The sequence below is a fragment of the Camarhynchus parvulus genome, chromosome 1 (genome assembly GCF_901933205.1).
Source record: "Camarhynchus parvulus chromosome 1, STF_HiC, whole genome shotgun sequence".
NCBI classification, from domain to species: domain Eukaryota; kingdom Metazoa; phylum Chordata; class Aves; order Passeriformes; family Thraupidae; genus Camarhynchus; species Camarhynchus parvulus.
The window spans coordinates 62,845,312-62,906,259 of NC_044571.1; the positions used below are offsets into that span (position 1 = coordinate 62,845,312).

General features: G+C 43.5%; 3 protein-coding genes across 4 annotated transcripts; 2 read left to right on the plus strand and 1 right to left on the minus strand.

Moving 5' to 3' along the window:
• Positions 1-21,548: 21,548 nt before the first annotated feature.
• Positions 21,549-32,005, minus strand: SPRYD7 (SPRY domain containing 7). The gene is made up of 5 exons (XM_030956949.1): positions 31,874-32,005; positions 30,534-30,650; positions 27,450-27,616; positions 25,734-25,836; positions 21,549-22,634 (listed from the first exon to the last, which is right to left on the minus strand). The coding sequence occupies exons 1-5, from the start codon at positions 31,977-31,979 to the stop codon at positions 22,537-22,539; spliced, it is 591 nt and encodes a 196-aa protein (XP_030812809.1). The 5' UTR covers positions 31,980-32,005; the 3' UTR covers positions 21,549-22,536.
• A 7,093-nt stretch (positions 32,006-39,098) lies between these two features.
• Positions 39,099-45,615, plus strand: TRIM13 (tripartite motif containing 13). Of its 2 annotated transcripts, none has more exons than XM_030968831.1 (2): positions 39,099-39,334; positions 44,328-45,615. In XM_030968831.1, exon 2 carries the CDS (start codon positions 44,331-44,333, stop codon positions 45,558-45,560), a length of 1,230 nt encoding a protein of 409 aa, XP_030824691.1. In that variant the 5' UTR covers positions 39,099-39,334; positions 44,328-44,330; the 3' UTR covers positions 45,561-45,615. The 2 variants fall into 2 exon arrangements, with proteins under 2 accessions (XP_030824691.1, XP_030824609.1); XM_030968749.1 differs by lacking the exon at positions 39,099-39,334 and adding an exon at positions 39,355-39,516.
• Positions 45,616-46,672: 1,057 nt separating this feature from the next.
• On the plus strand, positions 46,673-53,649 carry KCNRG (potassium channel regulator). The gene is made up of 2 exons (XM_030968958.1): positions 46,673-47,742; positions 49,586-53,649. The coding sequence occupies exons 1-2, from the start codon at positions 47,165-47,167 to the stop codon at positions 49,836-49,838; spliced, it is 831 nt and encodes a 276-aa protein (XP_030824818.1). The 5' UTR covers positions 46,673-47,164; the 3' UTR covers positions 49,839-53,649.
• Positions 53,650-60,948: the final 7,299 nt, after the last annotated feature.

Consider the following 60,948-nt stretch of genomic DNA (forward strand, 5'->3'; position numbering starts at 1 on the left):
GTCTCACCCAGGCTGCTGTGTGGAGGATGTTGAGACAGCTGGACCCACACAGCTTTATTCACAGGGTCTGTAGCTGTGACGAGCATTGACTTCAGAGATAACAGCTACTCTTTGGAAAAGGTGAAAAAATGAAAGGAGAGAAACAGAAGGGAAAGGAAAGCTCACCCCCATGACCAGCTGGGAGGAGAAGGTACAGGAGGTCTTCAGAGGAGAGTCCTCCCCTAAGCATCCTCTCTGCTGACATCTGTCACCTCTCTGCAGACAAATTTCCCATGGTGAGTATATAGGGGTTTGGGGGAGTTTTTTGACCCACCCAAACTTAAAGCTGGTTGAACTCAATAAGGTCTTTTCTGATTTAAATGATTTTATGATTCTAAAAATGATTATATGATTCTATGATTTTGTTGTGTTCTCTAATGTAAGCTGAGAGCAAGAGCCCAGGAACAGGAAGAGAGATGGAAAAGAAAGGCAATTCTCACACAGTGGCCATTACTTTTCATGTCAGACTATTGTAACAGGGCTTGCAGGTGCAGGCAGGGCTGTGGCAGTAAGACAAAACCAACATGGGTTGCATGGGGTTCCAAGACATCCCAGCAGCATGGCAGGGAGGAGTGAGGAGCCTGCAGAGCTCCAGACAGGAGCTTTTCATGTCGCACAGGCTGAGGCACTTCAAGCTCTGCTCAACCCAGAACAAAGCTGTGGCATGGCTGAGAAGCACACACAGCTGGGAAACACTCCCAGTTGGAGCTGTACAACCCTAAATTGTCTCTTTTTATTATCACAACCAGCAGAGCGGGTGATGACAACTTCTCACTACGATGACATCGCGCCAGCTGCGAGCGAGCTTGCTTAAAGGCAAGTGTCCTCAGCCCCTTGCTTGCCTCTCACAGGCCAGCTGGAACAAAGGCATTCCCAAGCATTCCATGGGACTTGGATGAGGTGACTGAGGCCTCGTGGCTTGCTGGCCAGCATGGGGCAATGCCAGGTGCTGCACTGGACTTGCCAGGCCCCCACTGGAAGGAGATTGGGGCCCATTAACTCCAAGTTTGGCAGGGGACACACCACTGCAGATGACTGCCATTCCTGTCTCCAGCATCCACCAGTGGATGCTGTCATCCTGGGCAGGGACATCAACCCACTGGTAAAACCGATTCACCAGCTGCTGTTTACCAGCAGTGGGGATTGAGCTAAGCCAGTCCTGAGTTTGGCTTTGTCTTCAGGGTGAGCCCAGGAGGGATTTTTAAGCTTTCTTCAGCAGTGCAAGGAAAAGGGAGAAGTAATGAGCAAGCAAGGAATGAAAGTCAAGGTAAAAAAAAAAGCAGGCAGAGGCAATAGAAGGCAGGAAAATAATAGGCAAGGGGAGAGGAGAGGAGAGGAGAGGAGAGGAGAGGAGAGGAGAAGAGGAGAGGAGAGGAGAGGAGAGGAGAGGAGAGGAGAGGAGAGGGAGAGGAGAGGAGAGGAGAGGGAGAGGAGGGAGAGGAGAGGAGAGGAGAGGAGAGGAGAGGAGAGGAGAGGAGAGGAGAGGAGAGGAGAGGAGAGGAGAGGAGAGGAGAGGAGAGGAGAGGAGAGGAGAGGAGAGGAGAGGAGAGGGCAAAAGGAAACTAATAAGGAGTGCTGTAGTTCCTACTTCACTGCTTGTCTCAAACAGTGGATTTAAAGTGCAACCTCAAGCAGTATGAGTGCTGGCAATGCTCTATCTAAGCTAAAACATGAAAATGACAACATAGCAGAGGCAAAAAAATGTGAGTGTGGACTATTTGAGAGGGGAGGGAGCCTTTTGTAAGCAATTGTTTGCAGATAGTTTTACGATGATTCAACGCAGTTGATGTAAAATCTGGCTCAGTTGAACTGGGTGTCAGCCAGCCTGGTGTGGCTACTAAAATTTAGCTGAAATTGGTATTTTACACCAATTGTTTTAGGTGAGGAGAGGGGTGCTGCCTTTTGGGCTGGCATCCCTGCTGCCAGCCCCAAGCACAAGGGCTGGTTCTGCTCCCCAAGGCCCCTGCCATGTGCCAGTACGGGTGGTTGGCAGGCTTGTCAAGAATCGGGTCAGAAAACTGATCCATGGGAAAAGAGAAAAAGGGAGAGAGGTGTTTGTGGTGGTTTTTCTTCTTTTCCCGGGCTGTTTTTCCTACCCTCAGCTAGCTACTAAGTAAGAAACCACCAGGGCCTCCCAGAAACCCTCCAGCAAACCTTCAGCAACACCGATCAGTATTTCCCCAGCTGCCAAGGTAAATACAAGCAGTGAGGGAAAACAACAGCAGTAAACCCCAAAACCCTGCAAGCCTCCTTCATCCACTTTGAAAAATGGTACTGACAGGGGACTCTGTCTGAAGGGAATGCTGGGTGGGTCCCCTCAGAAACCCCTTGGCAGACCCATGTGCTCCCTCCTGCCCCTCAGCAGGAGCGCTGCTCGCTTTAGGAAATGCTGAGCTGCACATCACCATGTCCCTTGTCAGCACTCAGCAAGCTCATATTAAAACAAGAGGGAGGCCAAGTGGATGAGAAACTGAAAGCCTCCCTGCTGGCTACGGGGAATTCCTTCCCTGGCAGGAAATCATTGCCAGATCTACCAAAATTACTGCCAGATTTCTTCCACATAGTAAATGAGAGTACAGATAATTGTCTCTGTGCCACAGATTTTAATTTTTTTAAAGTGTTGCATGGAAAATACTTGGTGAGTTCCTGGCATTGCTCTGTCAGTGTAAAAGGAATAAGACTTCCTTGTGTTTGAAGAGATAACAGTGCTCCAGACTACAAAAGATAACTCTGCTTTTTAATTTAATCTAACAGCCATGACAGCAGTGCAGGGGGTCTCTGCTGCAAATATGCTAAACCTGCATTGACTGATGGCTGTAATATCTGAAACCTGGTGGGTTGCTTTGGAGAAAGCGCCAGAATAAGCATCTTTTGCTTACTACCTCAGAAGACTGAGATGCAGTCAGATGTAAATACCTGGTTTGGTAGATAATACATTTGGAGTTTTGTTCAGACTCTTACTAGGTGCTGGTGGTGGCTTGCTAATAATTACAGTTACATTTTTGAGTGGTATCAAACACTGGGAGATACATTTGGGTCCTAAACATTTACTGGAGGGTAAATCCCTGCAGATTATGAGGAGGAAAGAAGACCATTCACTCTTCATCTTCCTTTTACATTTAATAGTTAAGGCAGAAACGTCAAGATTTCTGTGCAGATCATTAGAAACCTGTATTGGTAGGGACCAGAGTAAAACATGACTACATTTTTAAAATCTAGTAGAAATACAATGCAGGAACACAAATGCAGCTAATAAAACTTCACCTCTTAAACATATTTGACAATATACATGTTATTTGGAGCTATAGTTTTTGGATGTTACTTATAGCACTAAGAAAGTAATAAATCCCTCATAGTGAGTATTATTTAGCATCTATATTTCAGTTCACTCCACAAAAGGATGACAAGAAATGAAACAATGAATTAGAGGGCAGATGCTTTTTATTAAGTTTCCTTAATTGCTGCCCAGGTTGCATTTCTGGCAGATGGGCTGGAGACCTCTGCAAAGGGCAGTCATGGTGATGAAAGATGCCATAGTGATGGGCACGTGAAACACCAGCAGCAACCTGGGTAGCTATCACAAGCACAGATCCAAACCAGTCTATTGCAGCATGATTTTTCAAAGTGCCAGCCATGCCCACAGCCCAAGGAACAGCTTTTTAACTCACCTGCGAGAGCTAAAATATGGGGAGGAGACCCACAGCAGATGCCTGCTGCTAACAAAGCAGGGGCCACGAGTTGGGCTGCTCCAGACCTAAATTGGCTGCCACCTTTTCTTTCTTATATACCCTTCAAAATAATGGGTAATGCTGTGTCAGCCCCTTTCTGAATGCTGCCCCATGGGTTTAATTACAGTTTGTCTCTGAAGGCACAGTGTCTGCTCTGCTCCTTGATCTGCCGTGAACTTGGTGACACCAGGGACCCTTTTTTTTGTCACCTTGGCAGACCCCACACACTCGCCATTCTCATCTACAGTGGGGTTTTTTGTAGGATTCAGCAAACTCATGCCCTGGTCCTACAAGTTGCTTCTCAAGGAGCAGGGAGCCAACACAGGGAAGTGCAAAGAACCCAATCAGGGAACAAGCAATTAATTTTCCAAACATCTTCTTTTGTCTTTAGATTTACCAGGCCTTGTAAAGGGCAGGGGCAGCCAGTTTAGTTGCACTTGGGTCTCTTCAGAGTGAGTTTGGCCGGTGTGGGTTTTTTATGGACAACTCTGATGGGTCCCCATAGTAATTTTCCCCAGGAAATACAGGACTGGCTTTGTCACCACTGGATTGTTGCTTTTCCCTTGTGTACCTTTCCTTTCTCCAAGTTCTCCCTGAAATGGTGGGGGCTATATGTAAGAAATCACATGCTTTGGCATAAAACACCTGATCTCAACTCAGCTTACCCAGATCAGAAGCAAATTGAAGCCAAATCACAAGAGTATCACCTCTGCTTTTGGTATTGATTTAAACTGGGGAGAAAGTAGAAAGATTTAAGATTAAATGGTCTCTCTTAGCCACTGCCAGCCTGCTTGAGCAAGGAGCATGGGTGGTATGGGCTGCATCCATCACCTTCAGCCTCTTAACACAGACACACACACTCTGGGGTCAAAGACTTTTTAAATATCCTTGACCCAGCAGAAAAGCACACATAAACCACAAAATTATTGGCCATGAATCACAAATCCATTATTTGAAAGACAAGTGTCCTTGGAAATTGCTGAGGGATGCAGGTCATCCTCTTAAAATTCTCCGTGGCTCTTGGCACAGCACAGAATGGAAGGGTGAGAGGAGCGGCGACGCTCGCTGGGTTACACACCAGGCTCTCCTGGTGACAGACACAGCAAACTGAGCTACAGAATCACAGAATATTCTGAGCTGGAAGGGGCCCACAAGGATCATCGAGTCCAGCTCTTAAGAGACTGACCCATCAGTTGGGTCAATCCCACAGCCTTGGAGTTATTAGTGCCATGCTTCAACCAGCTGAGCTCATCTCAGGGAAGACATTGGGAAGCAGGTCTTGTTTCTGGTGCATAGCAAACACCATCATGTCTGGGACAGAAAGCAGGAGAAGCTACAGTCTGTCTGTGCCTCTTCTTTGGGTGACAAAAACTGAAGTAATACAGAAATCACACCGGCTTACCCTAATTTGGTAACTATATGCTATCTCTTATCTTCAATGAGTTGAGAACTTGTGGTTTATCCAGAAGAAAAGGACCTTCTCCAAGTTTCCACACTGCCATGGATTAACATCCTTCTTCAGATGCTGCCCTAGAAAGCACTGCCTTCTCTCAAGTTTTGTCCCCATGAGCACTGATGCCTCTGCCAGGCAATGGCTCCAACCGGCCAGGTCACCAGGCAGGACATGGATCATGGAGCTCATCCCAGGTCCCCAGCAAAGTCACCCTGCTGTCAGAAGGGAGACCATGATGCATCTCTCAGCTGCCTGCATAAGCCTATCAGCTCAGAGTTGTGTAACGTGTTTCCTTGATGGATCACTATAAAACACCAAGAGATCCTGAGGCAGCCTGACACCTGTAATTGGCTGGAGGAGCAGATGCTGCTTTGGAAGGCAATTTGGCAGGGGAAGGCAGGGTATTTAGGGGAAGGCAGGGTATTTTTCCCTCACACTTTTTTTCTCTGCCTGGTCACAGCAGGTTGTTTTACATTTGTTAAAACTGGTTAGAGAGTAAATGTTTTTCTCTTGAGTAAACCAAGTTGAAATGAAAGAAAACTGTCCGATCTTAAGGCTGTGGTATAGAAAGGAGGAGAAGAGGGCAAGGCTGTGTAAAATTACGCTGTCTGAGAAAGTCACAGAGATTTAACTGCTTACAATCCCATTAGGCTTGTGCTGAAGAAGGCAAATCTGGTTTAAGCTGGAGGAGGTTTCCAAAGCCTCTGCCTTCACAGGGAGCCTGGAGCAATTCCTGCCTGGCTGATGTTTACAGCAGACACCCAGTACTTGCTGGGGTGGCAGCTACTGCCCTGCACTGCCTTGCTTGTTCCCATGGCCAATCCCCCAGTCTTGTCCCAATCACAGTTATTTGGATGCGCTAGAACATTGCCCCGGAGCTGGCAACCTTCACCCCAAGGATTTATAGTGCTGTCTTGTCCTCTCCAGTGTGCCAGGGAAGAGGGCCAACCCTCTGGGGCAGCCAGTTGGGGCCAACATGGTAGCCTGGGATGTGTCATGTTGGCTGCAAGCTGCAAAGTCCCCAAAGGGCACTGCTGTGGCCTGCTGCAAAGGGAGATGATGGGCAGAGCTCAAGTCTCATGGAAAAACATGGATTCCTGAAATGATGTGATGGGTCATGCCAGGTCTTGAGACATCGGGTTAGGTGAGCTCTGACAGGTTTGTGCAGGTATGAGGAGCATCACTGCTCGTGTAGGGCTGTGGGTTTGATGCTAAGAGCCAGCTCCAAGCAAGATGTTGAGCTGTGGAGTGGCAGGTTAATCCCTTGTGGGAGCTGAGATTGCACAAGTTATTTGGGAGGCTGAAAGCTAAACTTTGATGGAATCAGTAGTGCCAAAGGAACTGTAGCCAGCCCTCACTTCAGCAACACCACAATGCAGTGCTCATTTCATCCGAGGAAGAAAAATCTCTTTGAGCCTGGATAACCTAGCATCAATCAGTACTGGAGTGTTTGATTTAATACCTGCTTACTATTTTTACTTTAAATATTTTAAAATAACTAGCTAGGAAGTTATTTATATCTTTTCCATATCCAAATTGCAGGAACACAATTCTTTTGCACTGATGGACTTGTAATTTAAACCACTAGTTAATTCTTTCTCAATATTAACATTCCAAGAAGCAAAACAAGTATCAAGAGAAAAAGGCAGAGTGAAGAATATTTACATAGCATTGTCATATGTTAGTCTTCAAATGGCCATCAGCATCCTCATTATTGTGCATATTATGATCAATATTAGCAGTTCAATGTTCATTTTCAGGAATTCCCTGAGCTTATTTCTCAGGCTTCCCTTACACAATTGATAGGTCCTGAGGAGTTAATTACTATGAAATTCAGTTGCAGATGATGCACTGAAATTTCAGAAAATATGGAAAATAACTTCAAAATTAGAAGGGATAAAGATAAGAAAATGTGGAGTGGGCAAATCAACATTTGGTGATGATAAGACACTTTTGTTAGTATTTTATAGTGGCTTTCCATTCTGGACAGAGTACAGACTTTAGATGTCCTTGTTAGTATGCCTATATGCTTCAGAAAGCAGAAATTGTGAAACATTTCTGTTTTGATTCTTACATTTTCCTCTCTCACTCTATTTAGGGGCTTCATCTGCCTGTACTATCTCTGTACTTCCAGCCTTAGGACAGGAAGGTTGGGTTGGCACAGCTCCCTGCCCTCTCAAAACTCAAACTGAAGGTAAAAACCCTTAGATACCTGGATGTAGTCTTGCTTCTTACAGCTCAGCATTTTTGCTGATTTAGCACAGGTGAGCACATAGAATCACAGAATTGTTTGTCTTGGAAAAGGCCTCTAAGATCAACTATTAATCCAGCACTACTAAGTACACCACTAAACCATGTCCCTCCCCACTTGCCACATCTGCACATCTTTTAAATACCTCCAGGAATGGGGACTCCACCACTTCCCTAGGCAGCCTGTTCCAATGCCTGACAATCTTTTTGGGAAAGAAATTTTTCCTAGTATCGAGTCTAAACTTCCGCTGTGCAACTTGAGGCCCTTTCCTCTTTGCCCTTCACTAGTTACTTGGGAGAAAAGACTGACCCCTACCTGGCTACACCCTCCTTTCAGGCAGTTGTAGAGAGTGATAAGGTGCCCCCTGAGCCTCCTCTTCTCCAGGCACCATGCCATGCACAGTCCCAGGTCCCTTCACGGTCCCATAGCAGCCAGTCGTTGTTTTGCAGTCAAAGGTACTTTCTAGGTTGCATCATCACACCAAGCTCCTGATCCAGAAGGGGATTTAGTGGCTATGGTTAGCTCAGCCCACAGCTCCTGAGCCTAAATCCAGAAATGTGAACCTCAAAATCCTGTGCAAGCTGCTGCTGAAGCTTGGAGAGGGTTCAGACTTGGGGCCATGGCCCCAATGCATGTCACACCTAGAAAGCAGAAGGATCAAGAGCTGCAGCCCAGCCAAGGCTGCCCTGCAGGGGTGCTGCTGGAGACCTGCTTTGGGTGATGGTTCATCGTGCTGAGCACAGCTTCTTGTCCCATGGAACGTGGTTGTCCTCCTGTCATGGCCAGGCCTGGGCTACCAGAGGATTACCCTACACTGCAGAGGAACAGATTCAGACAGCAGCAAGGGGGTGAGCTGAGGAAGCACCTTCTCCCCTCACATAAGAGGTGCAATTTAAAGCACAGCCCTGAGCCTGTGTTTGCTAAAGGTCTCCTGCTCATTGTACTGAAGCTTCTCCGAGACCTCCTCTCCATCCCCATCTGCAGTACCTGAACCACAGGTATCTGCCTCTGGGCACAGCCTTCACTTCTTGGACATTTGTGAAAATGTTAGTCTGGAAATGTCTTATTTGAGCTAAAACCAGTGGCTCAAGTACATTGTATAGCCACAATATATCTTTATAAATGTATATAAATGTATATAGCATAGAAATATAAATTTGTGTCATTATGTAGTATTAATATCTGTTTCACATATAAATGCTCTACATGTGTATATATAGATTTATATTATCTTTATAAACTTTGTTTATATGGACACATTATATGCAAAATATGTATTTGTCTATGGTAGTTTTGCATTTTATGTACTTAATGCGCACTTTCCCTTCAATTGTGGGTGGAGAGGCTTTGACGCTGTGCTGGGCACATCTTTGAAACACAGCATGCAGAAAGGGAAACACAGCCCAGTTCTGATTGGATTAATCCACCCTGAGTGATGCTCCAAAAACATCACTTTGAGGTTTCAATAGGAGAGAGGCAGAAGTTTGTGGAGAGGAGGCCACTTTCCTGCAGAAGGGATGGGTGGTTTTGCAATGTGCTCCTGGCAGAGGGAGAGAACAGAGCAATGGTGAGTCTGCGTGTCCATGCAGTGGGGTCCTGGATGCTGGATGTTCTTGACCCACACTGGAAGGCACAGATATTCATGAAGAGGAGAAACGGTGAGGGAAGATGCCAAGGGAGGTTTGAGCATGCTGAGGCTTGGGCAGGGACGGATTCCTGGTGCTACAGCTCTGATCTGCCACAGGACACTGTGGGCACTGGGGACTTGGCAGATGTGCCAAGGGGAAAGTGATCACACAAAGTTTGGGGCTCCTTGGAGATGACCAGGCTGCTCCCCCCAGCATCTAGGAAGGAAGATTGCTCCTCAGTCAGGTCAATACTCCTAAAGCAACAAAAAGGTGTTGGTTTTGTTCTAGATCAGAACAGAGGGAGGAAAAAATTCAAAAACCTGGAAATATTTGTGACAAGCCCCCTGTTCTTGCAAGGGAAGTGATTCCCTTCCCAGTGGGAAGCATGTGGTGATGGTGGTGCCTGTGCAAGGGGCACACTTGGCAGCACATCCTTGTCCTGCTCAGCTTCACACCCCAGATGGGCTCTGCCCCTGGGCAGAGCATGGCCAGGAAAGGCCAGATCTGGTCCTAGCTAGCCCACCTGAGCTGTGCTGCTGTGAGCAGAGGGAAGTCATCTGGCTGGGATGGAGGGAGAAAGCCTGTGGCTGCTGTGCCATGTGTGAGGTTCCCGTCTGCCATGCAGAAGCTTGGCTGCACCGAGCTGTTTAGGAGGGCTCTGCCCTGCTTGGAGGGAAAGAGCAATTATCTGCCCTGCCAGTGAGTTCTTGGGTTTATGTATAGCCCCACGCCTTCCCCTAAAAAAGCTTCAGTGCAGAAATTGCAAAGCTGAAGAGATCCTCTGCAATTAGGGGAGAAGACATCCCTCTTTCAGCTAACCCGAGAAAAAGAGCTGAATGAAACCCTGCATTGTTAATGTGCTCTGGCTTAGTCAGTGGGGAGGGTAACAAACAAGGCAGACTTGGTTGGGATAAAAAAAGCGTCGAGTATGGCGAGATTATGAAACAATAGGTACTGATAGAGAGGCAGCACAGAGCCAGCCGCAGAGCAGAAGCTTTACTGAATGCCTGGGCTTGAATGAATCCTAATGATAATCACGGGCTACATGGCAATTTGTTTAAATAACGTGCCTCCTGCTTCCTCCCAGCCCAGCAGAATGAGTCCCTACATGTTAATTGCTTCATTTTGAAGAGAAAGCTCCTCTCTTGTGTGGCAATATTATATATTTAATTTTCGCTGTTTATTTACTCTGCCCTTCTCCCAGCCTTTTGCTGTCTATGAAGGCATCTGCTGCTGTCATTTTGTATTTCAAACAAAGGTGTTTGCATCAAAGCTCTGAAGCAGTTACAGGGAATCTCTCAAGGAAAAATGGAAAGGATGCATGGGATGAGTGAGATTTTAGGAGGGATGAGGAGTTGTTGAGCCAACCTATAGCACCCCTGCACCACAAGTCTCTGAACTTTGTGAGGGGTTGGGACAGGCTGCAGCTTGACAGGCTGCAGGTGCTTCCCAAGCACCCTGCTCCTTTCCAAACAAAATGCTGTTGTGGAGGCTGAGGAACACCCAGGAATGTATCACTTAAGGTTAACATCAACGGCATTCACTGGGCTTGCTCACTGGAGCGACTGGCATGCTTATGGTTTATCAGAGAGCAATAATAATAATAGCAATGATAACAACAACAATAATCTGGAATTTTAGCAAGATTCCCCACTGATTAGGTTCCATTTCATTGCTGGAGCAGAAGCAGACTTTGCCACACCACCATAGCACTGGTGGCAGCAGAAGCAGAGGCAGTAGCACTTTCTGGGCATCTATAGCCGGATTTCTTGGTGCTGCTGCTGAACTTAAACCTGACTCTCCTCTTCTCTCTCTGCGCCCGTTCTGTTTCTCCCAAGAGCCTTTCTTGAAGGGTGATTAACCCATTATTGCTACACACTTTTTGTCATTAACATCCAAAGAGGAGCAGGGAATTCAATTCCAGCTGGTTTTGTGCACAGTAGTTTATAGGTGTGAATTAGCATCCTCTAAGTTGAATTTCCTCTCCTGTGTCCTTTGTTCCCATATGACTGTGAGTCCAGCATCTCCTGCAGACTGCTACATTAGCTCATTTAATTTACACAGGTTTTAAAAACGGTTTTCACAAGGGTTATCTAAAAATGTGGTTGTGAGGTCATCCAGTTCCAAAACATCCTATTCTCCAGAATACCTCCCACCAAAGCTTGCTGACTAAAATGCCACTACCATGCTGTGGGATACTTACAAAGGGGTTACAATTACTTTAAAAATTCACTACTATATAGTGGGGGAAAAAAAGCAGGATTTTGTCTTTTGCCTTTTGCAAATGCAAAGAGTGTTTCTAGTAGCTAATTTTGCAGGACTTACAACCTACCTGAAAGCGGCAGGATTGCTATTTGTTTCCTGTAATTAAAAAAAAAAAACAACCAAAAAGAGGGTTTTTTTCTTCATTAATATCATTAAGGACATTAGGAAATATTCAAACAGTGACATATCCAAATGGCACAAAGTACCCATATGCAATAACATTTATGACTGTTAAATATTATTTAAAATAATGCCTTTATTATGGGTAGGGCATGTTGCTGTGGCCCTACAAGGAGATGTCACAGAGGAAGGTGTCCCTGGGAGGAGCACTGCCTGGAGAACAGATGAACCTTGGGCCTTATGCTATTTGGCTGCTGCAGCCTCATGTAGTAGCAAGGTGTTGGAGAAGAAGCAAGTCCCTGCTTGTTGCTGTCATTCACCACCCCCTTGTGAAGCTGGCATGAAGAATCATACTTCCAGATAACTCCCAAGCTGGCCTCTGCCTGCACTGCAGGCAAAAGGCTTGGTGGCATTGTACAGGTGACTGTTGGGTCCAGAAAATCATTACCGAGATCAGCTCCTTCCTAGCTACAGGACTGAAGATGGTCCAATCATCACATATCCTGCACAGCCCCAGTGTTTGAATCGTACTGAAAAAATGTATAATCAGTTTTGGTTCCAAGTTTTAACAAGCTTTTAGCTACAATTAATAATAGAATCATAGAATCAGAGAATAAGGAGTTGGAAGGCACCCACAAGGATCACCAAGCCCTGCACAGACCACCCCAAGAGTAACACCAGGTGCCTGAGAGCGCTGTCCAAATGCTTCTTGTACTCTGTAAGGCTGGTGCTGTGACCATTTCCCTGGAGAGCCTGTTCCAGCGCCCAGCCACCCTCTGGGTGAAGAACCTTTCTCTAATCTCCAGGCTAAATCTCCCCTGACACAGCTTCAGGCCATTGCCTCGGGTCCTGTCACTGGTCATGAGAGTGAAGAGATCAATGCCTGCCCCTCCTCTTCCCCTCATGAGGGAGCTGCAGACTGCAATGTGGTCTCCCCTCAGTCTCCTCCAAACTAAACAGATGAAGTGACCTCAGCCACTCCTCATATGGCTTCCCCTCAAGGACCTTCCCTGCATTCATAGCCCCCTTTTGGACACTCCTAACAGCTTAATGTCTGTTTTATACTGTGGCACCCAAAACTGCCCCCAGCACTCGAGGTGAGGCAGCCCCAGTGCAGAACAGAGTGGGACAATCCCTTCCCTTTCCCAGCTGGCCATGCTGTGCCTGATGCACCCCAGGACAGGGTTGGCCCTCCTGGCTGCCTGGGCACTGCTGACTCTTGCTCAGCTTGCCATTGACCAGGACTGCCAGGTCCCTTTTCTCAGTGCTGCTCTCCAACCTCTCATTCTCCAGTCTGTCCATACATCCAAGGTTGCCCCATCCCAGGGTGCAGGTACAATTGTCTGGCACAATTGGTGACTGCCCACACCTCAGATTTGTCAAGGTCTCTCTGCTGGGCCTCTCAATCCTCACGGGAGTCAACAGCTCCTCCCAATTTAGTGATGTCAGCAAACTTAATTTCCCTTCCAGCCCTGCATCAGAGTAATTAATGAAGATGATGAAGAGCACATGACTGAGGATGGAGCCCTGTGGAACACCACTAGTGACAGGTTCCCACTCTGATGTTGCCCCATTCACTATAACCCAGTGTACCTGACCCATGAACCAGCTGCTCCCCAATCCATGGTGCATTTATCCAGCTGTGTGCTGGATATTTTATCCAGGACACTGTGAGACAGTATTGAAAGTTTGCTGAAGTCCAAGATTACATCTACTGGCTTTTGGAGATCAACTGGATGGGTTACCCTGTTGTAGAAGGATGTCAGGTTTGATAAGCACGACTTTCCCCTCATGAAGCCATGCTGGCTATGACCAGTGTCTGTGTCATCCAGGTGTTTTTCAATACCTCCCAGAATAATCTTTTCCATGATTTTACTGGGGCTGGTCTGGATGACTTTGTAGATGGCGAAGGCAACTCAGTGAGAGATCAGGATTTGTGCTTATTCCTCTCCTCAGAGGATAAAGGAAACAGAGACAGGTGAAAGCAAACACTGGGCCTCAGTAGGGCGTCCAGCTAACTAAGGGAGTGTGTTAGATATGTTTTCTGGAGCACATGGACACAAAGAAGTGCAGTCTGGCTGCAGGCCGGCACAACTCCATACAAGGACAAGATCATGCAGCCCAAGAAAGGAACTGGGCAGTGATCACTGAAGCTTAACTTAGTCGAGTTGCAGAATGACTCCAGGCTCTAGCAGGAGTCCAAGCCACTGAGCAATTCACCAGTCAAGCTAACACCAGCAGCTGCAGATCCTTCCACATCAATGCAACAGGGTTTGCACTGGTATAAATCATGTGCGTTGCTAGATTCAGACACAGGAAAATGAGAAAGAGAAACAAAGGGCAGAAACAGAGATAGCTCTAAAAGGGAACTTTCTTATAGACCAATCCTGAAAGCAACAATCAGGCCCTGACAATAAGGCACAGCTATGCAGTTCATTGCCACACAAGGTCACAGTTTACCTTCCCCCACCACCGCCCGCGGTGGGAGGCTCATTGTGGAGCGACGGATGCAGAGCTGAGTTGACAGCCAAACCTGGGGGATCTGGCTGTTTCCCCAGGATGGATCTGACATCCCTGGCTCTTAGGATGAAGACAAAGGGTGAAATATTATGATTGCCATTCCACAGAGGAGAACGAATAGCAGCACTGTCAAGGCCATCTGCACGGCAGGGCAGCCTTATCAGCCCGGGAATAGCAGAGTGCTATCCTGAAAAGCATGTCTAGCAAGGACACAGCTATTTCACTAAAACTGGGGTTTGGTTTTTTTTTTAGCAGTGTAACACCCTCCTGAATGCAGCGAGCAGTGATGCAGCTACAAGCAATGTTTTTGACAGTTTAACACTCACTAGCTCAGAAGCTCCTTCCCACTTGCATGGCTGTGTTAGCTGGGAATATCAGCCCTTCCCTCTCCTCACTGACATAGCTGGCCTGCTTCACCTGATTGAGACTTTCTGCGTGACCTGGGACAAAACACTTAGGGTAGAGTTTTACCAGAGCCTTGCTGACATGGGCAACGTGTGCTTTTGTACCAGCTACAGTCACCACCTCCTTCTTTCCCACCCCACCGTGACAGCAGCAGCAGCACCAGCAAACAGAAAATGCAAAGGATTTTGGTTTTGTCCTCACCATTTGGTCCAGCTCTGGCTCCTCTCCCCAGAGCCCCAACTTTCAATGTGTTTATGCTGTTGAGAAGCCTCAAGGCAGCTCTGTTTGCTTTCTTATCCCAACCAGCATGGCTCTGCAAGGCAAACCTCCAGCAATACATGGAGAATAGGAAAAAAGGCCATCTGTCACTACTGCTCACTCTGTCTTGTCTGAGGAAATAATTCAAGTAGCTTCAGCAGAGATCTTTTGCTACGTGACATGCATCTCCTACAGGGATTTTAGCTGACAGAATTATGTTGACCATCGCTTTTTGAATAGATACAAAATTTCCCAGATTTTGGGAACTGTCAGCCTGCAACAAATAAATGGCTGTTGTATCACTTATTTTAACATTAGTGGGAAAATGGGCTTTTAGAGCAAATGGAAAAAAAGATTTTGAATTGAGAGAGAACTGAAGAAATGGACTACAAACAACCCAATCCTTCCCTAAAGAAATCTCTGGGAAAGTACAGACTCTTAAGATAATTAGATGGCCCTCCCTTTACTGTAACATCTGAAGGTGTGTTCGCACTCCCTACTCAGGGAGCTTAATTTAGGAGTTATAACTACTACATTCAAATTAGTCATGAGTGACTCAGACTGCTCAGACTTGATTCCTCAGACAATGGAGAGATGGAGTTGTGACAGGCATTAGGGTACAAGCAGTCTGAACATGGCCTTGGCTGCCTCACCTTCCTTCGATGTGTTCTGACATCCCTCTGAAGAGGGAAACGCTATTTCCATCCTACACACAGGAAAAGATGACTTTGTCTGGAGCAAGCTACCAACTTGCATGAAAAATGTCTCTTCCACCAGCTTATCTTGATTTTGCCAGCATTTACTTTGGCCAAGAGCAGCACTTTTTCTATACAAAATCCTCACTGAACTACTGCAACCATTATTCAGGATAACATTTGTTCACTTATGAAAAGGTCATAAGCCCTCCTATACTGAGTACAGATATTTTAAGGGAAAAGGGAATTTAGATTTCTCAACAATGGGGATTTTGACATGTACTGCTTGCCAATATCATGAGCACATCCAACAAAAATGACTCATGTTTTCATATTCGAAGCTAGGAAGTGTCTTGTCTACTAATATGCCAGAGCTTTCCATGGAGTGACTTGGCTTCAATTTTTGCTCTCTCTGTATTATCTTCAATTAAACTGCAGGCACAATGCAACCTAAATACATACACACAAAGATATAAACTCTTTTCTTGGCATGCTCTGGAATGAAGGAATAGTGACTTTAGTTTTATTTACTCACTTCACACTGAATTTCTGGCATTTTAGCAGTTGACTCCCCATGAGAATGTTCTTTCAATCTCATTTAATCCCCAGCCCACATCTCTTGATTGCAGCAAAGGATATTCCACTGTCTAAGAAATCATTCCTCTTCCCAGGAAGTGTCAGACATTAGGACTATGCAGAGGGACAAAGAGCTCTTCTGCTGACTCATCTTGGCAGCCAGATCAGGTCAGCTTTCTTAGCTCCAACACAGAGATAGAAAAGGAGCTAGGAATAGCTGAAATGTCTGGATGGGGAAACTAAAATAAAGAAGCTATTAAAGGGCTCTTGCACAAGCCAGGTGAGGTGGGAAATGGTACTTCCACCTCTTTGTTCTTACAAATATTCAACAGACAAAAATTCAACATTCAAGCCACCAAAATTTGCATCAACAGAGAGCTTATACATGAAGCACTCAAGAAAAGCAAAGGTTCAAAGCACTGCACACCTGAGAGCTCTCCCTAATCCTGTGCACTTTTGTCTGGAAACCTGTATCATTGAAATGCTGGAGTGTATCCAAAGAAGAAGGGCAACATAGCTGCTGAAGGGTCTGGAGCAGAAGTCTTTTGAGCAGTGTCTGAGGGAGCAGGGAGTGTTTAGCCGAGAAAAGGAGGCTCAAGGGGGACCTTGACTCTCCACAACTGCCTGAGAGGAGGGCGGAGCCACATAGGCGTCAGTCTCTTCTCCCAGGTAACAAGTGACAGTAGAAGAGGAGAAGCCCTCCAGCTGTACCAGGGAAGGTTTAGATTGGATACTAGGAAAAATTTCTTCCCTGAAAAGGTTGTCAGGCATTGTAACTGCCTGCATTGGACTGCCTAGGGAAGTGGTGGAGTCCTCATTCCTGCAGATAGAACATGTAGATGTGGCACACGGGGACAAGGTTTAGTGGTGGACTTGGCAGTCCTGGGTTAATGGTTAGGCTTGAGTATCTTAGAAGTGTCTTCCAACCTAAGTGTTTCTATATGTCTATTAAGTCCAAGATATTTATACTGAAAACTATTTTATTGCAGAACTCGGCAAGGGAAGGAACAGCAAAGAGGAGTGAAGAGTCACTTAAATTTGTTTCAAATCTTCCATAACACGCTTCCTGAAAGTACCTTAGCCACTTTGTTTTGGACACATTTATGCAATCAGTTCTTCACTAAGAAAGAAGTATTCCATTTCCAGAAGCAAAGTGGTTTTCAATACCTTAGGTTCCCTGGGGGGCTGGATCCTTGGGCTTTAAAGCCTGGATTCAGAGAGAAAGGTATGAAACAATGTTTTACTGATTTACTTGTGGACCTTTGTGGAACCTTGTCTCAGCTATGAGCTCGATTGGTTGTCAGTATGCAAGGCAACAACAACACAAACTGATAAGAAAGACGAGTGAGTACACAAAAATAATCTAAGAACTCAGATGAAGTAAAGAAATTCCCACTACAGAACCAGGTTCCTTCTGTTGTTTTTGCACACAGCTGTATGAATGGCAGTGCACTCCCAAGAAAGCCTGGGGAAAGGAAAAACATCCTGAATATTCATGGAAGTCTGTATTCTCATGAACATTTGCACCTGAATACCATGTCCTGCCATCTCTGAAAGCTCTTTTCTATCGTGGGATTAGAACTGTGCTGAATGGCATTTAAGAGACCCAATGCACAGCATGAAGTTTCTCTTTGCAGAGAATCCACAGTACTGGATCCTGATTTTTTGTGGAAGAGCACCTTTTCAGGAAATCCTTGACAGGTGTTTCTAGCCTTCTAGTATCTAATTAGGATTTTAATCTAGCTGGAATAGCACTACCTGATTTCATTTACCCCCAAAGCACCACAGGCAGTCCCAGTCTTAGAAAAACTACAACTCCTGTGATTTATATGTAACTTGTATCACGTGTCCTGCCACTTCTATCAATTTGTGGATGTGAAAATGAAGTCTTTTCTAGACTTCATATCTTGCTGCCACAGTATAATGTCAGAAGGTCTCAGGAAACATTAGTTAATACAAAGTTTTGTACTCAAAGAGACAGGGTGTCAAAATTGTAACATTCAAAGATTAAGAAAACATTTTGGGTGTAAACAATTAGTGGAAATACCTCAACCATTTCACTGGGAAGTATGATTCATTCTTTTTAAAATAAATTTGCTATGAGTAAATATATTGCTAAATCTTAACTGAAATTTACTTTTTACTGAAATGCAACTTTTAGAAATGGGTATTGCACCTCATTTCTTTGGGCAAAGCTGGGACTGGGAACAGTTCTGGGAAACCATCTGGATTCATTGCCAGGTGCTGAAATGACAGGCTGAGACACAGGTTAACTCACATTCTATTTCTGTGGCCAATGGAATTAAATCTAGCCTTGCTTCTTTTAAGAACTCTCATCACAAAACTTATTTTCAGGTGAAAATTGGTCTTGCTTTCCATTTTGATAATAGATTATAATAAGATTTTATTCACCTCTTTTTTTTGTAGAGTTCTCCTCTGTCACCGATTATAAAACAAGAAGTTTTCTGACTTTTACAGAAGAGATACAGTTACATTATGCAGTATTACAAATGCATCTCATTCTATTTAAGATAAGAAATGAGCAAATTTAAGCCACAAAAGCAGGCTCTTTCCATATTTTTGGTGAATGTAGCAGCTATTTTGAGTATTTTATATTTACCAAAATGTTTCCTATTTAAAACACCAGCTTTGATGAAGACAGCCTCTTCTCTATTTTAAAGCAAGTCTACATTAAGTTCAAGGTAGCAGCTTCTCCTGTTAAATATTCTTAACCACAGCAGTCTTCAGAGAGAGTTGTTTGCTGGATGCAGTTAGATACAGTGATTAGAATTTCTTTAAATACTTCCTCCTTTATCCATGAACATAAGAAATATAACTCCAGGTGCAGCATTTGAATGAACACAGAATGGATGAGCTGGGATTTCCAGATGTCACCTGGTCCAACCCTCCTGCTCATGCAAGGCCACCTAGACCCAGTTACCCAGAACCATATCCAGCTGGCTTTTGCATATTCCAAGGATGATGACTCCACAACCAGCCTAGCCAAGCTATGCCAGTGCTCAGCAATCCTGACAGTGAAAAACGTTTCCTGATGTTCAGAGGGAGCCTCCTGCAGATGTTTCTGCCCATTGCCTTTAGTCCTGTCACTGTGATCCACTGCAAAGAGCCTGGCTCTGCATTCCTTTCACTCTCCCTTCATGTGTCTTACACGCACTGATCAAATTCCCCGAGCCTTTTCTTCTCCAGGCTGAACAGTCTGAGCTTTCCCAGCCCTGCCCCATAGGGAAAATGCTTCACCCTTAACCATCTTTGTGGCCCTTCTTCAGTCTCTCTCCAGTGTGTCTCTGCCTCTTTTGTACAAGGAGTCCACGACAGGACACAGCAGTCCAAGTGTGGCCCCGCCAGGGCTGAGTAAGGGCAAAGGACCACCTCCATTAACCTGCTGCCAATATTTTGGATAACACAGCCATGGATACCATTCACTTTCTTTGCTGCAAAGGCACATTGTTGGCTCAGTTCACCTTGTTGTCCACCTGCACGTTCCTTTCTGCCAAACTGCTTCCTAGATGGATAGCCCTCAGCCTGTTCAGATAGATGGGGTTGTTTCTTCCCAGCTGCAGGACTTCGCACTTCTCCTTGTTGAACTTCATAAGTTTCCCATCAGCCCATTTCTCCAACTTCTTGTAGTCCCTCTGGATAGCAGCACAACCCTCTGGCATATCAGCCAATCCTTCCAAGTTTGTGTCAGCTGCAACCCCCTAAAGGTGCACTCTGCACTGTTCTGTATCATCCAGAAGGTTAATGAGGATGTTAGAGAGGATTGGAGCCAGTATTGACCCTGGAGGACAGTGCTGGTTACTGGCCTCCAATGAAACTTTGTGCCACTCACCTCCCTCTGGGCCTGGCCATTCATCCAGTTTTCAGTCCACCTCACTGTCTGCTCTTACCACAGCCTATTAGGATCTTATGATGTTCTCAACATTAGACGTGTAGTTAATTACTGACTTGTCCTGTTAGTGCCTTTTCCTTCTCACTCCATTTCCTCTCATCAGCAAGGCATTGTCCACCACCTGGGCCCCCATGCTTATCTAGCTTCTCTTCAACTAAGAGGGCAATGAACCTGTTTTGCAGCTGTAAACCCATAGGTGTGGCAAGAACATTCCTCTTGGTGCCAGAAGTCATCAGCTTCCATCCATCCTTTTCTCCAGAGGTTTTGCTTACCTCGATAGTGCAAGGCAGACACTGCTGTTTTCCCTGTTACAGATGGGGTCTGAGGTTCTTCAAGCTGTTCAGACTCAGAGAATATCCTGGCCACCTCCCTTTCATGTTCTCTGGTCTGCCACCTGCTCACTGCCTCCTGAACTCATCCAGCTGGCAGCACAGCTTCTCCAAGACAGCACACCTCTGGAAGGAGAGAAGGCCATTTTTCTTGGCCTCAGACAGAGGTCACAGGCAATCCCTGCAACCTGTGACTTACTTGGAGAGCTGCATCAGACATCTGAAGCCAGGCTGTGTGGAAGCTGTATTGGGTTTGCATGGCAAGGTTCTGGTAGCAGGGCGCTACAGGAGTGGCTTCCATGGGAAGATGCCACAAGCTTCCCCCATTTCTGACAGATCCAGCTGGGTCCAAGATGGACTTACAGCTGGCCAAGATCAAGCCTAGCAGATACGGAGCCCCAGAATAAGAGATTAAAAAGGGGTAGGGGGGGAAAACTGCACCATTTCAGCCAGAGAGAGGGGTGAGAACATGAGAGAAACAGCCCCACAGACACTAAGGTCAGTGGAGGGGCAGGAGGTCCTCCTAGCACCAGAGCAGAGATTCCCCTGCAGTCCCTGGTGCAGCCCATGGTGAGGCAGCCGTGCCCCTGCAGCCTGTGGGGATCCATGGGGGAGCAGAGATCTCCCTGCAGGCTGTGAAGGACCCCACCCAGAGCACATGGATACCCCAAGGAGGCTTTGACTCAGAACAGGCCCCAAGGGGACCCATGCTGGAGCTGCCTGTTCCTGAAGGACTGCACCCAGTGTAAGGGATCCATGCTGGAGCAGCCCATGAAGAACTGCAGCATATGGAAAGGACTCACAGTGGAGAAGTTCTGGAGAACTGCCTCCCAAGGGAAGGAACCATGTTGGAGCAGGGAAATAATGTGAGGAGTCCTTCCCCTGAGGAAAAAGGTGCAGCAGAGACAACATGTGATGAACTGACCATAGCCCCCATTCCTTGTCCCTCTGCTGCCGGGGGAACGAGGTAGAGTAAATTGGGAAAAAATTTAAGCCCAGAAAGAAGGGAGGGGTGGGGGGGAAGGTATTTTAGGATTTAGGTTTTATTTCTCATTATCCCACTCTGATCTGAGGAGATTTCAAAGGGAAATGATAAAATTGCACTCCAATTTCCTGAGGTTTACACCGTAATGCTGACAAGGTTGAAAAGTTCTACCCAATACTGTCATGTGACAGCAAGGCTAAAAGGAAGGAAAACATGAGCCACAGAGTTAAGACAGATGCAGTAAATTTTAAGGTGAAAGACTTTGAGAAAGCTGTTTGTATTTGAAAATTTCAGAATAAGGTAATTTCTAAAAATATTTAAATAAAATCATTTATGCAAACACATTAACCCAGGAAAAGCCAAAACCAAAACACAAACATTCAGTATGAAGATTTTTTTTTACATTAAAAATTCTTCTAGGAAGTATTAAATATGACAAGAGGGGAAAAATAGCATCTCACAATGTATATTCAAGGGCATCACATTTTAGAACAATGTCTTAGCCGTTTATAAATGATTCATGAAGAAATTAAATATGCTATTCCATAAGAGAATAATCTAATTTACAGTTTAGATGTAAGGCTTCACCATAACATCTCATACCCTTCACCTGGATCTTTGCTTACCCAAGATGAGTGACCTGTACTTACTCTCTTACCAGAGTAACAGAGCATGGTGGTCCTCAAACACACAGGTAGTGTTCAGGTTTACTTTTTAAGGTTCAACAAAAAAGCATTACTAGAAAATATTCTATTGTTTTTGTCACAATAAAAGCAAATTAAAAGCCAGAAGAAACAGATAAGTTGTATTTGTTGGTCCAAGATTGAGGGAATGGATTATCCTACACCTTCCAAAAAAAAATGTACCTAGCTGCTAGTTATGCCATTGTACTATTAGTCATTGTGCACAACTGGGACACTACAACTCCAAATCACAGACTACAAACACAGTGCATCCTTTAAAGAAATTACATAATTTCTGTGAGAAAAAGGCTGGGGGGAAAAATAATGAGAACTATCCATCTCCATAGCTATCAGATGTGTAAGAACTATTTGCCTTACAGAGATCCAGTTTATTCAAAGTACTGAATGTACTACTGAAAACAGCAATATCCCTAGTCTCCTTATGCTTCAAGTACAAATCAGAGAAAAACCCTGCCTCAAAACACTCATTTTCAACCACAAAACAATGCCAGAAAACTCTTCTTTGGACAGCAACACATTTACCTGGTCTTGCAGTTAACGTATTTATTCTGAGACAACAGTCACAAGTACTTACTAAAAATACAGATATGTTTCCTAAAAGTAAAGTGAGGCTTCAAGATGACAAAGCTTTTGTAACAATGCAGGGTGCAAATTCTCAGTATGAAGACATTCAGAAGATTTGCTGCTCAAAGAGGATCTTTTCAAACCCAGGTGGAGGTGTGTGATAAAATTCACTGAACTGACAATCCAGAATGGCACTGTCATCAACTGTGGAGGAGAACCAAAAAGAAGGAATTAGAGAATTTGATAGTTTGATCCTCTTTTATACCATCTTAATAAACTGTAGACTGTGCTTAAACCACAAAGAATTTCTTCAATACATCCATTACATATACACAATTAAAATAAATCTCTTCAATGAATTTAGTAAGACCTTAAGCCAGGAAAGCAAACCATCTCTCTTTTCTGCTGTTTACTCGGTAATGCTTCCTTGGAGAAGTCAATGAGAATGTCTAATTTCACTAGGAGTGTTAGCAGAGCTTCAGGCTATTGATTCCAAATTTTCTACTCCATTTCTCGAGAAATCTACAGATTAAGGATGCTACCAGATAAACCTTGCAGGGATGTTACCTCTTCATGTGCGTATTTTTTCTGTTCCTAATTCTGCTGGAGTTTCAGCTGTCTACAGTGGCTTTTTGGAGGTTTACAAGGTTTCACATGTCTGCAGCAGTAGTACCAAACCATCAGTTTTAGCATATGATCCAAAGAGAGCTTCTTTGACTGCTTCTTGAAGTTGGAAGTTAATGTGGTTTTTTACAGAACTTCTCCCTGGTTTTGACCCCCTGCATAATCTACCCACCTACAACAGCACTTTCAATGTAGAATATAAAAAAGAAACTGATGAGTATTTTCAGAGCAACACTTTCGTGTACTTCACTAGCAAACTAAAACACCCACCTAGTCAGAAAAGCAAGGTCTCTTTCAAAGACAACTTCTGAGATTAATCTGGCAGAATATCAACATTAGTTCAAACAAGAAAAGGTTCATCTCCATATTTTGGAACGTAGCTATCTCAGAGACAAGGTTGGAATTCTTCCCCCCTAGTCTTTGTGAAAACTCCTATCAGTGTATTTGTACAGTTCTCTGGTACTCACACAGTGTTTATGTCTTGCTTCCATTAAAGTGCCTGAGGTATAGCTGCTGTAGGGAATAACCTTTAAGTCCATTTTTTTGTTTTATCTTCTCAAGTTTGACACTGTGTTTGCCTGATCTATCACGTTCCTCTTAAAAAATTATCTATAGTTCTAGTCTGAATAGAGTAAATGTTTGAGAAACTCTCTTCTGTATAGCCAAATCCTTCCACAGGACTAGAAGTTCACATTAAATTAAGGACACTTGAAGTTTATACCAAGCAAGTAGTGTACAAAAACAACCTGCAGGCTTCAAGTTATAGCTATACATAGGAGACATGATAATTATAATGAAATTATGCCCACTTGTGGAAGAAGACCCAAAGAGCCTGGCAATAAAAGGTCGCTGCATTCTCCAGGCACGAAATTCTTGAGTCAGAGAAAAAAGATGAACAGCAGGCTAACATGCCACCGAGTATTTTCTGAACGCAACCTTCATTCTTCATGGTTGTCGTGGGATGACCGCTTTTATCCCAATATCGTGTATTGTGTCTGGCAGCTGTGTTTTTTTTTCCTCTCTCTCTCTCTCTCTCTCTCTCTTCCCCCCGCCTCCCGGCCGTCTTGCCGCGGCGGGGCGGGGAGGGAGGAGGGAGGGGGGACTGGGTGCACTTTGCTTTTTTTTTTTTTTGGTTTTTTTTTCCTGGCTTTGAGCTGCTTGGCTGGCTGGCCGGCTTGCTTCTGCTTGCTGCTTCGCTTGCTTGCTACTGCCTTAGCCCTAGCTGATAGCTGCTTTCTTTTTCCCTTTGCTGCTTTCTGCGCTGTTTTTTTCCCTCTTTTTCCCTTTTCTTTCGTCCTCTCTTTCTTACCCTCCCCTGAAGATACTGGACCGGCTCTGGACCTGACCTGGGACGTCCGACGTCCGGCGGGATCTCTGGAGCCTGCAAGAGAAGCTTGGCACCCTCCACAACACTGAACTGGTTTTTCTTTTCTTTTCTTGTGTTGGGGAGTGTTCTTTTGTTATTTGTCAATAAATAGGTTTTGTTTTCCACTTTGCTCCTCCGAGGAATTCCTTCCCGAACCCGGTGTTTGGGGGGAACTCCCTTTTGGAGATTTCCCCTAATTTTGTCCTGAACCAGGACAATGGTGTATAAGACCCCTTCCAAAACACAGGAGGATGCAGCCACGCAGTAACTCTGCTGCTGCTGCTGCAGGTTTTGCACAAGGAGGTGCCGCCACAGCATTTTAGCGGCGCCATCACGTGGCTGAAGGACACATGACAGCCTGACCACGTAAAACCATTCCACCCTCAGGGCTTGGAAGCAAGGGATTCACCAGCTACATTCACAGACTTCAAAGACTCTACAACACATCTGGGTGTGTTCCTGTTCAGAAAATTCAGTAGCAATCAAAATGTATCAAGATATAAATGGGAACATGCCAACAGTTCATTAGGAACCCACCATGAATTAAAAATCATCCCCATCATGTAGCTAAGGGTTATCCTTACAAGCAAAATTATTTTGGCTACTACTTAGATGAGGCTCAGATAAACTGAAGATGGAGCTCCTGGAGCAGGTCCAGAGGATGGTGATGAAGATGATGAAGGGACTGGAGCACCTCTCCTATGAGAAAAAGCTGAGGGAGCCGGGTCTGCTCAGTCTCAATAAGAGATGACTGAAAAGGGACCTCACCAATATCTATGAATATCTGAAGGAAGGGTGCCAAGAGGGTGGATCCAGGCACTGCTCGGTGGTGCAGAGCAATAGGACAAGCAGCAAAAGGCAGAAACTGCACAGGAAGTTCAAGAAAACACAAACAACAATTCTATTGCTATGGAACATTGGTGGCATTTATGAAGTATGGGAAATTAAAAGGCACAAATATCAAGCTTCACAGATAAATCAGATTAACCCACAAGTCTGACATCTGATTAATATTTTTTTTACCTGGCAACTTTTAGACTGAATGCAGCAACTCACTAGCTTGCTGGATGTGGACACTATAAGCAGTCAGTGAGCAGTGCTTTTTTTCCTATTAAGCAGCATTAAAAATGAGGCAAAAATATTCTTTTGTAATTTCCTAGGTTTACATTTTCATGTAGTTAATTGTTGTAGTTGCCAAGAATAGATGATTGATGTGTGTTACATTTAAGTGAGAAGAATACACAGCTCACAAAACAGAACTAGAATGAAAATATTTTCCATAATGTGAAACAGTTTGAAAATCTCTGACTTACCATAGACCACTGGATAGACAGTCCCCCTGATTCCTGAAGCTGGGCAGTGCATGTTCTTGCCATTTAAATATACATTTAATTCTACATGGTCATATGTAATGCCCTACAAAGTACAGAAAATTAACAGAAAAAAGCATCAACAAGTTTATGTACATAAGACTGCTACTTAGCTTTCTTAGCCATAGGCAGACTTTAACACCATTATGCAAACCACAGCATCCTAGGAAATCTCACTTAACATATTCCTGCCAAGGACTTGAAGTTAATAAATGACCAGTTACATCTGTATTTTCAAACACTCAGGATTCCTTAATGCCTGTTCCAACTGGGATGCAGCACAGTACTCCACAATACACTTCACACCTTACTGAGTTAACAGAACAAATTTCCAAACTTCCTCACGTCAAAGAAACACAAGATGTTCAATGATTTTGAGTATGGGGAGGTTTGCAGTCTTCTTGTTTGTATCTTCTCACTGAAATAACTTTAATAAATAATGATGCTAGGAACCAAGTTCATCCTTCCCTACCTCCATATGGAAACCTCTCTCAGTTCATTTACTCTGCTGGCAGCAACAGACCGTGGTTTCACACACAACGCTATAAATATGCTGACCACAGGGCAGAAAGCAAACACTAACAAGATAGTAACTTACTTATCTGTTAGCTAAAGGACTTTCCTCACTGCTTTGGTAGGTTTGAGTGTGACAATTTGTGTGCTCATGCAAGACTTCAAAAATTTGTTTTCATGACAGAACAAAATAACTTGATACTTATGGAAATGGGGAAGTTAGCAGTAACACATCAGTTATGTTTTTTGTGATTAGTTGAAGCTGTTCAGATCACACTAGTTCACCAAAGCCTGAAACAATCTGCAATCTTTCAAAAAAAACAATTTCAGAAGGGGATTAAAAGAACAGTATTGTATCTGAGGGTTAAAGGTGGAGATGTCACCCTTAGCTGTTTGCAGCTTCTAAAGATGGCATTTCTAACCATGGCTATAGAGAGGCAGTTACCCAGCATGACAAAATAGGGGTGATAAATGGTCTCAATTTCATTGCATTGCTCTCATGTATTTTTGAAAATACATAAGAGGACATGGAGAAAATGACAGTACTAAAAAACCAACACTCTGAACGAAGTCACTTAAGGATGTTTTGAGAAACCAGAAATAGTAAGGTACAAAAAATTACAATTTTCCCTCTATCATTTTTCCAGTGAACATTATCCCCTCTCCACTCAATATCCCCCACAAACTACAAAAGTTTGGCTAAACCATCCCTGCCCTGCTCTGTCCTTCTAATCATTAACCAATTAGCTAAGGGTTCTTGAGTTCAGCTGGGCATGGTACACAGACATGTAATGCATTCCAGCACATTATTTGTTCAGGCAGATCCCATCTCAAACAACATAAGATCCTCGTGATGGGAATTATCAGTCAGGCAGATACTGAAATAGAGCACCAGAAACTATTTCTGAAACTCTGGTCAAGTCCATTCCTCATCAGGAACCTCACAATACCAAGAATGAAGTCCACCCATATCCAGGCGGCTGATTCATTTAAAGATAACAGGAATCTATATCCCAGCACTTTCGAAACTGGGACATGCAAACTGAACAACTTGACTTAAAACAGTTAAAACTGACTTGAAACAGAACTGTAAATAAGAGGCATTTAGGAACAGGTGAGGAAGTAAGAAAGCCTTAAGAAACTCACCACCACATCGCCCTCCTGAGGAAGGCTGTTTGCTGGTAGCCTATTTTTCTCCTCATTGTTATAGTACAGAGCTCCATCATTTCTTATCACCAGGCTGTGGACATCTCGACCAAGCGGAATTTGATTCAAGTTTGCTTTCTGGGTTGCAACTCCTATACCCCAAATCCCTAAAACACGACATTAACACAGTAAGAAAAAAACCATGCTATTTTGAAGACTGACTGAAGCAGGACAGCATAAAGAATTTGTTTTTTAACTAATGCCATGATGGTACTACCAGTAAATATCTCCTGGAAATACCAGAACTATTGTGGGTTAGCTCTGGCAGCTAAGCACCATCCAGGCAGTCTTTCTCTTCCCCCAGCCCACCCAGGCCCTTGTGGAATGGAGGAAGAGGAAAGAAAGAGTAAAACCAAGAAAACTTGTGGCTAAAGATAAAAACTGTTTAGTAAGTAAAGCAGAAGTGAAAGAGACAACAATACAAAAGTGATGCAATGGCAATCACTCCTCACCTCCCATGGGCAGACTGATGCCCAGCCAATTCTCAAGTAAAAGATGGCTAATCTCCCTAAATCCCCTCTTCTCCCATTTATTCCTGAACAAGACAGATGGTATGTGGTATGGAATATCTCATTGGCTATTTTGGGTCATCCACCTGGTTCTGTCCCCTCACAAGCTCTTATGCAACCCTAGTTGTATTCACTGGAGGGGCAGAGTGAGAAACAGAGGAGGTTTTGATGCTGTGCAAACCCTGCTCAGCCATCGCTAAAGTATTGGTGTGTTATCAGTATTGTTCTGTTATCAGTATTGCTTTGGTCACAAATCTAAAACACACAACCACAGGAGCTGCTATGAAGATAATTAACCGCATCCTGACCAGACCCAGAACACATATCCACAGGAGACTGAAGACAAACAGCATCTATCTTGAAAACGAAGGGTCTCTGAGAAAGAGAATTGTAACCACTCAGCTTAACTTTCATCCCCAGAAAAATATTGAATACAAACTCTGAGGCTGTAGGTGGATACAAAATTTAAATCCAACTAGCATGGATCTGTAAACAACAAATTTTCCTTTTTCAGCTAGTTAGACTAGTCTTATGGAAAAAAAGAAAGTGTTAGTATTACAGACCTAGATTTGGTAATAATTTTGAAACTCATACAACACTGAAATAGTCAAATGATGAAAACATGGTCTAGACAGTTACAGCAATATGAAGGCACGAGTGGTTAGAAAACTGTTCCAGGATTACTCACCAGTAGCAGCCTGTCAAATCAAAAAAGATGACTCGAGTGGGGTTTGAGGTTTTGCATTGAATGCACAAGGTCAGATACTGTTCTGTACTACCATCAATTACTTGCATAACATGACAATGTGTTGATTAAACATGCTGCCAATCCCAGCCTGACAGGACTGCAAGCTCTTGAGAGGCTTAAAGCGATCCTGACTAACTAGTCAGAAATAAAGATAGTGCATCTGTTTTTATTTAAATATGAAGAAAAGCAGGTAAGTAGGAACAGTAAGCGGCACAAATACAGTGCTGGCTTGGTAACCAGTTCACAGACCACTTGCTGAATGTGAGTGTGCTCTACTGATGTGGAAAACTTTTGGATATGTGGCATGTATAAAACAGATGAGGTAATCTGCTGCTGCATCTGAAGCAGAGCATTCATTTTAAGCACTGTACCTCAAGATAAATTAGGCTGACTAAAGATATTGTAGAAGAAACAACAAAACCAATCAAATCTTATCTATAAGGAGATAATGAAAAAAACCCAACAAACTGGGAGTTTTTATCTAGAGAAGACTAAAAAGAGGCAAATATGTAAGAAACTTATTTTCAAAAGATGAAACTGTAGAATAATTTTTTTAACAGCAAGAATGAAACGGTAAGAGTGTGATTCAACTTCAGAAAACTTTATAATAATCAGGGTGACCCCATAGATAACCTCTAATTGACTGTGCAGGGATACTTCTGGAAATCTAAGATTTACTTTAAGTCTTCCACAGTTCTCCTGACTTGGGGCACAGGAATAGAGGAAAAAAGGCTCACAGGAACCAGGAGAGTTTATTTTCTGGGTTTCTCAAGTGTTAAGAACATGGGTAGACTATCTGTCTGAATAATGACCATGGATGAACAACACCTACAATGGATTCTTCCCAAAATAAAGGATAATAAAATTGCAAAGTTAAGATGGATATGGGCTTACATGTAGTCTAAAACTAACCAGCTAGCTGGACTGCAAGGTGTTGTGGGCAGATCTGTGTACATGCTGCCTGCACTCTGACCCACCTGAAGGCAAACAATCCTTATGCAAAAAGTTTCAGCATCAAGCTCCAGCTGGTACATAAGGCCTGCCTCAGGACTAACACTTCCCTCCTTCTTCCCTCCCCACACACACTTAGGGAAAGCACAGCTTCATTTTCAGAGTGTCTGCTAGCAGCTTTTAAAAATACAGGCTGACATTTCATGCCAGAATGCAGGCAAGCCTGGAGTGCTCTCTGTAGTATTGAAGCTGACCGTATTTGTAGGAGCAAACAAAGGAACAAGGTGCTGAAAGGCTCCTCTGCATAAGGCAGTGTCAGAGTAAGTGCTACACACTTGATCTGAAGAGCAAAGGGTAGCACAAGGAGTGTTACCCTTGCTTGGGCAAAAAGTGCCTTCTAAGTGCAAATGAGGATAGACAAATAGATACAAATATCACTGGATAAACTACACTCCTTAAAAAATACTTCATAGCTACAGTGTTTTATGTGGTCATAAGCATTTATTGAGAAAAAATAATTTCTGAAATATGCCACCTGAAAAACATGCCTATAACAGCATACAGAACAATGTGGGGGCTTAGCATTTGCACTCCTCTAGTAATGCACTTACTATTAGTTTTAACATTTTAGAGTCAGAATTAAAAAAGAAAAAAAAGAAATTTCCTTTCACACAGTAACTTATAAGTCTCTCGAATGTTCGCAAGTTCAAGGATGCAATTAGAAAGATGCATGTGCTGAGCCTTTGAGATACTGCCACCAGCAGGCAATGTAACATACCTCCCAAGTTTAAAGTTGTATATTTTTTGCTGACTAACCTGTGGACTGGATTTTAAACTCAAAATAGCTTTTGTTCTGGTGCAAAGGTGCATTGGCTAAGCATCCTCCCGTGCCACATATTCTTCTGCCATTTTTAACAATGACGACATCTGTTCCTGCAAGTAGAAAAAAAAAACACCACAGAACTTCAAAACATTTTTAGAAACCTGAAAGAGCCCTCAAAAGCCCTAAACATTGAGACCAGGTTTTGTTACCTCTGCCCCAAGTAAAAGCTTTATTAGTCTGTGAGAAATATGATGATGGGCCGTGCTTTGAAGCAAGAGAAGATTGTTTACAGGCTAGTTCATCTTTCCACTAGGGTTTATTTATTAAAATCTATAAGCTGATCTAATTTTCACCTCTTGGGCTTTATGGCACCATGCTGATTACAATCTTTGCTTTAGCCACATCAGAAGCATAACTTACAATTTAGTCAGAAAGGGTTCACTGTGAGACCAAAGCCCTGTACTCTGTTGTCTAACATCCGAGAAAAAGCATTCTGCAACAAGAAGGAAAAGCATATCGGGTACAAATGATTGATGATGGAATTGCAAGGTGTTTAGTTAGTCTCTGAAACAATCCTTTTATCAGAAACGTGCCTGCCAATACAGAGAGAAAAAAAATCCTCTGCTAAGTTTTCTTTCTCTATTGGACCACTTCATGGCCAAGCACATGGGAGGCTGTGGCTAGCAATTGTGCCCGAGCACTGGACCGTATTTATTCCTCCCCAGTTCTCTCCCCTGCTCTGCTGCTGCTGCCCCAGATCCCCTCCGTCCTCAACAAAGCCCGGGCACGGTTCTGTGCATAGCTCACGCTAAGGGTAATCCCAAAAGAGCAGCAGGATAAGACTCTGCACGGCCTGGCTCCTTCTCCATCTCCACTGCCGCAACTGGAGGTGGAGTCTCCGACCCTGGAGAAGTTTAAGGAAAGGCTGGATGTGGCATTAAGTGCCCTGGTCTGGCTGACGTGGTGGGGTTGGGTCACAGGTTGGACTCGATGACCTCAGAAGTCTTTTCCAGCCTCACAGATTCCGCGGCTCTGCGAGCTCAGCCCCTCGGCTCTGAACCGCCCGTGCTCACCCTGCCCACGGCAGCCCCCGCCGAGCAGCCAGCCGCCCTGGGGCACCTCACACTCACTGCGCCCACCAACTTCAGTTAAACACAAACTGCTTTAAACCACTTCCAAACCAAGCTTCCTTGGTTTAAAAACATGCCGATTCCTGCTAAAGAAGTAGCCCCAAGGCGACTTTCCCAGCGGTTACCCCCGTGCCGCGCTCCGGGGGTGCGGCCCTGCCCGCCAGGGAGCCGCCCGCCGGCGACAGCGCCCCTGCCCCGCTCACCCATGCGCTGCGTGTCCAGGTGCACGGCCGGCATCTCCTTGAGCGGGATGTGCCCGGCGCCGCCATCCCGGCACCAGGAGAAGCAGCAGAACACGGAGGCGGCCATGGCCGGCCGCACCCCCCACACCGCGCAGGCGCAACGGCCGCCGCCGCACGACCCCGCCCCGCCGCGACATGGCGGGCGGGGGGCGCCGCGCTGAGCGCGGGCTTAAAGTGAAATTAAATTAAATTAGGAAAAAAATATCAGCATTAGCGCCCCATCCTTCCTCTGGAAGTTAAAATCTAGTGGATAACGAGTGCAGCCCCTGCTGATCTTTTTCCGCAGTTGTCGCCGTGGCGTGAGGCGACCGGCGCAGCCTCCTAAAGGACGTATTGTCCGTATGTACATGCTTATAAAGGATAATTCATGTATCTATGCATATATACACATATAAAAAAAGAGGACACTGGTTATGATGGGCAGGTGCTAGGCATGGCATCAACGAACCTCACACGTGGGAAAGGACTCCTGCACGGAAATTTACTGCTCAGTTATTCCTGGCGCCAAGTAACAAGAACCCCGTTGATTTTATTTCCTTTTTCATTACCCCCCCACCTTTATCTTTTTTAATTCTTGGAAAACGCAGACGTGGCTCACCGAAATGAAAGGTTCACACGACCGGGCCTGCAGGTGCACCTGTGAGTTGCTCTTTCTCCTTCTTTTCCAGACCTCTGCCCTTCCATCTCTTTGTCTTAACCCCGAGTGTTTGAAGAAGTACGCTTTGCTCCTAGAGTACTTCTTCATGTGTTCAAAACCTCTCCTAAATTTACTCAAATTCAACTGCCGTGACTGCTACACTGTGCTATCACTGCACTTTTTATTTTGTTTGCAAAGCACAGTTTGAGGCCAGCTTTGTGTCCCTCTCACAGAGGTAGAATACCACCTAATAAAAGATCTGTAACATGACTTGTGGTCTCTGGGTTACACAAGCATTTCTATGTCTATTTCTGCATTCCTACAGCACACACAGCATCCAGAGCAGGACCCACAAACTGGGCTCCAACAAACTCAGTAAATATTGATAACAGGGCTATAGAAGCCTACCTGTTCCCACTTCACATTTTTATTTATCTGCAGAAAAATATCAAATAAATGTGCCATGAGCTGCTGATGTAGAATGTTTTGCAGATAGCAGGTAATTTGATTATTTTCATCTGAAGGCTTCTTTATCTCCAAACCAGTTTGGGATGAAACTGTTGCTTCTAATTATTTCAGTGTATAATTTCACCTAGAAGGATCCCTTAACATTTTATTACAGTATGAAGTATGATGTAAGTAATGTAACCCATGTGGTGCTATGTTATCTGTCTTGTGGGGGCCAGGGGGTTAATACAGATATTCAGAAATCCTTGTTAAAATAAACTTTCATAGCCACAAATCTCTTACTGGTCTGGATGGGCTGTATCAGTCACACTTACCCCCTTTTACTTGAAACATGAGTTGAAGTGCTGTCTTTCTCAAAATCGTGCCTAAAACCAATCTGATTTTAAGAGCAGCTTTAAAATGTTCTTTTTTTATTGGACTTACTGTTACAGCCCATAAACATTTGGGGTCAAGAACTCCCTTCCTTAAAATATGCCAAATGGGATTAGTCTTGAACTTCCAAGAAGTAAATATTAGGTGGAAACTGATGTTTATTTATTTCATATTGAGGGCATCGGGATTCTTACTGGTAGCTTGTTGTTCACAAATTTAGTCTCATTTAAGTCACTGTGGGATTTTTATTGCCTGTAGGTTTGTTACAGTAAATGCTAAAAGATAAAAGTTAATATAGTTTTTAAAAGAAAAAAAGAAAAATAAAAAGAAAACTTAGCTAGACATTTAAGCTCTAAATTACTTTCTTGAAGGATGAGGTGAACAGTTGCAGCAGGATAGCACAGTATTTGTAAATGTGCTTGTCAGGCTGTTTATAGAGTGTGTGAGCACCAAAAGCTTTACAGTGCACAAAGAACTGCCCCAAAGAAATTAAGATCTTGCCTTCAATATTTAGAAGTATAATTGTGCTTGGTAATCAAGGGTTAATTCAGCTTCTGCCTTACTTGAATGTTCATTTCTTTCACTTGGGATGGCCAAGTATTTTGGACCCTCCCACACTGGATGCAAAATTATGCTCAGCATGCCTAGACATGTTTGCTGCTTGCAGTGTTTTAACTTTATTTCCTTGAACAGTAGCAGCAGAAACATTTTGTCTGGGAACCATGCTGGTAGAACACAACTACTCCCATCCATTTCACAGATGCAGACTTATTTGGAGGACCTGCTGAAGGAAAATGATGGTCATTGATTTGTTTCATTCTCTGGCTCAGAGCTTCATTCACAAAATATAACTGTCTCTCATTAGCCCTGCAAAGTACATCTACTGGCTTCAGACAAGTATGTTTCAGAAAGGTTCCCTGATATGCCAAATATGCAGGAGAGGGCAGCTCTCTCCCATTGTGGCAGCACACATTACAACAGTGTAATACGTGACTAATCTGTTCTCAGAGAAATAATTCCTCTTTGTCCTGCAAGTAAAAACCAATCAGACTTGCTTCTCTGCTACTGCGTGCTTTGTGGAGGCATTTACACCTGTGAAAACCAATGTTAAAAAGTAGTTATTATGTATGTTGGAATGGATTTAGTAATGTCTCCATGCAACTTGCACAGAAGTAAATGATGGTGCAGGACTGGAAAATCAAGGTTTGTTTATTGAAAGCAGTCCTTCCACTCCCAGGGTCAGGTCTGTGGTTTGGAAGATGATACAGACAAGGTTTCAGATGAAAAACAGGTTGTGCTTGTACTTTTGAAATCTTCACCATAATGTAGTTCTTGTGAGGATTAACATTTAGTAGGAACTCCTCTGTTTTACACAGTTAATCTAACGCTTGCCAAATCATAGAAGAAATTACATATGGAAATTAATTTTGTTCCTTGTTGTTCTCTTTGCTTTGGAGGTAATTTCTCCTTTCCTCTTTATGCAATACAAGCAAAATCCACAGGAGCAGAGCTTTGATCTATAGGCAATCCCAAACCTCATTAAAACTGACAGGGATGCTGGCCATGCTTTGTTCAGGAAGGAGCAATTGAGTTCTTTTATGGCATAAGATAGCTAAAAAATGAGAAACTGCTGCCCATGGCACAGGGGTGCATGGCCAAGTAGTGCTAAGATGAGCTAACTTGTATGAGCAAGCACTAATTTGGGGAAAGTCAGGGAGACTTTTTTAGGGACTGCTTGTGAGTGCAGCAGCAAGAGCACAGATTGGTTGCAGCTGTGTTTGCCTGTGTGCATGTCCGGGACCGGAAACACCACGCAAGAGCCAGCAGACAGTGGGAGAAGCAGTGGTGTATGGCCCTGAGAAAAAGCCAAGGGACAGCTTCTTCTGGGCAAGCATCCTGGCTGGAGCAGCAAACTTGGACTGCTGTACAGTTCTCCCTCCCATTTGCTTCCTCTGCGTGCAAGGAAATGGGACGTGGCTGTACATTCTTTGTAAATAAATAGGATTTCGCTAAGGAGCTGACTGAATTCATCATCGATTCCCCCCCCCCACCACGTCCCTCTGCAGAAAAATCTGGCAAAGTGCTGAATATTAGTTAACTCTGTAGGTCAAAGTTCTGTATGCAAAACTACAGAGCTTTTCAGTACTGCTAAAATAGTCAGCAGAGACCCTGCAGATATCAAGGCAGACTCTGAAATTCAGACTTCAAAACAGCAGTTGATCATTTCAGTTGCTGATGATCCTTCATGGATTTTTAATGCCTGGTATTTCTACAATCCATATTAAAAGTAGCTTTTATGGAACAATAACAAGAAACTGCTTTCTCTGATCCCTTGTTTGGAATGTTTAATATAGTCCAGATGTATCCGTTGAAAAGAAATGTAGTTAGATACAATATAGTTGTGAAACATTTATACATCAGTAAGGTGTTTGATACTTGGAGCTGTTTCGAATAATTTATTTTTTTGTGTTATCTTACAGTATCTTCTTATCAAGCTGCTCTAAGCTCTTGCAGATTTATGTCCATATTTAAGTACACACAGTGACTACATTATCCACCTCAGGTTGAGAGTATGCTCACCCCAGCACAGCTGAATAAAGCAGAGTCCTTCAAGAAGTCTCTGTCCTGAAGCTGGAGTGTATTCTGTGTGTGCTCTGACACCTCTGTAACGGGATGTGAAGCCTTAGCCTTAGTGGGAAGGCAGGTTTGCAGCCAAGGATAAGACTGTAAAATGCCCTCAACTCACCTCTTTTCCTGGAGCTTCACCCCAGGAGACAATTAAAATCCAGTAGGTTTTTGGTTCAAAGGTGCTTTACTGATGTGGAATACAAATTTGGGAGGAAAAAATATGCTGCTTTTAACTCCAGCTATATTTATCAATCAGTTCTCCTCCAGCAAAGCATTGCGGGTGCCTGGAGCCTGGAATGAGCAGCTGGTGTGGCCGAGGGCAAGGCTGTGTTACTTTTGGCAGCTGGCAATAGCTGGCTGGAAGCATTTGTGAAATTATGGCCTGTGGGGGCACTTCTGGTTTATGCTGACGTGTGTGCAGGCTGCCACCAAAACAGGCCCTCTCACTGGCTTATCCTGGCACCGGCTGCCAAAATTGATCCTGCTGGAAACTTCTTTATTTTCCTTTTTTTTTTTTTTTTGTAAACTGGATTAGCTTTCAGCTCTGTCGGCAAGCCGATCTGGCTTAACATGTGGCTGCATGTGTTTTGTAGCCAGCAGAGAGGAGGCATCAGGAAAGCATGACTAAGGAAAGGGGAAAGGAAGGAATGATGACTTTTGCCAGTAGCACAGTCTTGTCTTGGCTTAACCCCCCCGAGAATCTGCCTGTCAGGGTACAGTTACCTGTTACAACCTGAGTCACGTTAATGGCTTGCTGCCACTGGATGAGGAAAATCTTACTCCTCTTTTCCTCGCTCTTCTGACGTTAGACCTGGTGATTGTCTAATCTTGCATTGGGCTGATTTAACTTGTTGAATCAGCACAAAACTCACCTCATCAAAGAAAAGGGAATAGCGTTCTGCTGACTGAGTGGGTGGAATCAGCTCAGTAGAGCATCTGCAGAGGCTGGCAGAGCTGGGACAGGCAAGGGGAGTAGTAGCTGTCAGCTCTGAGGTCGCTGGCTGAACCACAACTCAGAGATTCAGACTCAGAAATGTCCTGGCATAGTGCTTATTAGAAGAGCCATGATCTGGGTTCTCTCTGTAGTTTAAAGATGACAGTAGATGAATGCCTTTTGTCTTACAAAAAATATGGTGCTTGTCTTGAAAATCTGGAAATTACCACTATTGTATAATTCCTTCCAAATTCCTACCCCTGTATTTTCAGCCCTCCCATGACTAAGTGGCATTTATCCTAACACCTCCTTTGAGCCTAGATTTCCCTTGGCTTTGTTTATCTATTGCTCCACAGATCTACAAATGTTCTTTTCCATCAGCCAGAGCTTTTCTCTGAAGCTTCCACAACCAGCCTTTGATGCTGCCTTGGGAAAGACACTGTGCTCTTGGATGCAGGAATGCAAGCTCATAAACAAACTTCTACTGAAAGTGCTGCTATTGAAGCAGAGTTAAAAAGTATAGAAAGATGGACTTGTAAGTGTGCAAAACAGTTGTGTGTGACTCAGATAAGAAGTAGAAGAGTGACCAATTTCTATTTGATTATGCTCAGGACAGCTGTGGGACACTTACGTAGGGTGCTGGCTAGGGAGTGTTTCTGTGCACTAAGCACAAAAATGCTGCTGTGTGTTTGCCCAGAAGTTTAAGCTTTCCTCTTTGACAGAAGAAATCAAAGGCAAGGAGGGACAAGAACATTTTCAGGTGGACCTAATGAAGAGGCATTATCTCAGGTGGGCAGGGAGCCACTCTTCAGCCCATTTGGCTCCTTCTTCATTCATAAGGAGACCAGCCCAAAGATCAAACAGAGAATAAAACATACTCTAAAAATATATTGGGAGAAAATGTTGTACGAGAAATATATGGAAATAATGAGTGAGAAATCTAAAATGCCATGTTGTTGTTAATCTTTAACCATAAAATTACAGAGAAGATTAATAGGCCCCAGAAATTCTTGATATGAAAGTGGCTGTTAGGAAAGTGTAGACAAGAGTACTCAGCAAATGTAAATGCATAAGCATTGGAATATCAGTTGAAAGTAGCTTAGGTGGCTGAGGGAAACTATCTGGAATTACTTGTTTTTAATAAACAGTGAACAAGATGCTGGACAATTAAGAAGAAACAAGCAGGATGTAGAAATACATCTGAAGATCTTGGTTGCTTTTGTGCAGCAAGTCTACCTGCTGGGGCTGTTCTCCAGTGGATAGTGGAAGAAATGCCTCAGTGTGTAGGCACTCTGAAAGGGGTTTTCAAAAATGCTTGTCCCTGGTCAAACTGTTCCCATTGAGTTCAGCTGAGCAGGCAGGCCAGCTTGGGTGGGGCAGCAAGGAGAGAAGGTAAGGTGTAAGTGACTGCAGTGAATTGGGGAAGCATAACCTTATAATTCAGCAACATTATTGAATGGCTTTTAAGATCCAGATTCCTAAATAATGAGAAGAAATATGTCAGATGTGCAAGTGAGCTTCATTTGATAGAAATACAAACATCTGATTTGTGATGTTCCTTGTGTGGGTAGTCCTGGAGGTGAAGAGTCTCCCCTTGTGCTGATGAGTGACAGGACTGCAGTGGTTGCAGAGTAAGGGAGTGAAGGGGTGCAGGAGGCAGCCTATGTACATACACTACAGCTTTTGATGTAGTATTTCACAAAGTCTAACTTGAAAATAAGTTTGACTTTGATGTGAGACCTGTTCTGTTGACTGAGATCTAACAGAACTGCAAAAAAGAGATACCCACTACAAAGGTCCTCTGACATCTCAGCACTTCCAGATTTAGTTTCATAGTCCTGTAACTAGAATGTTCTTTCAAGTGGACATGGGATCTCTTCTGCTCCATCTCCCTGGGACTAGGCAGTGTTTTGTGGAAAACCTGCACTGGTTTTACAGGCCACGTTAAATCTCCAAGAGATTCACCAGCTGGAAACGGTATAACCAGCGTGTTCAAGCAAATAAGAATGAGTCGCCCTCCTTTTATGAAGCACATAAGGCTATCTGTCTCAAATTATGTTTTCTTTTAATAAGTGCTTTCGGAAGGTGGCAGATCCCCAGCAGGATTGTCACCCGGCAGCGCCCCTCCTTAGGCTGTGCAACGTGCGCCTGTGAGCAGCAGGCTCAAGTGTAATTTAACACAGTTAACAAACAACAGAAACCCGTATATATCTCGGCGGAGGCACAGGCTGCAGCCTCGACCGCCGCCTTAGGCAAGCAGCATCCACCGCCGGCCCTCTCCCGGCAGCTCCGGAGGCCTTCCCGGCCGCTCGCAGGCAAGCGGAGGAAGGGAAGAGCCACAGCAGCTCCTGCCCCGGGGCTGGATCGGCGGCCGCGGGCCAAGGTGGGTGGGACGGCGGGGCAGCAGCTCCCGGCCCATCGCTCCGGCGGGCCGGGGCCGGGCGGCGGGGCGGGAGCGGCGGGCCCGGAAGGCGGGCGGCGGCCGGGGCGGGAGCGCGGGAAGCCGTGCGAGTGTCTGAGGCGGCCGGCCCCCCTGCCCGGCGCCCCGCGGCCCCGGCTGCCATGGTGAGTAGCGGGGCCCGGGGCCGGCGGGACGGGCGGGCGCGGCCGGGCGAGCGCAGGCCGCGGCTTTGTGAGAGGCGGCGGCAGCGCCGGGGCCGGAGCCGCCGGTAGCGCCGTCAGCCGCCATCCCCGCTGTGCTCGGCGGGGCGCGGGCGGACCGGCAGGGCCTCCCTGCCCCGGGCTGCGGAGCCCGGCGGAGCGCTGAGACCCCCGGCGAGGCCAGGGCCGGTGGCTGGCTGCGGTGCCGTCGTTTAGGGGCGATTCCCCGCTGGAATTGGAGAGGGGGGTTGTAACCAGGAGCAGCAAGGGAACCTCTGCCAGGTCAAGGGACAATGGGGGTGAGCGCGGGGCCAGCGTTGGGGCAGCCCCTGCGCTCGCCAGACCGGCCAGCCCTGGGGGTGAAGCGGTGTTCATGGGGCTGTGAATGCACTGAGCACAGATGGCTTATTTCTTCCGGCCTTCCTGTCTTTCGAAAGTCTGGACATGTTGGATCTGCCTGGTGCTCCTGGAAAAACCTTTGGCCATGAAATACCAGCTTTGAAGCATGGGCAGTTTACCCAGGTCTTTTTGACTGTCTGGATAGCAACCTTCCAGTAGCTGAAAGGGGTCTACAGGGAAGCCAGAGAGGGACTCTTCATCAGGAACTATAGTGACAGAACAAGGAGTGATGTGTACAAACCGAAAGAGGGGAAATTTTGTTTAGATATTGGGAAGAAATTCTTTACTGTGGGGGCAGGGAGGTTTGCCCTCCCTGTTTGCCCAGGGAGGTTGTGGATGCCCCAGTCCTGGCAGTGTTCAAGGCCAGGTTGGGTAAGGCCTTTGGCAACCTGGTCTAGTGGTTGGTGTCCCTGCCCATGGCAGGGGGAGTTAGCACTAGATAATCTTCAAAGTCCTTTTCAGTCCCTTAACATTCTATGATCCTATGTTACCTACTGCTCATAGAGATCAGATGTTCCCAATAAAATGTATACAATGACCCTCTGTCAGATTGCAGTTTCTCTCAGTGGAGTGAACAGGGTTAAGATCATAGCTGCTGGAAGGAGGATCTTCCATCTCTCTTCCCCTCTGTGTGGGACTCTTTTTCAGGGCTGATTCAACACACCATTCTGACAGAAGGCTGGTGAAACTGCTCATAGGGGGTCCTGACACAGACCAGGGGCCTTGCCAAGGAAGGGAGATGTGACCTCTCCTGACTAGCTCAACTGCTTGTAGAAATGTAGCTTCACTTGGTTAAGTGTCATTTAGAACAGTTACACACCATTGCAGGAAACTTGTAATCCAGGGGTTATCTTTTTGGTTGTTTTGAAGCCTGCTGAAATTCTGGTTTCGCTTTCAGCATGCTGCTGGCTGATAAACCAAACTTCTGTGCTGAGAAGCATGCTAAATGAATTTTTGTCTAGAGTGTGGGAAAAAGCTACTGTGGTTGTTTTTGCTTTTATGGTTTGATGTTTTTTGTCATTCTTCTTCCTAATGATAAAACTGTGCAAGTTGCTGTTTCTGATGGGTGACATCTGTTGGGTTTGTACCCAGAGATGCTTTTGGTCCATGTGCTACAAGTGGGGAATTCCAGGGCCACCCAAACCTGGGTCAAACGTTACACAGAGAAATTCCCAGTGGAAAAGTTGAAATCATCACACAAATACCAGGTTGCTAAGGGATGTTTCAATCCACAGACAATGTACTGTCTGAAATTAAAGAAGACAGAAGTTAATCTGTCCAACCAGTTATACGGGTCTTCAGTATCTTTGGTTTGGCATTTGTGGTGTTGTAAGAGGAGGAGGTGGAGAAGTTTGTAGACCTGCCCATTTATTTTTAAAAATCCAGTGTTTTTAGTGATGTTGTATAAAGGTTTTGAAATTCTGTTATATTTATGAAGCATAATTATGTAATTCAATAAGTGGGGTTGAAATGCAACAGGATAGTTTTAGTTGGATCATGAAGACTTTTTGTGTATGTTTTTTGTATTTTTAGGAGTGTGAAAATCTTCAGTGTTTGTCCTGCAATTTTGATGGAAAATGTTATAGTAAGCATTTTCTGCATTGGTTTGCAGTTCTTGCTGTCAGGCATGCAAAGTTGCTTTTCCAGCTCCCTAACTGGGAAGTAAAATCCTCCCTGGTAGAGGAGATGGACCAGAGCAAATATTTTCTGCCCTGTGCATTTCCATTTACTAAGAGATGGAAAACTGTCATTTTAATTTTGTAGTTAGTGTCCTCTTAGCACATGAGCAGAACTGGTCTTTGTGCTGCTACTGTGGCTAAAAGCTCTGAGTACAAGTTGGAAAGAAAGAGCTGCTCACAAAAAGGAAGATTCAAGAGTGGAGGGATGAAATTATCATCTTCCTGTCACTAGGAAAAAGATGGAAGAGAAACGTTGCTTTGAGAGCATGAGAGGTGCTTCAAAACTACATTCTCCTCATAGAAAATGAGGTTTCTGAATGGGATCTATGGGCTTACAGGAAACCTATTAGTTAGAGTTATTAGACCTTTTCTCTGAGACTTTTTCTCCAGTTGTAGTGGTGGCTTCTTCTGCCTCCTAACTTTAGTTCTGAGTAAAAAAGCTGGCAACTTTTCCAAAGTCTCTTTTTTCCAGCAAGCACAGAAAATATGTGGAGGGGCATAAGCACATAAACATGGTTGTCTCAAGCATTCTGACTGTCACGCTGTCACAGGGATTGGGAGGGAGGGTCCCGCTGAGGCAGGGAAGCACTGTTGTGAGCCAGCTTCCCTTTCATTGCTGGGCTTGCTAGTCAGCCTGGAGGCTCAGGTTTAGTGTGCCTGCAGCAAGAGAAGGGTCAAGTCCTGGGCACCTCACTAAAGGGGGCTCCCAGCCCCGCCCCCCATTTCCTGAAGGCCTCTAAGGGCTCACTGTGCGTGTGCCAGCAGCAGCAAATGGCACAAAAATGAGGGGATGTGCCCTAGGGAAACTGTAAAAGGGAGGGGATTGGTCCCAGGCTTTTGTTGATCCTGGATCTGGACTGTACACAGTGGCAGGACCAATGTGGGATCTAAGGACTGGTGGTCTTTTTCCTTCACTTTCTCTATTTTCTGTCTTTACTCTCTCCTCTCTTGTTCTATCCCAGCAATCGGATTTTACCCCCTGCTCTGTGCTGAAGTTTGCTGGGAGAGTTGGGAGCTTGGTAAAGTTCATTGTAAAAGTCAAGAGCTTGTCAGGCAACACTTGTACAACTAAATAGCAGGATGGCTGTGGGAGTTAAGGTGGCTATGTAATAAAGGATAAGAGTTCCCTGACACTGGACTGCTGTCTTTGTTCAGCCCACTGAGAAGTTCTACTGAATTTTCAGGTTGTGACAATCCTTCCTCCTCACATGGAAAGCACGGGAGGTTTGCTTACACTTCCCAAGAATAGCTTTTACTGTGAAGTCTTACTGGGACTATTGGTCCTTTTGTGAAGGAAAGTCAGGACTGACCTCACTTTTCTTCCTGACAGTGAACTTTACTCTATTTGTCCTGTGCAGCGTGGATCAGTGGTATTGTTTTTATTGCTCTATTTGTCCTGTGCAGTGTGCAGCTCTGTTCTTGGCTCCCATGTTTTCCACTTCTTATTTCTTTGAGGGGACAGAAACCTTAGAAATTACATCAAAACTAATGAAGAGCTCATTCACATGACTTGATGTCACAGCAGTACTTTGATGCACTTTTCTGTGATGTCTTTCAATTTATAAAAGGAATTTTATACATATATATGAATATATGTTGTATAATACGGAAGGAATTTATGCAAGGGAAGCATCTTGCTAATTATAGCTCAAAACAAAGTGTTTGGGAGCTTTGGATGATACAGACTGTCACCCACTTTGGTCTTTATTGTCTATTTGTTTTCTTAGAGCATGCTGTAAGTTACAAAGTGTCTGCATCTCAGAACTTGGCTTCAGGTAGAGGCAGGGGGAGGGCAGTGTGCTGGGTCCCTTCACTGAGACTTTCCAGTAGGAAGGATTACATGATAAATATTCTTCCTGTAGGTTCTCTCCACAGAAAGAAATCGCTGGGATGTGAATGCTGTGAGAATGAAATTGGAAATAGAGATTGCAGATGAGTAAAAATATTTCACAGTTTTGTTTCATGATGAATTATCAAGGGTTATGGGTGGCTGAAGTATTATTTGAAGTATTTTAACTTTGTGCTGAATGGCTCAATAGTAACACATTCAGTTGGTTATTTAAAAATACTGCAGGAGCAAGAGAAAAGCTAATTCTTAAAGCGAGTGGTGACTCTCTTTTGGCCTTGTAAGTAGAGCAAAAAGACACATTATGTATTCTGTAGCAGCAGAAACACTGCAACAGGGCTTTTTCAGTCACTTTTAGTATTGTCTACAGTACCAGTGCATGGGGTTGAAACTGGAAGCTTTGGATGAGCGGAGCAAGTAGAAAGTAATCAGATCTTAGCAGACTGTATTGGCTGTGTATCTTCTGTGCAAATCGCATTTCTGTGTATTGCATCAGCAAGGAAAGATGTAAGTCTTGGACTGTTATTATGAGTACATGAGTTATTTTCTTTAAGAATCCTTGCTGGGATTAGCAAGTGTTCTTTTCCTGCATTTCTAGTTGACAGTCCAAAAAAATGGTTCTGCCTGAGCATTGCACCATTCTTGTGCCTGCCATTTGCTGGCCAGGTACCACAGCTAAGGGGAACTGGCTGCAAAAGCCCAGCTGAGGCTCTGTCTTAAGGATTCTGGAGGAAAAAATACATCCTTTTCTCACTGAGATGTGTCTCAGATGGAAATTGGTTTTTGTATGGTCTCCTTGAGGGAGAAATAAGTTTTGTAAGTTCTGTTACCATCTTTTTTCTCTTTCCTAGGACATGATGGAGCTCCTAGAGGAAGATCTGACCTGTCCCATTTGCTGTAGTCTGTTTGACGATCCTCGTGTCCTGCCCTGTTCACACAATTTCTGCAGAAAGTGTCTGGAAGGAATTCTTGAGGGAAATGTGCGGAATGTGCTTTGGAGGCCATCCCCTTTCAAGTGCCCCACATGCAGAAAGGAGACTCCTGTCACTGGAGTCAGCAGCTTGCAGGTCAACTATTCCCTGAAAGGTATCGTGGAGAAGTACAACAAAATCAAAATAACTCCAAAAATGCCTGTGTGCAAAGTGCACAGCGGGCAACCCCTTAACATTTTTTGCAGGACAGACATGCAGCTGATCTGTGGGGTTTGTGCCACCCGTGGTGATCACACAAAGCATGTTTTCTGTTCCATTGAAGAAGCTTATTCCCAGGAGAAGCGGGCTTTTGAAACCTTGTTTCAGGGCTTTGAAACTTGGCGTTGTGGAGATGCCCTCTCACGGCTGGATACCTTAGAGACCAGCAAGAGGAAAGCTCTGCAGATGCTGACAAAAGATTCTGACAAAGTGAAGGAGTTCTTTGAGAAGCTGCAGCACACACTGGAGCAGAAGCGAAATGAGATTCTGTCTGACTTTGAGACCATGAAGCTTGCAGTGATGCAGGCCTACGATCCAGAAATCAATAAACTGAACACGATTCTGCAAGAGCAGCGGATGGCTTTTAACATTGCTGAGGCCTTCAAAGATGTGTCCGAACCCATTATATTTCTGCAGCAGATGCAGGAGTTCAGGGAAAAAATCAAGGTGCTCAAAGAAACCCCTTTACCTTGTTCCACTGTGGACATCAGTCCCACAATGAAGAGCTTTGATACCAGCCAGTGGAATGGAATAAAGCTTGTTGATGTGGACAAACTTTCCTTGCCTCAGGAAAGCAACACTTTCAAATTCAAGATTCCCTCGGTCTTTTCACGCAGATTTATAGTGAACTCTCTTATTTTCTTGCTCATTCTTGCTGTCACCAGAATGTCCTTTGTGGAGTCGGTCATTGACAATCTCCAGTGCTGGAAATCTCAGTTCCTTACAATTTGCTTGTCCTATTTGGCAGATACCGTGGAGATAGCAGATCATGCAGTCTTTTACTGGGAACAGATGACAGATGGAGCTTCACTGTTAAGAGAAAAGTGTAAAAACTATACATTGGTTGTACTGGATAACGTTGCACAGTTTGTGTGCAAATATAAACTGTTGTGAAGTGTCTGCTGGAATATAAGAACTAAGAGAAATCTGGGGGAGAAAACATGGAACTTCTTAAATTAATTGGTCTTTTCAGACTTCCAGTGAAAACATTCAAAGATTCAAAATGATTCCTAAACATTCATAATATTCACATAGTTTGAGCACTGCTAAACCAGAAAATGAAGTGGAGCTTTGAAAAACATTTTGTGGATTCTTCTTTCAGTGGTCATTATGGGAATATTACTCACTGTATATCATTTTTCTTACCAAAATACAGGGCCAAACTGTATCTTTAGTTTGATGTTAATGTAATTGTAGAATAAGGTAAAAGATTGTAGTTTTAAAAAAATTCTAACTGGGCGATTGTTTGGAAAGAGGAAGAAGAGTTGTGACTGAGGTGAGCACCTTGCTGACAGGTTTGCTGAGGACTGCCCTTCCACTGCAAAATGCAGTGCGCATCATCAGTGTTCTGGAACCAGCCTCTATCTGACAATGTTACTTCTCTCTGAAATAGCTATATGTTTTGGTTTGGTTTGGTTTTGTGGGGTATCTTTTGTATAACCAAATATTGTAATTACCCTGTGCATTTAGATTACATGTTCTATACAAAAATGTATCTTCAGGGCAAGCATAAATTCTAGAGGTAATAAGAACAAGCTGCAGGATGGTATGTGCTTTGCAGATAGTTCATACTTCGCAGTTTACTTTTCCAGCATCAAATTGTTGGGGTAGCTGGGCTGTTTTGTTAGATCCATGTTTCTCTGAAGCCACACTTTCTTAAAAACTGGCCTTAACATAAAGAACTTAGTGTAGTGAAAGGCATGCAGGGGTGTGCCACAGGAAGGCAGCCTGGGCTCTAGCCCTGCAGAGGTGGCAGGTAAAACAGCTGCTCTCCTGTCCCTCTCTGCCTCTCCAGATTGCAATTCCAAAAGCCAGGAAAAATGATTGGATGATTCCTGGAATAGGTTGTGTGATGCAGCAGGTGTATGGATGTTGGTGGTGTTTGAAGAACCTTGTATAGGTTCTTGTGCTGTTGCTGTATTTTTGTGTATCTCGTTTCAGGAGCTAATTGAATTTTCTGGTTGTATTGACTTGGCCTTAGATACAATGATTTAAAGGGAACCTTAATGAGTTCTCTGAAGTGCCCTTCTTCCAGGGCATACGGTACTGAAAATGTCTTGCCTGAAGCACATTTAACCTCTTTTTGCAGTGGCCGTGTGAACAGCAGTGCATGGAATGAAAACGTTGAACTGACATTTCTAGAAAACAAACATAATGTGTGCCATCCTTCAGGAATATTTGTTGGTCTCTCTCAAGGTTCATAAATTGTGACAGTCAATTCACTGTATTCTGGTAGTCCTTGCAAGCTGTTCATTTCAAAAATAAAACATTAAATTCCAAGAATTCAAAGTCTCCAAGCAACCAAACCCAGCAAACAAAACTATTGTACATGATATTTACATCTTTGTTGCCTGGGAATCCTGTTGCTGCTCCACACCTCGCTCCAAACACTTGCTAAAAGCATGCAATGGTTTTTGCAGCTGCCTTGCAGTTTAGGAAGGATCAAGTCACAGAGGTGTAGATCAGAGAGCTGCAGTTCCTGAGTGGCTGAGGCAGCCATGAGTAGTCGAGAGGTGGTTGTTCTGAGTGTGGGAGGTGTGAGGTTTGTAACCCGGGCTTCCACCTTGCAGCAGTTCCCTGAGTCCAGGCTGGCACGGATGGTGAGTGACGATGACCGGGAATTTAAACTGGTGAATGGAGAGTTTTTTGTGGACAGAGATGGAGCTTTGTTTAGTTACATCATGGACTTCTTAAGGACTCTCCAGGTGTCCTTACCAACTGATTTCTCAGACTATCAGAGGCTGCAGAGAGAAGCAGAATTCTATGGACTCTACCCCCTGGCCAACCTCCTGAGCCAAGAACATTTGCTGAAGCCGAGGGTGGAGATCTTGGAAGTGCGTTTTTCTCTCCAAGAAATGCAAGCCTTTTTCCGGATCTTTGGTTCCTGCAGTACCACTATTGAGGCACTAGCTGAGCAGATCACTGTGTTCACGGGGCAGCAGTCAGGACAGGGCTGGAACAGCCCTTTTCCTTCCCAGAAAACACTCGTTCCACTTCCTTTGGAAAGACCCTCTCATCATGATATGGTTTTTCTGTGTGGGACTGAGTATTCTGCTGGTGACCAGTTTGTGGCCAGGTACTGTGCCTAGAGTGACTTCTCATTACAGATGTGTCTTTGTGACTTGCAGTTCATGAAGTGCACACTATGTGCTAGCAAAGCTCATTTTAAAGAAACTGAAAGAAAAGAAATATGTTTCCTTCTTTCTGTTCAATGTTATCTTTTCCTAGTTCTGAAACACCCAGTTTAAATTGTTACACTGATTCGCCTGTTCTTCAGCTTCCTAAAGTGCTGTTCTTGATGTTTGTTTATGAATGATCTTGGGTTTTTGTCTCTCTGCAATTTCCTCCTCACTCACTGTAGGATTTCACAGTATCACCTTCCACAGAACATGAAAAACACAGTAAAATGAAGCAAAGGAAACAAAGTAAAGTAAATAACTGGGTGGAAGCCTAAAATCTCCACTAGCTTATGGTGCAAAAGGCTTTCATGTGGAAAACAGGAAACAGAGAATGGCAAGAAGGGTTAAAAACTCCATTGGAACTGAGACAGCATTTTGGGGACTGGAAAGCTTTTGTAGAACTTTTTATTAGGGGGAGGGAGAAAAGACAGATTATTAACTATATGCTTCACAGTGGATTTTCTTTGAATTCAGAGCCAGGTTCTGTTTTTATTAAGATAACTGTGTATCAGTAATTTTTGTGATAGCACTATTGTATTCTAATGACTACTTAGGTTTTTTAAACTATCTTTTGCTGGATGTCTCTATTGTATGGAGACATGTTCTTACTGTATAAGAAAATGTTAACCTAATTTGTCCTCTGTGGCTGTTAGAACATCTGGAATTTTATGGAAATTTCATTGAAATATTTCCAAAAATATTCTATTTGAATATATGAACCAACACAGCAGTCTTTTGATTATTTTTTAAAGAAAATAAAGTTTATATTTCTTCCAGCTTTCTCTGGCTAAACAATTAGAATGAAAACTACTTTGCCTTTGTGAAGCAATATATATGTTTGTGTGCCAAACCTTAACTTTGTAACATATTAGTAATTTTAATGGACTAGCAAATGGTTGAGTAGGTTATGGCAACTTAAGTAGAGGGGAAAATATTTCTTATTTTTTCATTTATTTCTTCAGATTTGTTAAAAATTTCCCTTTGCAGATCAATAGAAAAGCTGATCTTGAGTAATGAAAGAAGTAAAATTTGATTATGTTGCCTTGCTGAATTTCTGTCTCCTTAGTCTTTGTGGTGACATGGACTTTTTTGCCTTTCTTGTTCTTTCCATGAATGTTTGGTGTACTTGGCTGTGAACGGTGGAACAGTTTCACCTGTCAGTTTGTACATTTTGTAATAGTATTTTTACCTGACTTCTGCTCCTCAGAATGTCTGGATAGATTCTTACACTGTACTTTATATCAAATAAATAATTTGAGGCCATGTGAAAATGATTTTCATATTTGTTACCACATGACCTGCTGTACAAGATGACTTAGCAATAAATGTGACTGTTTGTAGAGAGAGACATCCTGTGTGTTGGAGAGTGATGCTCTTGCGGTGAATGTGACTCTGCTGTCCATTGTTTACTCTTACCTGAAAAACTTGCAGCATTGCAGAGCCTGCTGCTTACTTCTCCTCTGTTGAGACAAGATGGGGGTTGTCACAGATATTTCTTAAGAAAGTAAATTTTGTGGTGGAGGAGGGTGTGAAAGGGAAGCACTTCTTCCCCAGTACATAACTGGATGAACTGAGAATTACTCTTAATGAAGGAAAGAATCCAGTCATCCTAAAGGAAGGGAAAAATATCTGGAGCCTTGATTGCTGTAAACATATTGCAGCTGGGCTGATCTGTGCTGTAAAGTAGTTAAAGTGTGTTGTCACTGCTTTTGACTTTTTCTTCCCCCCCTCTGATTTTAGGTATGTTTCCATAAAGCCTGATGAGAGAAAGCTGATTAATGGCACTAACGTGCTAGGCCTGCTGCTTGACACTTTACTCAAAGATGGATTTCGCCTCATAAGCACCAGGACAGTCACCAGTGACGAGAAGGTTGAATGCTACACTTTTGAAAGGATGAAGAGGGCAGCAGGCCTTGCCATCATGGTGAACCAAACCCCAGGGAGCTCTGGGGTAGCACAGCCAAGGAGAAGCCAAGTACAGAAAGGGAAATAAGGGCTTTTCCTTCCATCTTTTGAATGTAGAAGGGGGATGTGTCAGCACTAGGGACATTTGTTTCTGTTTTGGCTTGTTTGAAACTGCAGCTATTGAGGGAAGTAACAAACACATTTTCTTTCAAGTATTTAGGGGAAAAAAATTGCTTTCTTGCCTTTTACCACTCTACCCTCTTTTAAGTTAAAGAAGCCCAGATTCAATACTGGGTTTGTGGACCAGATTTCAGCAATTCCAAGAGTTGTTGTTTTTTCTCTGTGGCTAAAATTTACATGAGGACTCAGAAAGCATCAGCCATCCTTTCCAGAAAATTGTTTTTATGTTCTGTGCTAATCTGCAAGTAGGTTTTAAAAACACGGTAATACATGAAGATGATGCAGCTGTCATCGCAACAGTTAGGAGAAGGGGCTGGGGGAGGAATGCAAACCCCAATGATTGATTAGTGCTTCTACTCACTGACTCTTGCAGTTGGCTGAGGCAGTGGGAGGGGAACATCCCGAGCTGTGCTGCTGTGTGGCTTTGTGAAAGCCATCACTGAAGTCTGTGAAATAATGTATGACTGTCTCTTGTCCTCTCCTCCTACTCTGGTGGCATTAAGATACTCTTTGGTTCTGAGAATTAAATTATAAAGATCTTTGTGAACAGAAGGTCAGTTAATTTTTAGTGCTTTCACCACAAAAAGGATGAAAATGTGATGAACAGCCCTTCAGATGAAAGAGTTTGTACAGTTTCAAGCAAAGTAGTGCAAATGATTTTTTAGTTCTTGTTAAGTACAACACAAGGCTTAGCAGTTAAGTACAACTTGTTAAGTACAACAAGTTGGAAGGCTTAGCAGATGTGGCTTTAAGAGCTTTGTTAGTACTGTACAAAGCTTTGTAAAGATGCCAAAATTAGCTCAGGTACTGAAAGAGGTAAGTTAATGAAGCTTTATAAATTAAGAATCTTCTGTCCTTCCATCAAGAAGATAGCAGTAACTTCAGGGATTCATTAGTTGCATCTCAGTTTTGTTGCTGGTAAAACACAGAATTCACAGAATGACTAGGTTGGAAGAGACTTTAAAGATCATAGAGTCCAACCCATTCCCCAACACCTCAGCTAAACAATGGCATTAAGTGCCACATCCATCTTTTTAAATGCATCCAGGGATGGTGACTCCACTACCTCCCCAGGCAGACAATTCCAGAACATTGTGAGTCTCTGTGAAAAACTTTTTCCTAATATCCAACTTATATTTCCTTTGACACACCTTGAGATGGCACCATCTTCCCAAGGCTTAGAACAGCCCAGGAGAGCTACTTTGGGCTTTCTTGGCTGACCAGTTAGATCTGGCTTTTCATTAGTTTTAAAATGTGAATGCATTACTTTATTTGCAGCACTTGATAATGGGGGTGGGACTCAGCCATCTGTTTCTTGCCTTAAGGAGTTTCAGTGAAATGGATCTTTCCAGACCAGAAAGAAGTGCCACTATTGGGCACCTCTTTTTCTGGGCTACTACTCTGGGGCATTTCAGCTTGACCCAAGTTCAGAAACTCAGTGAGGTCCTCTTTGCCTGTTCTAGAGCTGTTTGAGTTGAGAATAATGTGACTATGGGACTGCATTTCCCAGGCTGCTTACAGGTTATGTAATGAATGTAAGACTGAATGCTTCCACTTCAAATGGGATTTTTTTGGTTGGTAATGTCAATGTGTTCATATTTATCTTCAAGTAAGATATTTCTTACAGTGAGAACCATCATTCACTGAACAACCTCCCCACAGATGTGGTGGAGTCTCCCTTGTCAGAAATTTTGAAGAGGATACTAAATTATTTCATGGACGCTCTGTGTTGCATGAAAGGCTGGACCAGATGATCTTTTGAGTTCCCTTCCAGCCTGGCCTGTTCCATGATTCTGTGGAGCCCTTCTGTGAAGGTCTGTGCCAGAAAGCCTATCATGGTGGGCTTTGAGGTCACACCACTGTTGGGTGACAGAGCAGACAGGCTGTGTGGGATGACTGTCCCCACAAGTTGCTGTGCTGCAGACAACGCTCCTTGTTTGGAAACAATAACGTTGATTATTGGGTGAGTTACTGGCTGTGAATATTGTAGGTGGAGGGACTAGCCAATGTGAAGCACGAGACAAAAAAAAAAAAGCAAATTCTTACAAGAAAGATTAAAAAATAGACTTGAGGCTGTATTTAGACATTATGCCCTAGATGATCACCAATAGCAGTGATGTAAGCTGAGACAAGTTTCAGAACACCTCACAGTAACAATTACACTGTTTCACCTAGCACAAAAGTAGGGACACTTTGTTTTCCATGCTGCAGCAGCCACTTTGAAAATTGAAGTTTGGATTCCAATTTTTTTTTAATAAAGTGAAAGAAAAGACAAATACTTCAATTTTTAAAGAGCTGCAAAGTTTTTACCTATGCAATCATCCATGTTCCATGTCTTTGGCAAAATGAATGTTTGATACAACCATTTTAGTAACACTTTATGATGGGCTGAACACATGGGTTAATTTTTATTTAGCACAGCATCATTCTATAAATGCAATATTTGGCTCTGGAAAATATACCAGTGCAAGTTGCTGTCAAGTAAAGAACCATATGTGCTTTACCCTTGGGTAACAGTGTGCTGTGGCTCTGTGCTTCTTTTGGAAGCAAAGCACATGACCATCAACAAGCTTGTGCTTCCAGAATTCTTCCAGCATTTATTCTTACTTAGTTCTGAACTGAGAAGTATCACCTTCTGTCATTTTGTGTTCCTGCAGAGAACGTGATTAGGCTCTTATACAATGCTTTCACTTTGTTGGGGTTTTTTTGTTCATTTTTTAACTGATAGTCCTTAAATAAGTTTGACAGTATGTGTGTGAACAACCTGATAGAAATCTGTTGAAAGCTTCTGACTGATACTAGTAGGATACCCATGACTTCAATGAAAGATTGATGGAATAAATTAATTGAATTTAAGCTGGTTCTTCAAGGAAAACTCCTCACTGGGTTTCCTTATACAGAAAAAGGAAGCAGTGATGATAGAGCTACAGGTGTTGTGTAGCTTCAAGCTACAACTAAATAGCAGTAATTATGGCGGAACAGGTCAAATTATTTGCAGACAAATTAATATAAAAATAGCAGTGATTTACTAGGAGGATCTTCAGCTGGCCTTCACCTTGCGAGGTTATTTATGCCACTGCAAAGTGTTGCTGAGTCATGATGGCAAATTTTCTGTGCCCTCTTTGAAGTGGTATGCAATGTAACCTGCAGGCACTAGGGCAGGAATTTAGAAATAGTGGCCAATGTTTTTGCTGCTCCTTCCCTTCTGAAGCCCCAAACAAGCGGGGATGCAGCAGAGAGCAGACTGTGTGGTGTGTGCTCAGCAGAGTTATTCACATGGAAGGGAACAGCTGTACAAGTGAATTTGGCTGGTAGGAACTACGAGTCTGAGTGATTTTAAAAGCTGCTTCGTCAAAACCAGATTATGTGCTAAACTGAGTACTTCCACCCAAACCTTGGCAGGCAACTCAACTCTGGTATCTCACAACACAATCTTTGCTAGACTAGCAGTGTGTTATAGGTGACTTGGTTGTGCTTTTACATGTCACAGAACCAGAAGCTCTGATTGCTCACAGCTAGCTCTCTTTTTGATTAAATGGGAATGGTATTTTGAGACATTGAGACTTTTATTTTCCAATAAAAGTAATTTGTTATCCCTGACATAAACCGCTTCTTCAAGTCATTGCCAACTTTCTCAAGAAAATTCCTTTTTTTCCTGTAAAGATGCAAAATTTGCTGATTTCAGTAAACTTCACTGCTGTATTTGCCTTTTTATTCTTCCCTGGATTCAGCAGAAATGTGCAAACTGTTCTACTGCCTGCGATGCTAGAAAGGAACTGCCACAGTGCTAGGGCAGCCCCATTGCTCACAATGAGCTCTCTGTAGCTTTGTAACAGGCAAACAGACAGAGCCATAGGGGAAAAAGAAACTGAATAGTGAGGCAGCACCATCATCCTGTCCCACTCACGGGGACTGCATGGCATGGCAGAAGGAGATCATCCAAAATGAGGTGATAGCTTGTGGGATTTGCAAAAGGCAGATGATTCAGAAAAACAACACCTCAATTTGCTTTACATTTTCTCATCTTAATCACTTTTCCCTCCTTTATAATTGGGTGTCATCCTGTGTTTCTGTATTCAAGACTGTCAAGGGCTTTGCCAGTACAATCTTGTGATGCTGGTTGGATATCCCAACAGGATAGAGGTATCACACACTTTTTCCATCCCTCTGCTCTTGCAGCGTCTAACTGTATTGACTTCCTTTTCTAGTGATGGGTGACATTTTTTGTGCTTTTAAGTAATTTTTTGTCTCCTTCTTCACACACTGGGAAGTCTCTCTTGTGTTGTACTTATCCCTTTCAGGGACATGTCATTTATTTACCACTTGAATTGTTCAGTATCCTGCTGATACCAGGAAGGACAGAGTCTGTTGTGAAATACCTTCTTGTTCTTTGGGTATTGATTTCAATGACAGTTTATGAGGGTTTTTGTTTCTTTGGGAAATGCAATCACTGCATTCTTATAGGTTCTGCAGTCAGCACTCAGGCGATTGTATAAATGATTAAGAATAGATGTTTAAATAAAGCTCTATAAATTGATACAATAGACTAAGATACTATTTAGGTAGTATCTTAGATACAAAGACTGATCTCTATGTGCTGGCCATAGTACTGTGAAGTTTTCCCCTTTACTAAATAACTCAAAACCATTTTTCACTTACCTTCATGACTGAATTTCATGGAAGTAGTAGAAGATCCTCCCTGCAATGCTGTATATGAGGAATTAATAGCCATAGGGCAAAACAATGATGCTGCAGTAACTGCATCATGCCCAATGATAGTAACTTCTGTAAACTTTGGAGAAACTTTTCTGCCCAGTGAACTCTTCCCAGTTTCTACCTATTTTGGTTAGTTTCCAGCTTTCCAATGCTCAAAAATAACTCCCTTAATCTGACCCGAGCAAGTCTGATGTGCTTTTGTCAGTCTCTTGAGTGGGTAAGTCTCAGGTACATCCAGCATAACCTGGGTGATATTTTGTTTTGATCCACAGCTAAATTCAGTACCAGAAAGCCATCAGAGTGGATCAAAAGTCCTGTTTGAGTTCACAACGAAAAGTTCAAAACTTTGAATTTTTTTTTTTAAATTTGTTCCTAGATTGCTGGAAAGTGTTACTAAATATTCATTGAGAAACCAGCTGGGAATTATCCAAGAAGAGGAGGGAGGCTCAGTGCCTCTTACTCCTTCTCTCTGATTTGTGCTGAACCATTGCCAGGCTTTAACTTTACAAGGTTTATTTTTATCGATTTTCAACAATAAACAGTGGGAGTATCTTCAATAAAAGATTTACAGTGCATCGTGAAGAAATACAACTCCCTACCACATATTATATTGATCTATTCCCAAATGCTACCGAAACAGCCTATAAAACCCCAAATGAAGTCCAGTGATGGAGAACTTCCTCTCTCTAGTGACAGATGCATATGACTGTTATGTCTTCAGAAGACAATAAAAAGGAAGGGAGTGACTCTGCTTCTTTGACCATATCTTCAACAGCCCAGTTAAATCTGTCAACTCAATGTAATCCACATAAATAACAAATTTGGGAACCAAGGGAACAGCTAGTGTGTCTGGATTTCCATTCTTTGAAGCTGCCTCTCCTGCTGCAGTCAGACCATAATTAGTCACAGAAGTCTTGTTGTAACTAGTACATGGATGGACCAACAATGACTTGAATAGTCTGGTTCTGCCTGAAGATATGCTTGGAGTCCTGAATATTCTCAAATGGGTGAGTGAGATGTAAATCACTAGTCATCATATAAAATACAAATAAATCTCACTTCTGTTAAAAAAAATATTTTTAGACCATCATGTAGTTTCTGTTGAAATAACCTCCTGAAGTGTGATCTGATGTGTAAATTTTTCCAAGAATCATTCCTCCATTTCTACTCTGTTTTCAATCTAATGGAATGGCTCAATAATTGCAGTCTTTTTTCTGGTCAGAAGGATGATGAATGTAGCCCTAAAGGTTGGAAACTGTAATGTGTACAAGTCTGCTGTAGAAAATTAATTTGGGGCTTTGCTTTCTAAGCAAGTTACTGTTACAGCAGTCAGCTGAGTGCTTGCTGAAACTGTGAAGAATTAAACATTGCAACATTGTTCCATCCTGATTCTCCATTGGAAAAAAAAAAGGCAATAGATTGGAAACATCAAGTCTGGGGTTTTACTGGTACTTTGGAGTCAGGAACTGAGTTTTCTTTGAATTTCAAAGGCAGTTTGTAGCTTTCATTGAGGGCCTTCTGAAAAGGCTGGTTTATGGTTTTTGTTTTTGTTCCCCAGTGATATCTAAACTGAGTAATAAAATAATTGCTGACATACCGGTTTATTTACAATGTCGTATTCAACAATAAACAGAATGCATGCTGATCCTTCCATCCTTTAATCTTTGTGGTTTTACTATGTCTTCAGCTTGCTCCTCAGCTGGGTCCTGGTAGAACACAGGAAGGGGCTACGTGGTAAGGGCAGGCAGAGATCCACAGAAGGTGGCAAACTCACTTTCTTCCCATTACAGAGAGGAAGTAAAGGAATAAAATTAGGCTGGAAAGAGTCATGGCCTTTGTGGGACCAAAGAGACACAACTTACTGTATTGAGGAGAGGACAGAGCTGCCAGAAATGTCAATGCCACAGAACAAGGAAATGCAGATCTCATAGGGGTGAACAAATAGGTAGGTAATACCTGCTACACAAACCTGGAAATGGCACAGAACATGGACAGGAGACTTAAATGTTCATGAAACTATAGGGATGTTTTATTTTTTTCCAATGTGTTAGGTTAATGTATCTATAGAATATCTTCCAGTAATAGCTCGCATACCTGAAGAAGAAAATATCTCTTTAGGAGGTAATTTCTGCATATGTGCTGTGAAGTGAAACATTGCAGGATCCAGACATCAGATGGATTAGTCATGTTGATACCTCACACCTGGAAACAGAAGCTAAGATTTTGGAGGTCAAATAGCTAAACTTTGAAGACAGAATAACATCACTGTTTTGGTAGTGCTGGGGTGATAAGCCTACTGAATACTTCCTGGGTATGTCCTGTTGGTGGCCTTTGTTTCAATGCCAGCTGCACTATGATGAGCACTAACCCTGTCAGTAAGTTCCTAGTTTTCCATAAACTGGAAAGGTATTTCCTGGAACAGACTGGTTTACCTTTTGTTTTCTCCATTTGTAATTCTACCCTTAAGTCATATGATATTCATTTGCTATCTATAGTTGTTCAAAACATTATCTTCTGAAGATGGCTCAGTAAACCACGGATCTCTAGAACACATTAATAGCTTTAAAATGGCCATGTCAAGAATGTAAGGGAAACACTGTATCTGCATGGTCCCTGATGTAACAGAAGCTTCTTCCATCATTGGTTAGGCTAAAACTGCTTTCTGCTCCTATTTTATAAGATTTGACAACTGAAGTGTGACAGTGCAATCTAGATTTCACTGTCTATATACAGTCCCAAAATCTCTACAAATACATGTTGGAAAAATGATGGGCAAATGATCATCTTTTTGCAAGATTCTTTTTTTTTGGAGGCTCCCTGCTGGAAAACACTCAGGCAGGCACAGGAACACTTGAGCAACTCCTCTTTTGGCTATAGTTTGTCCTCATAAGCTGTGTTATAAGAGCATCTTGTGCTAAGCTATTGAAAGTCTGACCCCTGGAATCACAGAATTTGGGTTGGAAGGAACCTTAAAGATTATCTGGTTCCAACCCCTCTGCCATGGGCAGGGACACCTTCCACTACACCAGGTTGCTTCAAGCCCCATTCAACCTGACCTTGAACAATTCCAGGGATGGGGCTTCCACAGCTTCTCTGGGCAACCTGTGCCAGTGCCTCACCACCTCCTGACCCATGATTCATGCTCTCAATGAGCTTCGGAGGTGGGCTCTGAGATTGAATAGAAAAGCTGAATGTTATACAAAGTCACAGAAGGCTAATGGAACATCAGACTGGTATGGTTTGGATCATCTCTGTTCTGTGCAGGGATCTATGCTGACTTCTTGTCTACCCTCAGGACCAAGAAAAGCCATGAGTGAAGGATGTAATGACAGTTCTTAGATCACTTACAGAGTGTTCAGGACATGCATGCATATGTGGGTTTTTGTTCTTCTGAAACAGGCAGTGACAAGCACACAGGTCTTATACTGGAGGCAATGACGCCTGCTAGAAAGACGACACAGTTCCTTCAGGCAGGGTGGGTAACAGTGTGGAAATAACTGTTTTGAAAGCTCAGAGCTCTCAGGGCTTTCTAACTTGGTAGTGATAAACTGCTGGCTGAAAACATTTCTCTGTATCCGATCTTTCAGCTGTAGGTATTTACATTTCTTAAGATCTGGGACAGCCTAAGTGAATACTGTACTGGAATTGGAATTGGCTCACCACCACCCTTCCCCATCCCTTGTCAAGAGATAAAAAGGGAATCTCTTTTCCATAGGAAAAGAAGCAGTGCTACCAATGATCTACCATGCCCTCATAAAACACCTTGTGACCAAAAGGAGTCAATTAGTGATTAAAATAGAAGACACAAATCTCTATGACAGTTGGTAGGCTTTAACACATTATAAAACCATTTCAGTGCTTGAAAGGAAGAGGTACAACTTTAAAAACATTCCAAATGTTCTGGTGCATTCAGTCAGACACTGACATGTGGATGAAAGAAGCAGGTGAACTGCAACACACAAGGAAGTTGTGTCTTTTTTTTCCTCTTTAAGTCTTGTACTGCTTTGCTGGAGGGTGTGTAGGCCTGCAGGGTTGGAAAGCCTGTGTTCTTGCGATGCCTGTAGTTGGCAACTGGTTTTACTTGTCTTGGGCATCTAAGAAGAGTGTGTACAATCCTGTCTATACAAAGAGAATGCAAAGCATTGAATAGGTCATTGTGCTTCAAAAAACCCATAAATACTTTTTATCAAGATGTCTGTCTCTGGAAATGTCACTACTGCACCATATCTAAATTCCTTTCTAGATGTCTGTGGCAATGCTTACCATTTCAAATTAGCATTTGCAATATTAAATAATAACAGTCTAGAGACCCTCATTTTCAGAAGGTAATTCTTTCTGCAGCAGAGATAAAACTTCAGCACTTTTTGCTCCAGGTGTCAGTATTTGCTATCATTGGAGGCAGCTTTCACAGAATCAATTAGCTTGGGAAACACCTCTGAGATCAAATCCAACCTTGTCAACTGGACCTTGTCAACACCACCTTGTCAACTGGACCACGGCACCAAGTGCCACATCCAATCTTTTCTTAAACACCTCCAGGGATGGTGACTCCACCACTGCCCTGGGCAGCCCATTCCAATATCTAATCACCCTGAGAAGAAATTCCTCCTAATGTCCAACCTAAACCTCCCCTGGTACGGTTTGAGGCCATTTCCTCTCAACCTCTCGCTTGTTACCTGGAACAACAAACAAGTTCTCTGCAATTACCTAAAAGGATGTTGTAGCAAGGGGTCAGTCAGTCACCCAGGGTGTCAGGATTTTCTCCTAGATAAGTGACAAGATGAGAGGAAGTGGCCTCAAGTTGTGCTAGTGTAGGTTTAGATTGGATAGCAGGAAAACTTTCTTCACTGAAAGGGTGGTTAGGCATTGGAACAAGTTGCCCAGGGAGGTGGCGAAATCACCATCCCTTGGGAGGCTCAAAAGGCATGTGGGTGTGGCACCTGGGGATATGGTTTAGTGGCAAGCATAGTGGTGCTGGGTTAATGGTTGGACTAGAGATCCTGGGGGGGTCTTTTCCAACATTAATGCTTCTGAATCTGTGAGATGCTGAAAAATAAAGGAAGTTCCCATCTCTATAAGCTGCCCTAGTGTGAACCACACCTACTTCTACTGGGGTAGGATGTCCAGCTAAACAGAACTGTACAGAACCTTTCAGTCTTCTGGTTCTGACTAAGCACAGGAGTATTTTATATGGAACTAGTCCCACAGGATGCTGGAAGCTTATAAAAAATGATCTCTGACTACCAGCAGAGTAGAGAATGTTTGAATCAATACTGAAGGCCAGACACCCATTGAAGTTTGAGGGGTGATTCTGAGCCTGATTTGACAGGGAGGAGCCTGATTTCTCTGATGAAGCTCAGTATTCAAAAGTGATTCAACCTTGCTATAATTTTGTTGCTACATTGTTACTGATAATTTCTCTGGAATTATGGCTGCCAAAGAATCCAAGAACTGTAGACCACTGTATCATGAAAATTCCAGCTCTGTATGATTGGACTGCCTGGTGTTCCCAGGTCTGAACTGTGCTTCAGAAGAATTTATGTAGGATAAAATCAGGATCTGTTTTGCAAATGTTCTGTTCCTTGTCTCCATCTAATCAAGGTCTAGCCATGTTAGGAGACTTGCTGACAGCCTAGGACAAGAAGTTAGAAAAGCAAAAGAGCTCTGGTCTTTCTCAAGTGTTTCTGCTCAGGCAAACTAGAACCAGAGGCCAGGTGCCTGTATCACTTGTGACATCTTGAGGCAAGATGTTTCACTTGCTCAGCCTTCTTAGAAGATACATGTGATGCTCATCAACTCAAGTAAAGTGTATCTTATGTAGGCAGTCTTTAATGACGCCACAACATTACACAGCAAATGTCTGAATGGTAGGGAGGTCATGCTCATTCATGGGGTATGCGCAGACATGGAATTCTTCCTAGGCTGAAGCAATTTCTCCTACCAGAGCAGAAAAAACCCAAACCCAACAAACCAGAGATGCTACAGTTTCTTAACTAAACACATCTTAACAGTTATTGAAGTGCTAATATAAAAAGTAAGAAAGTAAGAAAATACTAATGGAGATTAGTGAAAAATAAAATTACTACTATCATTGGGTAATGAAAAGCTCTGTGTAGCCACTGGCAGTCTGAAGAATGAGGGGCTGGTTTAACACTACTTTTGCACAAAGAAATGCAGCTATTGCTTTCACAGGTGCTGCTGAAAAATGTTCCTGCTCTCTTGGTATTCATGGGTACCGATGGCTGCCTGCAGCACCCCCATATCAATGCACAACACACACACAGAGAAGAATTACAAGTATT

Bases quoted from the DNA above. Each gene is read 5' to 3' on its own strand.
- SPRYD7 (XM_030956949.1), bottom strand. From the start codon at position 31,979: ATGGCCGCCTCCGTGTTCTGCTGCTTCTCCTGGTGCCGGGATGGCGGC. The intron at 30,651-31,873 runs GTGAGCGGGGCA...TTCTACTTGCAG, and splicing joins CCTGGACACGCAGCGCATGG to GAACAGATGTCGTCATTGTT. The intron at 27,617-30,533 runs GTTAGTCAGCAA...GTCGTGTTTTAG, and splicing joins GTTTAAAATCCAGTCCACAG to GGATTTGGGGTATAGGAGTT.
- KCNRG (XM_030968958.1), top strand. From the start codon at position 47,165: ATGAGTAGTCGAGAGGTGGTTGTTCTGAGTGTGGGAGGTGTGAGGTTT. The intron at 47,743-49,585 runs GTACTGTGCCTA...CTCTGATTTTAG, and splicing joins GGTGACCAGTTTGTGGCCAG to GTATGTTTCCATAAAGCCTG.